The sequence below is a fragment of the Danio rerio genome, chromosome 3 (genome assembly GCF_049306965.1).
Source record: "Danio rerio strain Tuebingen ecotype United States chromosome 3, GRCz12tu, whole genome shotgun sequence".
Classification (NCBI taxonomy): Eukaryota; Metazoa; Chordata; class Actinopteri; order Cypriniformes; family Danionidae; genus Danio; species Danio rerio.
The window spans coordinates 42,757,786-42,827,500 of NC_133178.1; the positions used below are offsets into that span (position 1 = coordinate 42,757,786).

Here is a 69,715-nt window from a genome sequence, read left to right on the forward strand (position 1 = left end):
ACAAGTGAATTAAATTCAATAAAACTGAGTTAATGATACAAATGATTTCTATTGCAGAAAATCCATCAATTTGAAATAGCACAATATTCATAATAGTATGTTTGTATTGAATTACATTTTAAAATACGCAGACATAAAAGAAGTCATTTTTATTGCAATGATATTGCTAGTTTACAGTTTTACTCTAAAATTGCACTAATTCATCTTGAATTTAAATATCCTCTGCACAAATACAAGTGTAATTATGTTCATATCTATCTGCATACCACTGATTGTTTATAGCAGCCTGTACATATATTCATCTAATTGTAAATCTCTGTTCACAGTTAATACAACCTCTATATAATGTTTATAGTACACGTATCTGTAAATATCACCCTTAGTGTTTTTATAATTGCACTATAACTTATACCTACAGTGTTCAGCATAATTGTACTTATTTTGAAAATCAATATTTCGATCCATTTCTCTGTGAATATGGGCAATGTATTTTGGTGCATTTAAACAAAACAGATTTATTAAACAGATATATTTATGAAAATAATATCTTAGTCACCAAGCATATTTAGAAATTGAAAGATAACACACTTAAAGTCAAGCAAAATATTGCAAAAATAATATACAACCTACAAAATTTCAACTAATTTTTCAATTTGATTTTTCCTTTTTTTAACATTTGTATTTAATATTTTTCTTTAACATATAAATTTGGCTGTACTAGTTTTTGGACTGTAATCGTAAGTTATTTTGTTAGATAAGCTCCAGATTTGGCTTTAGTACTGACTAATCTAATGTATGCACAAATATAATATTGTAAAGCTTCCTATTAAAATATAAAATGCAGAGCACTATATATCCTGCACTTGCTGCTATTGCACTCCTGGTTAGACCTAAACTGCACTTTGTTGCCTTGTACTTGTACATGTGTAATGACATTAAAAGTTTAATCTAATCTAATCTAATATACAATACTGTTTAAAAGTTTGGAATGAGATTTTTAAAATAAAATGAATGAATTCAGTGGAGATATTTAATTTAATAGTGACAGCAAAGGCATTTCTAAAGCTAAAAAATATTTCTATTCAAATGAACAATCTAATAAGCTTCCTATTAATTGAAGAATGATAAAGTTAAGTAGCATGACACTGATAATAAAACAAATATTACTTAAAAAATGTAATTAGATTACAATGGCATTTTTAAATTGTTAACATATAAAGCAGTCATTTTAAATAATTTTTAAAATGATATCTCACAATATTGCTGGTTTATTGTACCCTTTAATATTTACAGAATGCAGATATTGTATTATTGTATTGTATTTTATTATTGTACATTTTGATAGTTCAACCTCATAGTATACTAAAACATTTGGTAACACTTTATAATAAGGTTGTATTAGTTCATTTTAGCTAATGCATTTACTAACATAAATAAACAATGGACAATGCATTTACTACAGTGTTTGTTTATGTTGGCTAACATCAGAAGTGAAAACACAGTTGATCACTGACAGCTGCATTCACTAATGCTATAACAAGCATGAATGTGGATGTTAATAATGCATGAGTAAATGTTGAACTATGAATAATGAATGCTGTACAAGTATTATTCATTATCAGTTCATGTTAGTAATTACATTAACTAACAGATCCTTATTGTAAAGTGTGACCAATCATTTAGACAAAATCATTATAATGACATAATATATTATTAGGGATAACTGGAAAAAGGGTCTACTTCCACAGCTACAGATTAGTTTCCATGCATCTTTTCTACAATTCTATGTCCTTTTAGAAAATAAAGTGTGTGTGTGTGTGTGTGTGTGTGTGTGTGTGCAGGTCAATGCATTTCATTAATATGAATACATTTTCCATATACTTCTTTCTAAATGTTTTAGCTTTATTCTGAGTAAAGCACTGCATTATCAAGCTGAAGGAAATATTTACAGGGTTCCCACTCTTTCATGGACACTAAATTCAAGGACTTTTTAAATCCCTAATATTTTTAAAGGGCACCCATGGTGAAAACTCTACTTTTCAAGCTGTTTGGACAGAAATATGTGTAGGTATAGTGTATAGGCGGTCATATTGGGATGTTATAAACACACAGAGTCCTTTTTGTTTTTCAATTTAACAACATAAAAACCAATTGGACCAATTGGAGCGGTTTTCAGACTGACTGCAACTTGACGTACGAGTGCGGTCCCCCCGCCCACCGAATTGATTGATAGCAGCGTAACATGTTCCGGTAGTCTCGTGTATAATCAGATCAACAAGAGAAGATGAGTGCAATGCAACCGGGAATAACCGGGTCTGTTCAGTTCACTAGGATCATCAATCATCATCAAATGTGATCAAGAGTGAGTTTCACAAGTTTAAAATGTTTTAAAACAGAGCACGTGTGTAATGAATTACAGCGATTTACTTCAGCTTTACTTCATCAGCACAGCCGCGTGTCAACAATTATAAATTAACAATTATAAAAGAAGACGCTTAAATCCTGCTTTGTGGACGTTAAATCAGGTTTATTTTAACAAACTAGATACCCCTACAGCAGTGGAGATTAGCCTGTGTCCTGTCACTTATGCGTGCAAAAAGAGTGCAAAGCTAAACGTGCTGTCTGTATGTATATGCGTATTGTGTCCGTGCTGGGTATGTGTGTCTGTGTGTGTGCGTGTGAACTTTGTAACGACATTGGCGTTGTAACTTAACACAAATGCAGCAAATAATCATCATGGGTAAAGTTCTTACTGTAGTATTTCTCACAAACGCTACGTGAGATCTGCTTCCTTTATGTCTGTTTGTTGTCAGACTCAGCAGAGGGAGGAGATTAAGGCACGTAGAAACGGTGGGCGAGGAGGACTCGCCTCAAAGGCGCAGAAAAGCAAAACCGTCACCCAGTGCAAAAAATGTAGAAAACAGAATCTTATAAAAGGTAAAAAAAAACATCTACTGGATGTTTTAAGGCTGAAACTTTACAGACACATTCTGGAGAGACAAATGATTCATAATAAATCTGAAAAAAGGGGTAACCTAGGTGCCCTTTAAATCGAGAACCTTTGTAATTCACACCCCCAGCATGTAGCACCTTAAAAGTCCTTCCTGTACTTAACATTTCATTCATTCATTTTCTTATCGGCTTAGTTGCTTTATTAAACATGGGTTGCCACATGCAGCGGAATGAACCCCCAACTTATCCAGCATTTGTTTTACAAAGCCGATGTTCTTCCAGCTGTAATCCAACACTGGGAATTACCCATACATTCTTGCATTTACATACGTACACTATAGCCAATTTTTCCATTCAATTCACCCATACTGCATGTCTTTGGACTGTGGAGGAAATCAGAGCACCCGGAGGAAACCCACGCGAACACGAGGAGAACATGCAAACTTTACACAGAAATGCGAACTAACCCAGCCGGGGCTCGAACCAGCGACATTCTTGCTGTGAGGCAATCATGCTACCCACTGCGGCACCATGCTGCCCCTATAACATTTTACTTATAATAACATTTAACTTTTACTTTTAATATTTACATTAAAATGTCATAATGATGATGTTTGTAATGTAATTTTAAAAAATGTTTACTGTTTTAAACTACAGTTTTAAAGTCATGTTCAAGAAAATTTAATACAATTAATTCTATTCTGGCAATGTTCAAATGTGGTTTCTGAAGTATTGAAAAAATGCATAAGTCATAGTTCATAAGACTGAAATTTCGTTCGGGCTTCAGGAAAGCAGAACAGTACAATTGGGGAAATATCACTATAAACCTTATATTCAAGCACTTTCAAGGACCTATGTTTGTTTTTATCCAGTGTCCAAGCCTTGAATTCATGGGCCCAATTCTACACCCGGCGCATAAAGGGGCAAGATGTGTTTGGCGCGATTTGTTGCTATTTTTAGACCAACGCAACCTTAATTTTCACGTTTTGCGCCATATTGTTTAAATATTAAAGTCTTTAAGTTTACAGACTCATGAGCATTCCGGTCTAGAAAGGTGGTGTGTTAAGGCACATTGTTGGCGCGCTGCTTTTTTGAGGAACTGAAATAGACAGCACCACTGACCAACTAAAAGCTGCTCTAATGTAAACACTTACACATTGCTTAATACACACAGGATGTACAGCAATACACAAATATCTTTACATATAAAAAAGAATGTTACAAAAATTTATATGTTCTACATAAACATAAAAACTACTGCCTCCATGCCTTCTTCATCTCGGGGGAGCTTTTTTTTTAGTTTAATCATGACAATTTGCATTTGAATAAAAACAAGTCTAGATTTGTCCACCTCTCGGGTTTTGGAGACTATTGCATCACTGAGGCATATGAATAGGACGTGTGTTTGGATGTTTTTGACCACACTTCGTAATTGTTCATTTTTTATCTGCTGGAAATCAGAACTAAATTTAGAAATAGTTTTGAAACAAATCTTTGCGCTTAACAAACAGAATTAAATGTATAGGCTAATGGATGTCTTAAGTGAAGTGCATACAACCATTTTCCACGAAAGTAAAGGAGTAACGAGTAAAAGCAAAGTAAAGAGAAAGTAAAGAGGCCTAGTGGAGGAGCCTCATTTTTTTTTATCCTCGCTGTACTCTTTAACTGTTTCCCGCTGGTAAAGCGTTCAGTTTTTCCACTTACAAAGTCGCCATGTAAATAGCAAATGCACCATGGCGTGACGCAACTGACACTTAAAGGCATTGTGAGATGAGACTCTGATTGGTTAAGGGCATGTTAAGCTCAAAACACAACCATAACTCATTAAGAGATTAAGCACAATCCTGTTAGACCATGCGCCAGGGCGCAAACTGCATTTTTCTATTCTTAAAATAGCAAAAGTGGATTTGGACACAGCCTTAATGCTTTGCACCATGCACTTTAGACTTTGCGCCTAGATTGTTAAAATAGAACCCCATGTCTTTCAAGTAGAAGTGAGGAAACCATGTATTTACTAAAATGTACAGTTGGTGTATTCTGAACAAATGCATGCAGGCATGGTGAGTATAAGTGATTTTAAATCTTCATTCATTCATTTATTCATTCATTTTCTTGTCTGCTTAGTCCCTTTATTAATTCGGGGTCGCCACAGCACAATAAACCACCAACTTATCCAGCACGTTTTTACGCAGCGGATGCCCTTCAAGCCACATCCCATCTCTGGGAAACATCCACACACTCATTCGTACACACACTCATACACTACGGACAGTTTAGCCTACCCAATTCACCTGTACCGCATGTCTTTGGACTGCGGGGGAAACTGGAGCACCCGGAGGAGAACATACAAACTCCAAACAGAAATTCCAACTGACCCAGCCGAGGCTCAAACAAGCGACATTCTTGCTGTGAGGCTATTGTGTTACGCACTGCAGTGCTGCCAAATATATTAATACAACTTATTTTTTATTGAATTTGATAAGTATCAAAACCAAGAGGATATTACAGGATTACGTCATCAAACATGTCTAGTATAGTTATAATATAATAACAATATCTATTTTTGGCTAATCTGCAAAAGATGGAAAACTTGCTGGAATTTATTTGTTTTTTACAATAATACCCCATAAAATAAGTAACCCAGATAAATTCAGGGTTGTTTTTAAATTGAATTGTCGGGTAAATAAGCCAAACCACCTGCAAATGAATGTCCCTAACCCTAAAGTAAAAAGAGGAAATATTCTCATCAAAGCTCAATAAGTTGATGCGCTGGGACATTCCACAGACAGACAGTTCCTCCTTTCCCTTTAGCACAAGACAAAGGGCACATAATAAACAAGAACAACACATCATTAAATCACTGCACACCATCTACACAGCATAAAAAACAAGCACCAGAGGAGATTCACAATACTTCTGTTTGGCTCGTACACAGACAATACCTTGCCATATTGTTGCTAAGGTCAGATGTATAGGTCATTACAGAGCAGACTGATGTATTATTCAGAGGAGAAACGTCTTCTGAATAATACAAGAGATGCAACCATCTTCCTGCTGGCACAAGATGATTGTCATACGAGTAATTAAAGCGATGGTTCACCCCTCAGAAAAATGTAAATGCTCTCACTATTTACTTGCCCTCAATTTTTTCCAAACAAGTTTATTTTTCCTCTGCTAGACCTAAAAAAAAAGATATTTTGAAGAAAGCAATGAAAAAAATGAGTTCTGCAAAACTGCTGTAAACCATGTATATGGGCTGAATTTAACCAATTAACTAAATGTAGTCATGTACAACTTAATTTGTTTGTTTAAAATCAGCCCAAATAAATTGTTTACAACCACTTAACTTAAAAATATTAAGTAGATCCAAGGAATCATATTTGAATAATTTTAGGTAATTTAGTGGGTAAAACAAATGTTTTGTGACAATAAACTGTATGTAAAAATCATGAAAGAATTTTCCGTTTTCACTTCAGCAAAATCATTGCACTGTAAAAACATGTAGGGTTCCACACAATTTATTCATGTTGTCTCAACACAAATCTATTAGGGGAGCGCGGGCACAAAGTAACGCAGGGTAAAATATAACACAGAGTTGAAGGTATTTTCTCAAGGTTAACCATGGCATGTTCCTGCCATTTTATTTTAAAAGTTTGGCGAAATTTGGATGAGAAACAAAGGAGAAACCATTGTTTCCAACCCAGGCTCATTTCTGAAAACATACCGCTATATACATTTTTAAAGAGTGTCAAATATGTCCCATAAACTATGTTTTTTTTTGCAGTTTTTGTTTTCTATCTGACTGACCGTTCGACTGACCCACCCTCCCCCATCCAACCAATACTGTTTTAAAAAGCACCCACTTCCCAAAACCCAACCGTAGCATTCACTCAAAAAATTAAATGCAGCCATACATACTTCTGGCTACATAATTCACGATCTCCACAAATGTATATAGGGCTACATTTACAGAATAATATGTTAATTTTTTTCAGCATAAAAGTATTTTTTTACGCTATATATATATATATATATATATATATATATATATATATATATATATATATATATATATATATATAGCTGAACTAATTTCTAATAACTGATTTATTTTATCTTTGCCATGATGACAGTAAATATTGTTTTACTATATATTTTTCAAGACAGTTCTATACAGCTTAAAGTGACATTTAATGGCTAAACTAGGTTAATTAGGTTAACTAGGCAGATTAAGGTAATTAGGTAAGTTATAATATTATTATATTGGGAAAAAAAATTGCTTAAAGGGGCTAATAATTGTCCTTAAAAAGGTGTTTAAAAAAATGTAAAAGTGCTTTTATTCTAGCCGGGGAAAAAAAGCAAATAAGACTTCAAAGGGGGGCTAATAATTCTGACTTCAACTGTATATGGTTTGTCTATCCCTATTACTTTGTTCATTATTTAGCCAAAACCTAAAAACTTCTTGCTCTTTCCTTCATCAGCTGAGGAAGTTCAACCTTTCAAAGGAGCTGCTGAAACAGTTCAACACTTTCATCCCTAAATCAGTCTTCTGCACGTTATAACTGTCTGGTTTAGCTCAGCTACCAAATCCGACCTCCATAGACTACGTCGAATAGTTCGAACTGTTGAGCGAATCACTGGTACAACCCTCCCTACTCTCCAAGAACTGTACTTATCCAGAGCGAGCAGAAGGGCTGCCAAAATCACTCTGGACCCCTCACACCCAGCACACTGCCTATTTGAACTTTTACCTTCTGGTTGACATTACAGAGCACCGTGCACCACAACAGCCCGACACAGAAACAGTTTCTTTACTCAGGCAATCCATCTCATGAACACTTTATGATAGTAACTGTGAAACTAACATCACTACTTGCTATACACTTTTTATACATATATACACTTATTCAACAACATACTTTAAATGCCAATTTGCTCATAACAGCTGCACATACATAGTGATATAAACTTGTCAATTTGTATATTTTCAGTATTTGCAGTATTTGCAATAAATTTATTATCTGTTTTTTGACCTGTCTCTGTAATTCTGTTGCCCTGTAGAAGCTCTGTCACGAAAACAAATTCCTCGTAGGCTATGTGTGAACACACCTGGCAAGAAAGCTATTTTTGATTCTGATCTAAGTTCAAGTAACTAATTTAATTTTAATTTTTATGTAGACTGAACATAAAACAATTTAGTTTCCACCCAAAAAACTCCAGAATTGTTGCTTCAGCTCTTTTTAAATAAGTAGTCTGAACAAGCAGCAAAAAGAAATTGTTTGTGCAAATTAAGACCATAATATAATAGTTGACAGTGCACATTTTAGCTCAAGATGACAGATAAGGACATACACACACACAATAAGTGTCAAATAATACTAAGGTATCAGTTTCAAGGAGTGAAACGGACTGGAAATGTCAGCAGGAGGTGCTTAAAAAGTGTCAGTGAAAACAGTCAAATATCCCGAGGCTTTGAAGGTGTGTCAAAAGAGGATCCTGTTTCCTGCTGCACGGTCAAACAAGGGTTCATTTTTTTCCGCTTTAAAACAGAGCTGGCACATTAGCATACCCACTGGCATGGCATTTTAAAGCCTAAACTGCTCACGCATTTAAAGCACACAACAATTTTCAATAAAAAAACGACAACATGCGAAGATAAATCATCAGATCTCTGTTATCCCCCTGAAGGAGCGCGCGTCACATGCTCAAATCTATTTTCCTTTGTAAGGCAGACAGTCTGTCATTTTATCCTCAGGATCATCTATCAGAATTGTCTCGCAAGAGCTACAGAGAGAAGCTTTTCTCACCTCAAACGGTGAACCGCTTCACCTAACATAATTCACAGCTGGAAGACATTCTCAGAATTCCCTGTTCTCACAAAGACCGAGCTTTTTTTAAGTCCACCGTTGCATGAATAAAAACGCCTCATTAAGGGATATCGAGACTCGGGGACGGTGATGCGATTGCAGCGCTGCATTGATTTGAAGATCAATGGAGAGCAAAGGTGTTGAGAAGACTGAATCAATTCTGCTTAACAATACAGTCCTGCACCTCAAAGATTTTACACCCCCCCCCCCCCCCCCCCATCCCATCCCACCAATGACACAGAGCTCACTTCTGGCATGAAGACGTGTGGTGTGACGGCTTTGATACTTGATGAGTACAGTCAGATTCCATCCATGAATGACAAAGAAAGAGTGTCTTGCTAATATGTGTGTTGTCATTTTTGAGCAAATATATTCATTTGTTCATTTTCTTGACGCTTAGTCCCTTTATTAATCCAGGGTTCCACAGCAGAGTGAACCATCAACTTATCCAGCTAGTTTTTTACACAGCAGATGCCCTTCCAGCCGCAACCCATCTCTGGGAAACATCCACACACACATTCACAACGGACAATTTAGCCTACCCAATTCACCTGTACCGCATGTCTTTGGACTGTGTGGGAAACCGGAGTACCCGGAGCACACCCATGCGAACACAGGGAGAACATGCAAACTCCACACAGAAACGCCAACTGGGCCGAGGATCGAACCAGCGACCTTCTTGCTGTGAGGCAAAAGTGTTACCCACTGTGCCACTGCGTCACCCTTTGACAAATCAATAATGAATTTATTACCAAGTCATATTTTAAAAGTAAGAAACAACATATTTGCAACGAAGATTTTTGCTTTGTATTTCCTGCATATCATTTTGCTGTGTTGTATATATTATTTTTTATTATGATAGATCTTACTTATTGAAATGTTAACTGTTACAACCGGCTCAAAGTTGCAACATTAGAGAGACAATACGGACCAGGTAAATTGAAAAGAGAAATGATTTATTAACAAAATGTATAATTAACAAAAGTATTTAAAGCAATCAAAGTCAGTATAGGTGAAAGTCAGTATTGAAAAGCATGTGTATGGAAGTGTACTGAGCTCATGATCCAAACACAAACTAAAACAAAAGCGCCAAGCAGAGACGTTCGGCTAATCGAGCTCCTCTAGACAGAATGCCGGACTTCTTATAAACACCCCACGATGAGTCTCAGGTGGGATGACCCACCCACCAATCTGCAATCACGCAGAATCTGCAAATAACAAACACACATACAAACAGGTCCCACATGGGACCTAACATTAACCTTCTGTCTAAACAATTATTTTGCAATGCATAGAAACTGTAGTCATTATCATGTAGTCAATCAATCATCATATGCAATACTATAGGTATTATAGGAATATAGGTATGCACTCACTGGCCACTTTATTAGGTACACCGGTTAACTGCTTTTTTAATGCAAATTTCTAATCAGACAATCACATGGCAGCAACTCAATGCATTTAGGTGCAACCCCACCGGTCCTGCACCACCCAACCCGCTCCGAGCTGGTTTCGAACCAGCGACCTTCCGCATGGGAGTTGGGTGCTCTACCAAGGAGGCTAAAGACCATGGCCTCTAGCATCTGTCGCTAGAGCACCTTTAGAGGTCAGAGGAGTGAGGTTTACCTGCACAGCACACACTAGCTGGCCTCCGTTACATAGGCGTGTAGACATGGTCAAGACGATCTGCTGCAGCTCAAACCGAGAATCAGAATGGGGAAGAAATGTGATTTAAGTGACTTTGAACGTGGCATGGTTGTAGGTGCCAGACGGGCTGGTTTGAGTATTTCGGAAACTGCTGATCTACTGGGATTTTCACGCACAGCCATCTCTGTAAAGAATACAGAGAATAGTCAGAAAAAGAGAAAATGTCCAGTAAGTGTGGGTGCAAACGCCTTGTTGATGCCAGAGGTCAAGGAAGAATGGCCAGACTGGTTTCAGCTGAAAGAAAGGCAACTGTAACTCACATAATTACTCGTTACAACCGAGGTATGCAGAAGAGCATCTCTGAAAGCACAACACATCCAACCTTGAGGCAAATGAGCTACAGCAGCAGAAGACGACACCGAGTGCCACTCCTGTAAGCTTAGAACAGGAAACTGAGGCAACAATTCACAATTGAACAATAGAAGATTGGAAATATGTTGCCTGCCTGGTCTGCGACATTCAGATGGTAGGGTCAGAATGAATGAATGAATGAATGAATGAATGAATGAATGAATCTATCTATCTACATTACCCGTCTCAGATCTTTGCCTTTCTTGACATTTGTGTAAAAGTCTGTAAAATCTCACGCAAATGAAATTTATGACCACTGTGAAACCTAAGGACCACGAATATCATTACAGCCCCCCTTTTTCATCTTGGTCTACACTAATATACATCAAAAGCAGCACAAACACCGTCCATATGGGCAGATATCACACATCGCTTTGAAAATATATCACTTACAGAGCGTTATTCAAAATGCACCCCTCGCCTGTACAGTTTCTTTCCTGTATTCGCTCTGAAATCTCAGTCAAGAGCTCGGCGTGATCAGGTTTCAGCAACAAAAATGAGCTCTTCTTGCCTTCCCACCCCCATCTTTGTGCTGCTCTCCCCCTCCCGGCGACTCTGAGACTCCCAGAGACTCTTGTTTATTCCTCCCCTCAGGCTGTAAGATTGGAGCCCGGGCCTGCCATGAAAGAGCGCACACAAAACAAGAGAAGATTAAAGGACACAGAGATATAAGGAGTGCATCTGACCAAACCATCTGTGCTACTCAAAACCTTTTTTTTTTTACCTTACGCTTGCATGAAGAGGTGTGAGATCCGCAGTGCAGGCAACCACATATAGGAAGCTGCAACATAAATACGAGCCATGAGGGTTTATTTATGGATTCAGACACAGAGGAAGCAAAAGTATACAATGAGTTCAGCGACAAGGGTTTACCCGCACTGACAAAATACCGCAAAAACCAATATAAGATCCAGTGTTGCTCTTCTGTTGGGTTATAAATGCTGATACGATCTAGTCATTGGAATGGATGAATAATAAACAGATGTGGTTGTACTTAGGGATGGCAAAGTTCTATTTCTAATACAAATTTATGAGCCTCATTGAGATGGGCTACAAATGCAAATGACAGAAATGGTGGAAGGTGCATAATCTAGGCAATGCAGTGCTCAAAAATATGGATTTCTACGGATAAGAATATGGAATTGACTGCTGAGATATAGGCATATATCATATTCAAATGTAAAATGACTGCTGTGAAATGGTTTAGGTGTGTGCAAAATAATGATCTTCAATGGTTTGCATGTTAGAAGGGCTGCATGCTTTTGTAAAAGGGATTTCAACAGGGATCTGGAAATCCATTTTAAAAAATAGTCATGAGATTTTCTATAGAAATATGCAATTTACAGTTTTCTCTCAAACACATTTTCAAAACAGCGTCACCTTTTTTCCAAATTCTACACACAATTCCCAAAACTGCACACACAAAATGCTTCACATTTGCCACACCTTTAAACTGTAAAACTACATTCAAAATGCCACAAACACACATCAGAATGAAGCATCAAATGGCAAACACTTCTTACATGATATTGAATGTTTGGACATATCATGTAAACACTGTTGTTCTAAATCTAAAGATCTTTGTTCTTTCAATTGGCTTTTATCTACATTTCAATACAATGTTCTACAGTAAAATTAATATGAGGGGGAAAAAAGTACACTGTAAACACCAATGGCATGTAGAAACAGAAAATATTATAGTATTATAATATTAGTCCAAACATTAATGGTGTGTACAGTAGCATACAACAAAAACATAAACATACTCTACACTGTAAACAAAAATCTGTAATTTTATGGGGGTTTTTTTCCGTCAGCTGGGGATTTCACACAATACTTTAAATTCAGTTTACTTTAAGTGATATGTTTCCTCACTACTTAACTCGTTATTTTTTATTTCATTATTTGTTAAATTATTATTTTTTTTTAATTCTGCATAGCACAGCATGTTTATTTATTTATCTATAGACCCTTTTCACAATTTTGGATTGCAAAATAGCGGAAGTCGTCAAAGTTGGGAAAACTTAGAGAGCAGTAAATGGGAAATGCAACAAATAAATTACAGAAATTTACCAGAGAATAATGTATATTAAATTACATAAATTTACCATGCAAATTTTGATATTAAATTACAGAAATTTATCGTAGAATAGGAATCACCAAACTTGTTCCTGGAGGTCCGGTGTCCTGCAGATTTTAGCTCTAACCCTAATCAAACACACCTGACCAAGCTAATCAAGGTCTTACTACATATACTTGAAACACCCAGACAGGTGTATTGAGGCAAGTTAGACCTAAACCCTGCAGGCTACCAGACCTCCAGGAATGAGATTGGTGACCCCTGCCGTAGAATAACAGACGTTAAATTACAGAAATTTACCGAAGAATAACAGATGTTAAATTACAAAAATTTACCGTAAAATACAGATGTTAAATTACAAAAATTTACCGGAGAATAATAGACGTTAAATTATAGAAATTTACAGTAGAATAACTGATGTTAAATTACAGAAATTTACCGTAGAATAACAGATGTTAAATTACAGAAATGTCCTTAAATGTAAAATACTGGTAAATTTCTGTAATTTAACAGCCATCATTTTATGTTTTTTTTCCGGCACCTCAGCAGCCAGAAATTTTTTTTTAAATTGCGCAGTTTTTTAGTGTATGTAAAAATGTAAAAAAAAAACATATGTAAAGCGAAAGTATGTTCTCCAGAATAAGAATACAGGGGGGACGTGTTTTGAGAAAAATGTTTTATACAATTAAAAACTTCAAGGCTAAGAAACAGCTTTTATTTTGGAGATTTGCTGTGTAGTTTGGCATTTTGAGTGAGCTGTTTCAGAAATTGTGTGACATGAAAAGATTTAGTGTATAAGCAGTTTGAAAAAACTGTAAATTATATTAAAGTACAGGGTGTTCATAATATTTAAATTATATTAATGGGTGTTTTTGTGATGTGCTTTAACTTTGTTTTATCCACAACCAGTCAAAAGTCTGGAATATTCTTTTGTTAAAATACAGTAAGAAAAAGGGGGAAAATTCCATGTATACATACATATATATGTGTGTATGTACATATGTGTGTGAAACATTTTATAATTACAAGTTTGAATATTTAAATATACTTTAAAATGTATATTTAAAATGTTTTTAGGATAATTACTCTTATGTCACATGATCTATGCCATAGGCACTGAAGACAACCACATATAGGAAGCTGCAACATAAATACAAGCTGTGAGGGTTTATTTATGGATTCAGACATGTATACGATGAGTAAGAATAAACTACAGTTTACCCTCCCACACTTCTGAATCTGACAAAACCACACAAAGATCTAGTGTTGTTCTTCTCTTAGTTGATGAATGCTGATATAATTTAGTGGAGTGGATTAATAATAATAAATGAATGCAGTTGTATTCAAGGAGAACATGCAAACTCCTATATATATATAATTTATTGCTGAGAAATACTCATAGATCTTATAGAAATTAAATGGTCTTAAGTGTGCATTGATTGTGTGTGCAGTGGTTGCAGTGATGTGAAGTGCGTGCAAGGGTTGTGCATGCAATAGTTTTATTTTTTAAATATTTTTTAAAGGAAACATTGTAGTTGTTCAACTTTGCAAATACGTGGTTTAACTATAAGGAGAGTGCCTATTTGAATTCAGAGACAGGACTTCCAGCTCGTCAGCAGTCATCCAGCCTCTTATTCCCCATCAAGAGCAACCTTCTGACATACACTTATTTTGGAGTCTGCATGTGTCTTTCTTTTGTAGTTAAATGTGAGATCTAATTTCTTTTGGGTATATCAAGGATTTTTTAGAGAGAATATTTAGCCAGAATCATCTGTTATTTGTTTTAGAACAGATAGATTACAATCTTCAGTTTTACGTATTAAAATCCAACATAGGCTCATTCTGAAAACGTACCCCTATATACAATTTTAGAGATCGTGAATTATGTAGCCAGAAGTACATATGGTTGCATTTTATTATTGTTCAGAAATGCTAGGTAAAACAGTTTGGATGTGGATCGTTTTCGTACTAAAATGCCATTTTAATACTAAGACATATTAGTATAAATGGGGTCTGAGTGTGTATTTTTCGTGAGCCATTTGCGACGGGGGCGGGGCGGAGGATCGGAGATGCTGGCTTAGCATTGTCTTGTCTATTGGCCATCGGCGATGGACGATGACATCGTCTATCAGCTTAACCCTAATGACCACAATTTCAGGGTTCAAGAGCAATTCTAAAAAGAATAAGGTAAGACAAAAACAGAATTAAAAAAAATAAAATAAACAAGTAAATAACAGGGTGAGAACGTGGTAAAATCTTAAAAGATGGTAAAAAATCCGGCAAGGGCTTTTTCTGAATTGCTTTTTAAATTTGTAGATTGAGTTTTAGAAAGTGGGTGGGCGGGTCAATCTGTGTTATTTAAAACACTATTGGTGGGGTTTAGGAAAGGGGTCATTCAGTCAGTCAGGCGACTGCGTGGTAGATATACAAGAGAATAGCAGGCACGAATGGCACTCGCGAGTGAAATTTGAGATCTCACTCAGCGTACACAACTGCCTCTGGTGTATTCGCGAAAACAAAAACAGCAAAAAAAACGTAGCTCCTGGGATGTCTTTGGCGGTCTCCAGAAATGTATATATAGAGGTCTGTTTTCAGAATGAGCCTGAGTTGTTATATTCTCTGTGAAAACTTAGCCATTGATCTTATGACAGATTTTCTAGGAAGCTTCATATTTATTAAATGTTATTGTTCATTAAAGGACATTTAATGTAAATTACAGTAGTGTTTAATAAAAACGTAGCCTACTGTTGCTTATATTAATTGACGGGTCAATCTACTTTGTTCCAACATTAGACCGTGGCAGAGACCTTATAATAATCAACCATAAAGGCTATTCGCTTGAAGTATCGGTGATGTATGGAATACTGTTTCCGGGTCCAAATCGCTACTTACTTGAATTGAGAAAATATCCGTTTATGACCCCTTTTTAGTCCAATCACACATTGAAGTGAATTTTATTTAAAATCATGGTGTACACAACAGTCTCTGGACTTGCTGCATCACAAATACCAAAATTTTAACAATTTATAAAAATGTAATCACTTTCTGCCCATCGGATATTAGGCATGGATTTATATATTGCGATCGTGATTTTCCAAAGTATTACAGCCTTTACATTTACATTTAGTCATTTAGCAGACGCTTTTATCCAAAGCGACTTACAAATGAGGACAAGGAAGCAATTTACACAACTAAGAGCAACAATGAATAAGTGCTATAGGCAAGTTTCAGGTCTGTAAAGTCTAAGAAGGGAAGTATTAGTAGTATTAGTATTTTTTTTTTTTTGTAAAAAAAAAGCACTTACAGCACTTTGTAAACATTTATTATTACCATTCATTGAGTCTCCACATTCAGTTTGATATAGCCCTTGGACGCGGACGCAGCTTTGCATGACGTCACACTAAACAAGTGGATAAAGCCAAAATCACACTAGACAAATTTGTTCGGACAGTGCTGTGAAAAGGGCTAGGATGAAAAAGGAAGTTGTGACCCTGCTCAAACAAGGGATTCCTCCATATTATACATTTCTGTACAGCGGGGTCCGTTTGATCTTCTATTGGTCTTATGCCTTCATGTAACAAATTCACAGGTCAGAATTTACCAAGCTTGAACTCTGGAACACTGATATTCAAAACTTTTTTTTTTTTTGGCCAAGCTTGGGTTTGCAGTTTGGGGCAGTGTAGTGTTACTGCTTCTTAAGGTGCACTCACACTGTGCTATCCGAACTGGTTATTTCCAGGTTTGTTTGACAAGTGTGAGTGCCTCGAATCGGGCTGATGAAATTTGAGATCTTAATCAGCGTACACAGCCGCCTCTGGTGTATCCGCAAAAATAAAAACAGCAAAAAAACATAGGGATATCCTGGGATGTATTTGGCGGTCTCCAGAAATGTATATATAGAGGTTATTTCCAGGTTTGTTTGACAAGTGTGAGTGCCTCAAATCGGACCCAGGCATGGTTGGAAGAGGTGTTCCAGAGCGTGGTTCGGTTGGGCTTTAATGCAATACGATTATAGTGTAAGTGCAAAGCGTACCTTAGCCCGAAACTGAAGAAGCAACGTCACTTTTAAGGGATGGTTTCATATGGATTTGTTAATCATTCCAACTTTTCAATGAACGCAAACTGTCGTAGATTATTAAAAATGCAAAACCCTCGCTGCACCTTCAGCAAGCCTCATAATACCTGCAGCATAAGGACTTTCATGATCGTCAAAAGTTGTGGATCTGTTCGGCAAAATATTTGACTGTGTGTCACTACATTCCAAACCACTAAAACGATATAACTAAAGCAATGTCCTCTATCCTGAGTGAGAGAGCTTCTCTTCCTGTTAAACTGAACAGTTGCATCGTCGAGCATCAAGTGTGCTCAGGTTCATGTGGCAAAATGCAGTGTGAGTGCATTTTTTGCACAAGCTTGGGCCATCTGGGGAGAGGCGAGGGGGGACAATGCGCGCTTCGGCATGGTTTAAGGTGACTGTACCCGAGTACGCCCCAAGACTGAACAAGGCAAATAAGAATTCCCTTAATTTGTTAAAAGGAGACACCAGTTTTCTTAGAAGACATTAAACAACTGCTAAACCAATACTGAACTAAAGGTAAATCACAGTCGATCTCTTTCTTGTGTATATTTTATTATTGCAGGTACACTAGTAATTCAGTGGTAGTTTTGTTCGGCTTTTATGGGGTAAATTTTTCTGTGAGTTCCCACATGTGGCAGAGCAAACAGATATCATTTAAATACCAGTTATAAAGTAAAAATGTCACTTTATAACTGGTATTTAAATGATATCTGTTTGCTCTGCCACATGTGGGAACTCACAGAAAAATTTACCCCATAAAAGCCGAACAAAACTACCACTGAATGAGCAATTATTAGCAATATGTAAAGCTAGTGTTTTTCAGCCAATGATGAACTTCTGGTGAAAGGTTTATGTGACTATTTTCAGATTCATAATAATTCAAATAGAATCAGTTAAACAGACAGAACCCACAGAGCAAAATATCTTTAGCCCACACAATCAGCTTTTGCTTGGCCCACATGCCGCAGTGAATGGTACATGACTAGATCAAGTCTCACATCCAGACAAGGGCTAAACATGGACCATATCTGGGCCAAGTCTCAGCCAAGTTAATAGCTGAGCCTGAACTAGGCCAGATATGTTGGTGTGTCACGACTGCAATAAAAAATTGATAAACCCATTAATCACTGCACTTTAGGTGTGCTGTGGGTGTGCTTTTTCTCAAAGTGACCTGATTGGTAGATTTTTTTTTCTTTATTCGAAAATAATAAAAAGTATTTTAAAAGTGGGTCAGGATAGGCCAAACTTACAGGGCCCACATATCAATTAATAACATTTGGGCCAAATATTACAATTTTCATCTGGCCCAAATATTGTGTGCCGCCTTAAAGACGGTGCCACCTCTGCCAATGGGCCATGTTTAGCCCACATGCTGTATACCAGTGCTGGATAAATACCTGCTGTGTCAGATTTATGCCAAATCTGGGCCAGAATTCTTTGCTACCTGGGAAGCATCCATTTGGTTTTTAAAGCATAAAAAAAACCCAAAAGACTTTAAACGCGGCACCGTCATTAGCAGCAGGCTAGTGCAGAAACTCCATTGAGAATACAGGGGTAAAATTAATTTTTCATATTTTAAAGACTTCCCAGACATGGATTGTGGCTGGAAGGGCATCCGCTGCGTAAAAACGTGCTGAATAAGTTGGCGGTTCATTCCGCTGTGGCGACCCCGGATTAATAAAGGGACTAAGCCAAAAAGAAAATGTGTGAATATTTTAAAGAAAAATATAACTTAATGCAGTGCTTCTTGTTTGGTCTGATATCCACTTTATATCATAACTCAGCCAGGCAGGGAAGATTAATGTTTTTTTTAAAGAAATCAGATCTTAAATGCAGAGATTTTGTATGGGATGACAATTCACCGGAAACTCTGGGGCTGGAGGACTGAAAGTAAGAGTCTGTGTGCATATACCCCATTACAGTCATATAGAGTCATTGTTAGATGTGAATCCATGAGAAAGCAAAAGAAGCTCTTCAAACAAAAGTGTTTAAGACACTTCATGGATGCTTTTTTTGTTGTTGATACACTTAAGCTATCAAACTATAAACGCAGTCTAGTAGAATTACAATAAGGCTTTTTTTTATACCAGCACATCAGTATGCTAATGTGCTAACATTGTTTGGTGATACATCTCATATATATTACTTAAGTTTTTTTAAATATACATTTAGATGTAAAGATTTACATACAGGTTGTGTACTGCATTATAAAGAGACAGCTTGTAATGTTTTTGTCTAAGGTGATCTCACAAAACTATTTTGAACACATTGTAACTTTTCGTGTTTACCCTGTTTATTACGACACAATGTAACAATTTACTGTATAAGACCTGTTTTGAACAGCACAGACTAAATCCAGGATTTTTCTGTGTAGATTTTTGTCCCAGATTTCCATCATTGCCATCAGGTCTAGACAGAAGCTCCACAGTCTCAGTTGTATATGACATAAACTCTCTGCCACGGTTGATTAAAGTAAAGGCACGATTCAACAGCCTCCCCTGGCGGATGCTGCTATTCATACGCAACGAGAATAAGCAATCGAGGTGAGCTTTCAGCCTTTGGGAGTCCGAATCGTTTTAGTGAATCGATTCACTCGGATAACTCACTGCAATGAACTAATTCTGAACAAACTGACACGTTATGCAAATCCAATTGAAAAAAATAAACACAAACTAATCTTTAGTGGTCTGTGTAATCGCGTGAATGTCTCAAATATGTGTAGCTCATAATCACATTACATCACACATGAGATATTTGGTGTACATCAGATCCCGAATGGAGTCATCATTATCGACTCTAATGAATCAACCCTTTGCGAATTGGTTTGAACGACTCATTGAAAGGAACCCGGAATCTTCTGGGCTAAAGAGGACACAAATTACAAGTTGTATGTTTTTAAGACACATTTAATACGACGAGTATCAAAATAGTCCAAAACGTAATAAGCCAGAAACGTAACTTAAACGGGAAACATCAAGTGGACATGATTCTAGCTGAGGATAACAATGTTTTGTATCCCGCATCAGTCTTATATACTAAAACCAACGACCCATTGTGCTAATAAAAACCTAAACAATCATGGATAGCTGAGTGTTTTAATTAATAATTACCCGAAACCCCTATAAGCGGTTTGTGATGCGGGAATCATTCGATGATTTATGAGTTTCCATCCGCTTTACTTGACTCTTGTTGATGTCAGGAATTTAATTAGGGAAACAATGTCCTCACAGCGCAGGCGCGGTGGCCAAGTGGTAAGGCGTCGGTCTCGTAAACCGAAGATCGCGGGTTCGAACCCCGTCCGTGCCTTTTAATCCACAACATTTCTATAAAACATAAAATGTGTGGAGGTAGTGAGCAATATATGAAAATCAACGTCATGATGATCCATCTGCTGGTTTACCTCACGATCTTGTGAACAACAATCAAAAAATGGTATGTACAAACAGGGGTTATGTTGAAGTTACTAAATAAATTACAATAAATCTCATGGATCAACAGCCTACATGTGATTATCATTGCTCGACAATAATGCAGTAATGCGATTACCTCTACAAATTATGACAATGCAAAGTTTGAATCTCCTCAGCTATATGCTAATGCTACAAAAAACAAACAAAATTGACACAAAAATTACACTCAATGTATGTGTAAATAAATCATGGCCACAAATTACAATTTTTGCTCTCTCGTTTAAGTAAATTATACGGTCATTAATGTAGCCTACCATTTGTTTACTCATTTTAGTTCATCTGTGGGCATGAATGAAGAATTTTTAACTACAAGTTAGTTTGTTCCTTCACTATTCAATCATGACAGCGACATGTTGGACGCTGTGATCTGAGCAGTGTTTTTGTTGTGAGTTTGGTCATAATGGAGGAATGCAGAACGGTGGACAAAGAGACTAAATGACCAACAACAACTCGTATGACATATCATCGACGCTGAGCAAAAACACAATGACAGTTGGTGGCAGAGCCTCAATGATGCTAGCATCTGTTTTTCTGAATATGTCCTGTAAAACTGTCAAGTACGGGGCAGGTGTTTTGCATGTCACATATTCACCCAATCCTATTGCTTTTGATACCTGAAGGGGTTTCTGTTATGCAGAGTCAGGCCTTGGTAAATGAGATAATTCAGTTCCCCCAAGAACTAGAAGATTCCTAGTTCCGATGGCGCAAACACACACACAAAAAAAAATGTAAGCTACTTTTGCCTATAGTTAGGACTAAACAGTCAATGTTAAATAAAAAAAAAAACACTTGTAGTTCTGTTACGTTAAATTATATATAAAAAATAAACGACTATATAATTTAAACGTGTTTAAAAATCTTAACATTAATAATAACTAATAGTTGTTAACAATCAAGATTAGGCTGTATATTAATCTACATAGAGGTTACATGGTGGCTTAGTGGTTAGCACTGACTGTCATTTTACTGCAAGAACGTCACTGGATCAAGCTATAGTTGGCATTTATGTGTGGAGTTTGCATGTTCTCCCTGTGTTTGTGTGGGATTCCTCGTGGTGCTCAGGTTTCCCCCAGTCCAAAGACATGCGCTATAAGTGAATTGAATAAACTAAATTGGCCGTAGTGTATGTGTATGGATGTTTCCCAGTACCAGGTTGCAGCTGGAAGGGTATCTGCTTAGTAAATCATATGCAGAATAAGTTGGCGGTTCATTCCGCTGTGGCAACCCCTGATGAATAAAGGGACTAAGCCAAAAATAAAATGATTTAATGAAATTGGCTGTAGTGTATGTGTGTGGATGTTTTCCAGTACTGGGTTACAGCTGAAAGGACATCCGCTGTGTAAAACATATGCTGGATAAGTTGGCGGTTCATTCCGCTGTGGCAACCCCTGATGAATAAAGGGACTAAGCCGAAAATGAATGAATGAATGATACTGGCCGTAGTGTATGTGTGTGAATGTATTTCCAGTACTGGGTCGCAGTTGAAAGGGCATCCGCTGCGTAAAACATATGCTGGATGAGTTGGCGGTTCATTCTGCTGGTGACCCCTAATAAATAAAGGCAATAAGCCAAAAAGAGAATGAATGAATGAATAAAATTATCAGTAGTGTATGAGTTAGCAGTGCATTCTGCTGTGGAAACCCTTGATGAATAAAGGGAAGTTGAAACTGAAGGAGAATGAATGAATTAATTAATCTACAAACTAGATACTACATAATCAACCTCGCACTTTGTCTGAGAAACCCGGAAGAGTGGTTGTCGTCACTGTCAGTGTGACGTCACTGACTTTTAATACATCCCAAAGAAGGCACTACTACAATTTCAGCAACAGAGGGCGACATAGAGCAACAAATCTGTGCCGTAATCCTACAGGTTTGATTGCAGATTAATAAATCACATATTTTCATACATTTAAAAACGCTCGTATGTCTGGCTCCTGACATTTTCGTGTAAGCATCACTCATACACAACTATGTATAATATATGCTTAAATACATAATAGAAATAAGTGTTGTCTTCACATTTAGCTAACATGACATTACGCAAGTAAATGAATGAAAACTATGACTAAAATCTATAAGAGGAAAATAAAAAGGCTGCAAAGTAAACTCGGTCATATAACCACTCTGGGGTTTCTAAGAACGTCCCTTCCTAGTTTCTAAATTTGGAAATGACTTCTAGGAAAAGAGAAACTGCCAGCTCCATATGTTTTATCTTCCACGTGTTTAGACGTCGCTCCCTTTTAAAGCAAAAGGAAAAAAGGCAGCGAGTCAGAGTAGATATTTACATACTGACACCCATTGAAGATCATTAATAGACTAAATGGTGAGTGTCGGCGGCTCGGGGTTTTGCGCACAATTGGCGTGCGCTGCTGAAAATGGCATCTCCCCCATGCGCGGCCCCTGCTTTACCTAGTAGCGTGACCATGAAGCAATGCACGAGCAGAGAGATCTTAACATGCACAGAGTCAGTCTGGCTCCTCGAGACGCCTGCTCATCTCGCCAGCAGGAGCACGTACGGCGTGCACTTAAAGAAGACAACATCTGATTCAAGCCGGCCAGATGTTTCATTCCGTCGCGCTGCGCTTTATTCGTGGCGAGGTAAGTTTCCAGATATGTTACATGGATGTGCGCGCGTTTTCAGCGGCAGGTGTGATCGGAATCGGGGCAGCGGGTAGAATACTTATAAATTCCATTGATGATGTCATAATAGGCATTCTGCTTAGCCGTTACAATGGGGGAATTGGCGTTCGAATGGAAAAGGAGAATAGCGGATAGAGATCGCCAACGTGATGTGCGTTCTTTTAAAGCAACAGCCTGATGTTTTAGTCGCATATTGCTGCTTTTGGCGGGTATTGCTCGCAGACAGAGGCAGACAGATTGTGTCTGAGAGAGTACCTGAACTCTCTGGGGAGTCGAACACACTGTCTGGGACTCAATTGACGCCCGGCTGTCTCTCTTAACACAAAGATCTTGATGGAGCTTTAGAAAGCCTTCATGCTTGAAAACAGGTGAAGTTCGATTGATTTTGTAGCCGGTTTAATTATGTGTGTGATTTTTTTTTTCCTTCACTTGGTGCCATTACCGGAGAAGGTCACTATTGCTTTGATTAGTGGTCAAATATTTTAGAGAAAGACATTGGACATGCGTGGTGTTTGTCATGTTCAAGTTTATTTGTGTCACGCGTTCCGCAATATAGGCTACGGCGTTTGATAGAGGCAGACCAGATATATTCTGTTCCTCTTTTAATTCATTGATTGTAAATTGACCTACATTTAGTTTTCCCCACTGAATTAGGGTAAAATTTAGTCTGGACAAAGAGCCGGATTGAGTCAGAAATATCCTTGAAAGTGGCCATACTTAAGAGATTACAAAAGAAAGTTTATTGAGAACTAGAACCAAAAATGGATTTTGATATGTCTTTAATACTTACTGACTTATTGGCATGTCAACTCGGGAAAATATTTTTTTTAAATAACACCCAGGTATGCAGTTTTTAAAAAAGAAGGAAATGGGATACAGTACAATTCTGATTTCAACTATATATATATATATATATATATATATATATATATATATATATATATATATATATATATATATATATATATATATATATATACAGTTTAAATCAGAATTATTAAACACTCTTTGAATTCTTTTAAAAATACTTCCCAAATGATGTTTAACAAAGCAAGAAAGTTTTCACAGTATGTCTAATAAAATTTTTTTCTTCTGGGGAAAGTGTTATTTGTTTTATTTAAGCTAGAATAAAATCAGTTTTACATTTTTAAAAAACAATTTTAAGGTCAAAATTATTAGTCCCATTAAGCTGTAGATAGTCTACAGAAAAAAAAACATCTTTTTACAACGACTTGCCTAATTACCGTAACCTGCCTAGTTATCCTAATCACTGTTCAGTTATCCTAACCCAGTTAAGCCTTTAAAAGTCACTGTTAAGCTGTATAGAAGTGTTTTGAAAAATATCTAGTCAAATATTAATTACTGTCATCATGGCAAAGAAAAAATAAATCAGTTATTAAAACTGTTATGTTTAGAAATGTGTTAAAATTTTTTTTCCCCTCCGTTAAACAGAAATTGGGAGAAAAATGAACAGGTGGTTAATAATTCTGACTTCAACTGTACATATGTATAAATATATAAAGAGTTCAGATGTAAAAACCTCTAAATGCCATTTGAAATGTTCTTCTAACATGAGCATTTTTATAAGGCTCCTATGTGTAGGTTCAGTAATTTCACTTTTATGGCAAAAGATAAGTTCTTTTTATGATTTTTAAAGTGAAATAAATCCACATAAACTAAGGAGACTGAGAAAAATGTTCGTTTGCCACTGAAATTTCCGACGGCACTTAGAGGTTTTTGCATCTGAACTCTTCAAACATATATACTTTTGTTTTTGTTTAACAATTTGAAATCCATTACGATTCCTGGTAATGATGATCCATAAAGACCCTAAAAAACTGCCAAAAGAAAGTTTGTGAAGAAAAACAAATCAAAAACGATATTAGGAAATATATATATATATATATATATATATATATATATATATATATATATATATATATATATATATATATATATATATATATATATATATTAGGGCTGCACGATATTGGAAAAAAATTGGACAATGCAATATTTCATTTTTCTGCTATATATATTGTGATATACTGTATCTAAATGACTTCATCAAATGATTGAACAGCACTATTTGAAGGAATTATAGTCGTACTTTATTTCAGGTTCAGTTCTCGGTATTAGCAAACCATTACCTATAACTTTTGCTTCAGTAAAATCATAATTGGCTCCTTATAAGATATTAAGGTAGTTTAGGTATTGGGTTAGCTTTGTAGAATAAGATCATACAGAACATGTACTTAATAAGTATCATTAAGCAGCCAATATCTCAATAACATGCTTGTTAGTAAGCAATAATGAGATTAGGTGCCTAAAATGTTATCAAATTAGTTAATTTAGATTAATTGGGATGGTTCTTTAAGGCATAAAGATGTCTTGCGGATGTGTACTTTGCAATATCGAAGCTGAAATGCTATATTGTGCATCCCTAATATATATATATATATATATATATATATATATATATATATATATATATATATATATATATATAGGGACCCATCTGTAAGAAAATAAGTGATGTGGTTAGTCTTTGTCATCAGCTATAGGTCCACTGAAGCTGATACTATGGTATGGAGTATAGTATATATTAGGCATGGGCCGGTGTAAGATAACCTTGCATAAAAATATCACGGTTTTACAGTGTTACAGTTTTAAGGTATTGTGATTACTGCTCTAAAATATATTCTTTTTAAATGTCTGGGTTAAAAACAACAACCTTTTTTTCCCTCTTTGAACAAAAAAAATTATGTTTTATATGAAACATTTATATTATATTTTGGAGCAGTAAACATGTCAGGCTGAATAATTCAAATAAATGATTGACTTCTGCTCTCTTCATTATTTTTAAAAACACTGATTTCATTACAATTTAAAATGGCATTTTTGTATATCTTTTCTGCTGGAGATGCTGCTGTGCTGAAACCAAAAAAAAAGTAAATAAAAAAATCTTACACATACCATTGGAACAGTATAGCCGAAAATTTCGCTGGTTTTAAAAAATTTACTTTTCCAAACCGCAGTATACCTTAAAAACCGTTATCGCCCCATGCCTATATATAGAAGAAATGAAGACTTTAGGCATAACTGATGTTTAACATTAGTTGTCAACGTTTGAATGGCCATATAAGAAAGCATTGTGATTTCAGTGACGGGACTTTGGGGGCGAGATGAGTATTGATCTCTATCCAACTGGCCCGCAAAGTCCCGCTTCTGGGACTCACCCTCACAGCGTGACAAGAGTAACTACTCAAGTTAAACGTAATAAAGTATATTCAAACTCTGTTTAGCTTTTATTTGCAGTCCACATCCATCTGAATCTGAAGATTTTTTTTTATTATTAAAAATCCTAAAGTCTTTCAACTAAACCAAATTTTGCAGCTGCACAGCAAATTGAGGGGTGTTGAATTTCTGGTGTAAGCCACTGTAGTGTTATAGTGTTAAAAATCTAAGACATATACTTTTTTTTAACGCTGATGTGGGTTAAATTAAACACTTAAACACTCATTTTAGTAAGGCAACAGACAGGAGTTAAGTGACATTTAATATTATTATTATTATTATTATTATTATTATTACTATTATTATTATTATTATCATCATCATCATTCCAGGGTGTCAAAACATTCACTTTCCTTCGTGAATTTCATGTGGGGAAAATGTTAACTTTTACTTATGTCAGTTTAAAGAAAAATTAAATTTATGCTAAATATGACCTGGCAGTGGTGATAGAGTATTTAATCTAGTATACAGTTTTTGCACTCTTAGTGTAAAATTATTTACTTTGCTTTAGTGTTTATATTTAATCTTAAATTAAACACGGCATCGCCATCCTCCACCCCGCCTTAATGGCTGTGAGTGTTTTGCGCGTTGTTTATGCACTCTGTGCGCCTCGCGTTTTTGCCGTTGCGTGCTGTGTGCTCGCAGTTGAAATAAAAGTTAACCCTGAGTAAAAATAAATGGTTACGTCAGTCGGAAAAAAAACAGCCTATGCTGGTTCCTAAATAGGATTCAGTCAATGTTTTCGTTTTGTAATCTAAATTTGTAATTTAAGTAAAAAATATCCAGGGCAGGCCCGTTTATTTTATTCTTTTTATTTAGTTTATTCTTTATCTCTGTGCTGTTGAAAACACTGCAGGCATGTGAAGATGTTCTGTTGTTAATATGTTTGCATGTTAAAATAAATCTGTATTTTAATGTGCAATATTTAATGAGTCAGACACAAAACAGACACATCAATTATTTTTGATAATAAATAATAATTAATTTGACCAGTAAACTATTGATATTAAGTAAACAAGCAGTGGTTGTCGGTTGGCGAAATTACCCCGAAAGGAGCATTCCTACTTTAAAAGTATAACTCATTTAGAATTGATGAATTCCACACATTTATTTATAGCAAAAATTAAAAACACATACAAATTACTCTTAAAAGTTATCAAACCAAAATAAATATAAATAATAATTTTTTTTTATATGCATAAATATGCACTTTCAGATAATTAAATCATCAACATTTTATCATACACTCTCAGAAATAAAGGTACGCAAGCTGTCACTGGGGTGGTACTTTTTTAAAGGGTACAAATTTGTACCGTGCAGGTCCATATTAATACCTCAAGTATTAGTGCCTAAAAAGTACAAAAGTGTTCCTCTTAAATTTTTTTGGTACTAATAAATACTTTTGAGGTACCAATATGGACCCTATGAGTGCAAATGTGTACCTTTTGAAAGGGTACCACCCCAGTGACAGCTCGTGTACCTTTATTTCTGAGAGTGAAGAATGATTTGCCAGCATATGGTCAAGTTAATTTCAAAATTCAGCTTCAGAGGTGTGTTTGAAATGTTTGACTTTATAGATATTTGTACAATAAATATTTTTGGCTAAAAGTGCTCAATACATACCCGTGTCCAAATTGACCTGCTTAAAATCTCTTCAAAAGTAATTGTATTATAAATAAAATGTTTTATTACTAAACTCTATGCTCCTGTAGACATTTGTGTGTATCTCTTTAGAGTCAAACCAGACTTGAATGTGCTGAATGTTGAGTGTTAAATAGGTTTTTCCCGATCAACTATATCAATCACGTGTATTGAAGTATTAAGTTAGATTACATCACATTGACATGTTTGTGCCTGATGATTGTGAGGCAAATGGTTTTACTGCATGAAAGTTCTGTATAAACATGTTCAATCACAGTTAAGAAATAAACACTGTGTTGCGAATGTGCGTAAACCTGAAATTGCACTCAAGTCTAAATGTAAATCCGCAGGGAGAATGAGGGGCTTTTGGGGGCACTTGTGTTTCAGTTTCACCATCATAATGCCCCTAAAAATCCTTATTGCTCTTGCACTGATCCCCACACATGTTTTAGATGTCTGCACGCAGGTTTTGTGAATCCATAGTCTGCCTTTATTGCAGATTAATGTTGGGTTTAACCTAAAAAATAAGTTATTACGAGAAGAATATGTCAATTTGAATTTTGAAACAGAAGTTGTAGTCTTTTCCTCCATTTTGTATCTGAAGCAGCTAAGCAAATAAGAAAGAATGTTGGATATAAGACTTGGGTTCGTCAATCAGCAATTGTTTGAATTGTTGAATGGTTGTGGCTTGCTATTGGTGGATCTCATTTGAGTGACAGTTTGTCCCACTCCCTCACACCTGTAAAAGCCAAATATATCATTAGCACCTATACATAAACTGTCATCCATGTTGGAACAGTCAGTGCTGCTACAACGCTATCTGAATTTATCTTCATTAGAATTAGCCACTAAATTGGTGGCGAAGGTTGCTGGTTCGAGCCTCGGCTAGGTCAGTTGGTATTTCTGTGTGGAGTTTGCATGTTCTCCCCATGTTGGTGTGGGTTTTTTCTTAGGAGCTGAGGTTTCCACCACAGACCAAAGACATGTGGTATGGGTGAATTGGGTTAGCTAAATTGTCCGTAGTATATGTGTGTGAATTAGAGTGTATGGGTGTTTCCAAGTGATGGGTTGCAGCTTGAAGGGCATCCGCTGTGCAAAACATGTTGGTGGTTCATTCCGCTGTGGCGACCCATGATTAATAACTCTTATATAGCAGTCCCACAACATACTTTCACGTATGGCACTGGAATACCCTGTCAGAAAGATCTAGTTGCTGGGATTTAGCTTTTACCGTGTCTGGTATATTTTAATGTTGTTTTCATATAGATGACTTCTAGATTATATCCTTATGATAACATGATATAATTGCCTTCAGTGATTTCCAGAAGATAAACAAAAATATAGAATTGGGATTGAGACTTAGTCGCTGCCATTAATTTCAGCAGGTACAGTGTGAAAATTCTAATGGCAGATGGCTGCTTCCAACTCAGGGCTGTTTATACAAATAAGCGAGAGCTCATCACTAATGGGTGTGGCTTTTCCTCTGTGATGACACGAGAATCTCAATCAAAGTGTTTCTGCAAACTGTTTTGTTGAAGTGTGATTATAAAAATAATATTAATAATATTTTACTAATAGAGACTGGCTATACTTACATACTGCTGCCAGACAACTGCGTTTAAAGCCACTCGTTTTGTGGTCCAGGGTCACATAATCACAACTGAACACATTCTCAGATTTCAACGTTTTCTTTAAATCTCGGTGGTTTTAAAACCAAAGGTAACTGTTCCAAGATGGCGGACACATCAGCATTCACAGGGCTCAACAATACGGACTGCCCGATGGCCCGGGGCCAGCGTGTGAGATACAGCATACAGCATCGTTACTGGCCCGATCGGGCCACTGATGCCCTGTCACTAAAGTTTAATTTGCCTGTGACTATTTGACTATTTGTCAATTGCGTGCAAATACAGACAGAAACCGTTTTTTGTGTTTTAAGTGTTTACAAACCTTTAAATGCTGACTTCTCGGTTCCTCTTATCTGATTGGATGTTGTAAGCATGCTATTTTTTTCTGTAACAACCAGTACTGCAAAGAGACAGCAACAAGGTGGCAACATCAAGTGATGATGCTAAAAGAAAACGTTTGATTCCAACGTCTTGGAAGCAGACATTTACGAGGGTACACCACGACTAAAAAAAAGAAGAGATGTTTTGTAAAGTTTGCCATCAGTTTGGCAGGTCAGCCATTTTTTGTTTTGCAATAAAATACCTGCACAGTTTGCTACTTTTGTTTGCAAAACACTTAAAATGTTGCTCATTATACATTTATTATCATCTTTTAAATATTTAAATTCTAGATTCACAAACATTTTGACACATTTTTTTAAAATTTGTGGCTAAGAAATAGCTATTAACTTTTTTTTTGGTGGGGCCAGTGAAAATATTGGCAGGGCAAATAACCACTGGTCCAATCGGGCCAGTAGAAAAAATCCTTAGCATTGAACCCTGATTCATTCATTCATTTTCTTAGGATTAGTCCCTTTATTAATCTGGGGTCACCACAGCAGAATGAACTGCCAACTTCAGCATATGTTTCATGCAGCGGATCCCCTTTCAGCCGCAACCCATCTCTGGGAAACATCCATACACACTCATTCTCACGTATACTCTACGGACAATTAAGCCTACCCAATTCACCTGTACAATATGTTTTTGGACTGTGGGGGAAACTGGAGCACCCGAAGGAAACCCACGCGAATGTGAAGAGAACATGCAAACTCCACACAGAAACGCCAACTGACCCAGCCAAGGCTCGAACCAGCGACTTTCCTACTGTGAGGCGACAGCTTTACCTACTTCGCCACTGCATCGCCCACACATCAGCATATCTTGTGCAATCAAATATTACAACAAAAGAGATGTTAGAGAGTTATTTAAATGAACAGAGTATGTAAGTAGCGAAGTGGACAAATGATTTCATAATAGACCCGGTAAATAAATACATTATTTATTTGTGGATGCCTCGCATTATATCTGGTGCTCAATTATGTTGTGCTGCACCGAAGGCGCTTCACTAAACGCCTGAAGCATCTGCTGCATCTACTCAAGCGTTCTGTCAGCCAGCCGACGATGGCAACAATCCGGTTTCATTCGCAGTCTCCATTTTATGTCATGCACAGTTTGATCTTCTCGCTGCAACATATAGCAGGGCCCCGTCCCCTGAGGGCCGCTCAAACAGACGAGCACCAGTGGAATTTCTACAGTCCGAGCTCATGCAAATCATTTGTCTGTCGGTGGTGAACGGATAGGAGTTTGCCACCCCAAAGGGTTCATTCACGTCAGACGCCAGTCATGATTTAATTACAAAACTCTGCCCAAAGCTACTGCTGACAAGAATAAGCGGAGAGATGAGAGCAGTAGACGCTGATATGCACTTAACGTAAACAGTATGGGCGCTTTGCGTTTTTAAGTCAAATTACAGAAGACCAAATGTCAAAAACATATCAGAAAATAAGCAATAGCAACTCTCATTAGTGTGTCTTCTTGGTGATCTTTCAGTGCGCTCTAAAACATATCATGCCATGTTATTATAGGAACAAGGGGTCTATTGCTAGTTGAGGGAACAGGATGTGATTCCAAGAATGTGAAGAGCCTAATGCCACATGTGAGTTGGGGATAGTTTTGTTACGACTTGCCAAACTGCTATACTTGGGAATATGTATGCTTTCACATCCTCTGTTCATTTTAGTCATCTTTAATGGAATAAATTAATCAGAAATGCTATATAATGCAGGGTTCAACACAATTCATTCATGTTGTCCCAACACAAATCAAGTAAGTTAACAGCAAATTCAAGTGGACTGAATTTAAAACAATTAAGTTTCCCAAACAAATGTCTAGAATAGTTTTTTCAGCTCATTTTAAATAAACAAGCAGCAAAAAACAAACATTTTTATAGTGTACGCTGCAAAAAAATGACCATCTAAATACAGAAAAATAAATGAACGATTTAAGGAGATACAGGCTGGAAACAAGTCAAAGTATTTGCCAGTGCAGTAAGGTCATTATTCTTGGTAAGATTTCTTGAAATAAGTAAACTTTCCTAGGCTTTGGTTAAGAAAAATGTCTTAAGTATTATAATGCCGCGGTGACACTAGAGTTTGAGCGTGCGAAATACTGTCGTATGGTGTTGCAAAAAGGGGCGGGATTAAACAAATTGATTAGATATTAATAGAAGAGAGCGATTGGTCCATATTTCACTGAGGTCATGTTTTGATCTTCGATTGATCTCACGCTGTCACATGATGTCATTTCGCTGGACAGAATTCACCAAGCTTGAACTTTGGAACGCAGCAACACGCAAAACTTGTTGCATGAGCTTGCGTTTCTGGTCTGCTGCATTCATATGCATATTAATAGAAGTCTATGGGGTGAAAAGTGTAGTGTGACCACCTCTTAACACTTATTCCAAGCTGTGTATTCAATCTAATTGTCTCAAAACTGGCAGGTTAATTACCTTTTAAACAGTTTGCTTTTCTCATTTTGTGTGAAATGGTCTGAAATGGGAAAAAAAGGACCATCTAAATACGAGAAGTAAATGAACGATTTAGGGAGATACAGGCTGGAAACAAGTATTTGCCTGTGCCGTAAGGTCATTATTCTTGGTAAGATTTCTTGAAATAAAATTGATCTAGGCTTTAATAAAGAAAAAATGTCTTAAAATAATTATTATAATGCTGCGGTCACACTAGAGTTTGAGCTTGCAAAATTCTGTCGACATCAAAAAAGAGAGCGATTGATTGGTCCATAATAACTTCTGTACACTAAGGTCATGTTTTGATCTTCGATTGGTCTCACGCAGTCACATGATGCCATTTCGCAGACCAGAATTCACCAAGCTTTAACATTCCAATGCAACACCATATGTAACTTGTCACATGAGCTTCCAGTCTGCCGCATTCACATGCAAATGAATGGGAGTCTATGGGGCGAAAAGTGCAGTGTTACCATTGCTTAATGCTTATTCCAAGCAGTGTATTTAGTCTAATTATCTCAAAATTACTTTTTAAACAGTTTGCTTTTCTTTTTTTGTGTGAAATGGTCTTAAACCAGTGCTCCGGTTTCCCCCATAAGTCCAAAGACATTTGCTATAGGTGAATTGGGTTAGCTAAATTGTCTGTAGTGCATGTGTGTAAATGGAAGTGTATGGGTGTTTCCCAGTCATGGGTTACAGCTGGAAGGGCATCTGCTGCATAAAGCATATGCTGGATAAGTTGGCGGTTCATTCCGCTGTGGCGACCCCAGATTAATAAAGAGACTAAGCTGAAAAGAAAATGAATGAATGAATCAATGTACAAATTAAATCAGGATCACACATACTGTACATGCATATTGTCCGCAATATGTTTATTCAAATTAAGTCTTGATGGTCAAAAATATTGTATTTTGCTACTAAAGAACATGTGTAAGTGTCATTGATCATTTTTCTGCTGGGCAAACTTAAAACTGTATGTCTTTTATTGTAATAAGGCTCAATTTGAAGGTAAAATACCTAACATTAAGTTTTACTAACTAAGAAAAACAATAAATAACCTTAAAACTATCAAAACAATCTTACACAGTCTGATCTTGTATACAGCATTGGCTTCCTAAAACAAGATTAATGAGATGTTTTGTGCTAGACATAAGATTGTAACTCTTGACTAGATCATTTTTGCATAGTAGTATTAAATGTGCAGGAATTAGTGCATGTTTAAAATCTGCGGACACTGGGCACAAGTACTGCTGAAATTAGCTGTGTTGCTTTCTCTGTTCTGTGGCTCTGCTACTGCTGGTAATTGGAGAAAGGGAGAGTTTCAGATGGGAAAGTAATTATTGACACCCCACACAGCCGACAGTTCATCCTTCCTCGCTCAACTCACTTCACGTGACAGAGTTGTGCTGCCTGTAACTGTAATGGACTAGAGCAGGCAGCACGCAGTTGTGTAACTTAAAGTTTATTGATGCGAATTTGAAAGCAAACTCTGGGAGCAACAAATGTTTTCCAGCCACTTGGAGGAAATTTTTTTTTTATTATTATGTATAATTAGGAATAGAGTCTTGAGAAAGATTACTTACACAGGGGAAGCTATTAATTTAATAACTGAGCAGACGCTTTTATCCCAAACGACCTATGAATGAGTAATATAACAAGCAATTCATCATGAAAAGGCTAGTTATAACTTTCAGGCTGCAAGCTAGAACAGGGCATTCAAGGTAAGGCAGAGTGAAAGCATTTCACTTTTAGTTTTAATTGAGAGATTTATTGAGAGTTTTCATTCAGTACATGATGAAATAATACAGACACGTATTACAAGCCCATGTACTGTGCATCCGGAAAATATTCATAGCTCTTGATTTTCCACAATTTTTTATGTTACAGCCTTATTTTTAAAATGGAAAAAAAAATTTTTTTTCCTCAACATTCTACACACAATACCACATACTACAATACTATGCCACAATAGATGAGAAGAAATGATTGAATCTTGTGTCACGACTTTTATTCGTTTACGACTCTGTATGAAATTTTGATAAAATCGTGATTTGACAGGGGCTTTATAACTAGCCAGTTGAGTGAGCGCACTTTTATTCTGCCCAATCATAATCCAAAGAAAACAAACAGGAAAGCGCCGACAAGTGGTATGATGACATCTGCTGCTTCAGAAACATTAATAGATCAATTCATATCAAAGATAAAACATATGGGAATATTTTGGTTTCAAAGTCACAGACACTGAACCAAAACAGTTCATTTTTTAAGAGCTGGCAGAGAATTGTTGCCAGAGCCCACATATTATTGAGCTGAAGCTTGAATTAAATTAAAATCACCTTGAAGCTTGAGTAAATAGTAAATCAAATCGCATTATCTGTCGAAAAATAAATCACAATTCGATATTTTCCCCAAATCACACAGCCCTAGAGGGCACGTTTTTTGTTTTTTTGCATCTAAACTCTTTATATATAGTGGCAAAAATAAACAAAAATACTAAATTAGGAGGAAATGGAAACATTAAATAAATAAATAATAAAAATTCTAAATTATTGTGTTACATAAAAATACTTTAAAGTCTTCCCTAACAGCCATACACACATAAAGCCCTGCTTTGCTTTAATGCCATTTTGTAAAGAAAACGTTCATAGGAAGCTGTCTTGGTCATCAAATTGATCAATTGCTTTAGCTCTGAGATTTTAAGAGTTTTTTTTTCTCCCAAATAATTGGGTTTTCAGTTTTCTGCATTCTTGATTGGGGAAGATCATTTCACCACCACAAAACAGTGAACGAGAAGGTTCTGTAAAGTGATTTATCCTAGTGCCTGACTGCGATGATCAAATGAGTCGACCCTAATGGGCTTTTTACACGAAACATTTATGCATTTCGCTCGTTGTGTTTACAGGTTAAGTGGAAGTATTTGTCTGTGTAAACACCAAAAAATGATGATGTCATGCATGTTAAGTGTTTAGGGAGAAAGTGTATTAAAGTTAATCACGAACAAACACGCAGCAATGGCAGAGTATGTGGTAGTGTCAAACAGGGTTCATTCGGATTACTTACTTCTTATAAATTTCTGGAGAGAGCAAAATACGTCGCAGGAGCTATGGTTTTCACAGTTTTTGTTTTCGTGAATCCACCTGAGGCTAATGTGTATGCTTTTTCAGATCTCAAATTTCTCTCGTGAGTCCCATCCATGCCTGGTGTTCTCACATAAATTCACCAGAGGATGCTGTTGACTAACCGACTGACCAGCCGACTGATACCTCACATTCCATCTTCCCTAAACCCAACCAATAGTGTTATAAAAAGCATAGATTGACCCGCCTACTCCCTTCCCTAAACCCAACCACAGTGTTTTAAAAAGCTATCCATAAAAGAAAAGCCCTCACCTGATTTTTACCACATTTTTAGATTTTACCACATTCTCACCCTGTTATTTCCTTCTTTTTTTATTTTTTGGCTTTTATTTTTTGTCTTATCTTCTGGAACTGTTTTTCACTGGACTCAAACCCCATTGTCGTAGTCAACTCCGCACAACTCTGCACATGTCGAGGTACCGGATAAACTGGTAAAAGCGGAAAATCAGTCCATACGAAGATAAATGGTCAGCTGGTAAGCGTGAAAAGGAACGGCGTTATACCGTCCTGCAGCGTTTGTTTTAAAGACGAAATGCATCCATACGTAGCTCTGGATACATAGTAGTAGTGTTGTTGCGCAAATTCTACATAGATATCAACGATGAGTCACAGACCGCACCTCATCACGTCCTTACAGGTTCTGCTTATAAACAAGGTGCCAATGGCAAATATTGGCTTGGCATAAGTAATGCAGTGTTGCTGGCCATTTTCGTGGATTTGTAAATGTGTAGATCATTTTCAAAACGTTGTTGTGTAAACATTAAACCTTTTTAAAATGCTAAGCAAAAACTGGCTACATTCTTGAGCTGTAAGAGTAGCCTTACTGGCCTCAGGCTTCTAGATTCATAAGAGGTGGCCGAGCACATTGATTAAAAATGACTTGATTTAGGGCGCTATTAGTCCCTTTCTCACAGTCATACTGGTAAATATCCGGAACGACTTTACTGGTAAACTCAAAAAAGCACTGTTTACACAGACGAGGATGTTACGTAAGTTATCCGGAAAAGACTGTTCACACATCCATTCCAAAATACCGTTAAACTCTGACATCATAACCAGAAATGAGCTCTAAATGGCTGCGCTTGTATTTGTAAACATTTAATTACATTACAAACTCTGTGGATGGATGAGTATTCGGAACAACTTCGATGAAAACATATGGAAGAACACTTTCGAATGTCGAGATGTGTATAGATGTGTGTGTGTGTGTGTGTGTGCTGGAGTTCAAGCAACTGAAGGAGGCAGAGCTCAAGGGTAAACAAACAATGGCTAATCATAAGCATCTTATCGATAATTGTTTACACAGTTGGAATTAAGAAGGAACAAAGAAACGTTATCTGACGAACATCTAGCAGCTAAATGTGCAACCCGGGCTCATTGTGGAAACGTAGCCCCGCGGACGTTTCTGCGGACCGCGATTTACATTCCGGGAGGTACATATTTGAGCGTTTTTTTGTTTTTGCGGATCCGCGAGAGGCCGCTGTGCGCGTTTTTTCGCGTCTCGGGCGGGCGCCTCTCGGGAGCGCGCGGCGTTTGCGCCCGCGCCGTTCTCGCGCGAAAAGCCGCCGGATCGGAAAAAAAAAGCAAAAGCCCTCGTCTTCGTTTTCGACCGCGTTTTCGGATCCCGCCACGTTCTCGCCCTCGTTTTCCGGATTCCATTTTTCGTCTTACCTGATTTCCGGAACCTGCTGTTCCCCGGACTCGATCCCGGTCGTCGTCCACCGCGGCCGGCTCCGGCTCCTCTTCCTCCTCCGGGGCCTCCGCTCCGCCGACGCAACGATGTGAGCTAGGCGGACAAACTGATTGCGTCGGGAAAGCACTCGGAGGCGAGCCGTCGGCCGGCGAGCGCGAAGAGGAGGGGCTGAGCGGCGCCACACCGCCCCGCCTTTACGTACCTCCGGCCACGTAAATCACAGTCTCCAGAAACGTCCGCGGGGCTACGTTTCCAGAATGAGCTTGGGTTGTAAATGTGTCTGGAAAAATATTCAAAGGCTTTTATTTTCATAAACCGCGTGGACGTGAATACGTATGAGTGTTTTGATTGGTGAAAGTAGATGTCACACGTGAGTGCGTTCTAGATGTGAACGCGCTCTTTCCGGCAATCTTCCTTCTGCGTTCACATAGCGCAGCATTTCGGCAAATTTCCGGTAACGTTACAACTTCTCTTTACGGAAAATAGCCAGAACGAATTTACTGGTATTTTCAAAAAGGGCCTGTTTACACACAATCCCTTTCCGGAAAATTGCCTGTAATTTTCCGGAAAGGTCTGTATGTGTGAAAGGGACTATTATTACAGTAGGCCTGACTGTCTTCCTCTGTACTCCCTCGCCGACCTGCACTCAGATTGCACTTTAACATTTGGGCGAGAGCACATTTTGTTTAGTAGAAAACAGGCAGAAAAAAGCTTTCACTTATTGACTTATAACATACAAACAATGTTAATATGATAAATAATAACACAATAATACATTTATAATTTGTCACACAGTGTTTGTCAATTAATTATACTTATTTGTGCATATCTTAATCATTTAAAGAGCCCCTATTATGCACTAAATAGGTCATATTTTGGTGTTGGGGGTCTCCAAAAACAGGCTGATATGCATTCAGGGTCAAAAAACACTTTTATGTTTCTGGAGATACGTATCTGGTGATGTACCGTATCGACATGGACACATTCAAGCAAAAGATCTGAACCCAACTCCATTCATTCATTCGACTTTTGAGTCGACTATTTCGCTGAAAGAATCAATCGTTTTAAACACAGTGCACTTTCAGATTTCAGCTGGATGTTTTCATTCACTTAGTGCTGTTACAATACACACTGCATGGAAGCTCATTTTCAAAAACTTTTTTACTTGGGTTATTTAGGACTACAGTGTCTCTAGCAGAAAATATATCCACAGGTGCTATTTTAAATGAAAAAGAAATCTGGGTTTTACAAACTAAAGCAGAGGGCAGAAGTCAATGATTCATTTGTTATTCAGCCTGACATGTTTATTGCTCCAAAATAAAAAACTAGTAATCACAATACAGTGAAATGGTGAAACTGTGATACTTTTATCCAAGGTTTTCATACCGTCAGAATCTTATACTGGCCCATGCCTACATAAGAATGGCACAAAATTCTGTAAAGGGTTTGTTCAAAATTATGTTAAATGATTAATAAGGTTAAGAAGTGGGTGGGGTGGGGGTAAGTCATCAAAAATGACAGCGAAAACTTTTTTCATCCATAGAGAAATTGTATGATTGAGTGGTTAGATAGATATAGATGGATAGATAGATAGATAGATAGATAGATAGATAGATAGATAGATAGATAGATAGATAGATAGATAGATAGATAGATAGATAGATATTTTAAAAAATCTGTCAGAGAAACTACACCTTAAAACTACTTAACAAGTGCTCGCATATAATATTTTGACTTTCTAAAAAACTTGCTTGAGTCACTTGCTCATTGTTCCTCCTGACGTCATCATGGCCTCTGAATCAGTTTTAAGGAATGCACCAGAGAGCCATTTGTGCTGAGTTGGCAGTTCACATTAGCAGTCTTACATGTAATGGTTTGGTTTGTCAGAAAAGCCCCTGTAGAATCTTGCCCTGAAAAAAAGCCTTCACACTCCTTAAAATAGAGAATCTGTGGAAATGTATGCAATCTTGCTTTCTCCCTCATCCACCAGGTTTGCACTCGTTTCATTTACTGAACACAAATAGATTGAACTTATTAGCGGTAAAGTGTTTCGCTCTGTCAACACTGTCGGCTTCAATTATTTGATAATATAAGAAAAGCCCATTATATCTCATTATGGACGAAGCCATTAGTGTAGTTTTGATGACCATAAACTCATTAAGATCATATCATCATCCGCTTTAAAAGTGTTGAGTTGAACCATAATGTAAGTGAGAATACTCAGCTTTTGCCTCCAGAGTGTAATAAAAATGTACAAATATATTATTATTAAATTGCTCATTTCAACACTCACACATACAGATCAAACCACAAAAGTTTAGCTTGGAAAATAGCAGAAAAATCATTTCTATCTTCCATAATATGCATCTTCACTCTTTTCCTCAGGGAAACCCGCAGGCTTATACCAAAAAAGATTAGTTTTTGTAAGCATCACCTGTCTAGCTTCAATGCTTTGAGGTTGTTTTATTTAGGGACAGTTCAGCCAAAAATGACAAATTTACCATTATTTGCTCACACTTTACATCAGCCGTTCCCAACAGGGGGGTCCCAGCCCACAAAGGGGCCTCAGTGAGCTCTGTAGGGGGTCGCGCCATATTTTTACAACTTTTTAGCAGTGGACGATTAGGAGAACAATCATGTTGCCTTAGTTCATTTAATCCCCTGGTTGACCAAAAAAAAAAGACAGATTTGTCATTCGTCCTCTACAAAAAAAAGAGAGTCTCACTGATTCGCCTTCAGCAGCTAATACTAATGACCCAAGCATAATGGATCCATGCAGGTGAGGAAGCTCCAAACATTTCGGGTGGCAGCACTAGAAATACTGGAAACACGAAATTCAAGAAAAACCAAGATAGTTACCTGAACTAAGGTTTTATTTCATTTTCTCGAAGCAAAGAATCCCTGACTCAGCCTTAGTGTATTGTCTGCACCAAAGTTCTTGCTAACGAATGCATGAGGCCATCCAAATTAATAAGACATTTGCAGACGACTCATCCTCAATATCGTGACAAGTCCACAGCATCTTTTACATGTGGAAAGCAAAAGAATTGACACACACCCAAAATGAGATTAAGGCAACTAATATAGAGCCAATTCAAAGGCCAAAGGCTTATGTTTTTCAGGTACAAATGGGCTACTGATGTTTTGCTTTTATATTTAAGCTATTATTCGTACATAAACATATCTAGATATATTAATAAACATACCGTTTATTTGAAAACAACATATTTTTTGTCATCTTTACTGCAAACTTGTATGAGCAATAATAAACGATAACTTATATGAGCGATTATATCGGCCTTACAATATTTTCTGGGGGAAAAGGGGGTCTCAGCCAAAAAAGGTTGGGAACCACTGCTTTACGCGTTCAAAGCCTATTTAGTTAATTTCTTTTTTAAACATGAAAGAAGATATTTTGAGGAGTGCTGGTAGCTGGGTCCCTTTGACTTCCGTAGTACTTTATTAGATTCAATTCATGTTTATTTCTGTAGCGCTTTTACATTGTAGATTGTGTCAAAGCTGCTTAACACAGAATTGAACCTTTGTCAGTCCAGTTTTCAACGTTGAAGTTTAGTTTAGTTTATTTCAGTGTACTATAATTTTTACTGCTGAAAGTTCAAACACTGAAGAGCAAATCCATTAATGCAAAGCTCCACAAGCCCCAAACCAAGCAAGACAGTGACGAGGAACAAAAACTTCATCAATTGATGACAGTAAAGGAAAAAAAAACATCGAGAGAAACCAGGCTCAGTTGGGCACGATTGTTTCTCCTCTGGCCAAACTTCTTGTGCAGAACTGCAGTCTAGGCGCCGAAGGCTGGAGAACGCTTATACTAAGTATACCGTGGAAGTCAAGGTGTCCCAGCAACAAGCATTCTTCAGAATATCTTCTTTTGTGTTTAACAGAAGAAAGAAACTCAAAAAGATTTAAACCAACATAAGGGAGAGCAAATGATGAGGTAATCTTAATTTTTGCTTTAACTGTCCCTTTAAAGATCGACTATATATAATGAATGTAATTTTATGGAACATCACTGTTATTATTTTATAGTTTTATAGTCAATGTAAATCAACACAGTAATGTTTGTTTCCGAACAGAATTTCAGGCATTAACTGAAAATGAATATGAACTGAATCTTTTGGGAAATAAGCATAGGAAACAATGAGCTGAGAATGCAATTATTACCTTAAAAAATAATGTAAGACCATGCCTTGAGCATGGCTCAGAGCAGGCCTGTAAACATATTTTATACACTCCTTACAGTGCATTATATAAACTGTTTGTACAAGTTATGCATCAACAATTGTTAATAGCTGTTACCCTTTTATGCTTTCAAAATGCATAATAGGACCTTGATCTTTATTTCAACAACATTTGACATTGAAAATGTAGCAAAGTAAGTGACTTTTATTAACTTTTTTATGGTTCAACATTTTATACAGCTGTCAAAACTTAAGAGATCATTCAGTTTCTCTGTATTTATGATTTATAAGTGTTTGAGTAATATGTCATTTCTGTTTTCTGTAAACTGTAGCTGATGACATTCCCATTCTTTGCATAAAATAACAAAAATGTGTCATGTTTTCAGCTTTTTATATTAATCTTTTTGACAACACAAGTTTCAGAAGTGTAAAGAAATCTATAGTTGTTGGAATAACTCTGATTTTCAGTCACACTGAATGAAAACACTGATTATGCTGACCAATTTTCTGCAAAAAGGCTTTAAATTATACTGTTTTCAGACATTTATAGAATAAAACAAATATTTGCTCATACCGTGTAATTCCAAGATTTTTCAAGTACTTTTTTTATCGATAGCTAGCTATATATATACAGTTGAAGTCAGAATTATTTAACTCTCCCCCTGAATTAATCACTGTAGTTTTAATAACTCATTTCTAATAACTGATTTATTTTATCTTTGCCATGATGACAGTAAATAATATTTGACTAGATATTTTTCAAGATAGCTTAAAGTGACATTTAAAGGCTTAACTAGGTAATTAGGTTAACTAGGCAGGTTAGGGTAATTAGGCAAGTTATTGTATAACAATCGAAAAATATATATACCTAAAAGGGGCTAATAATTTAAAATTTTTATTAAAAAATTAAAAACTGCTTTTATTCTAGCCTAAATAAAACAAATGAGACTCCAGAAGAAAAAAATTTTCAGACATACTTTTAAAAAAATTCCCTTGCTCTGTTAAACATCATTTGGAAAATATTTAAAAAAGAAAAAAAGTTCAAAGGGGGTTAATAATTACACCCTTATCTCACTAGGAAACTTTACTATTTTACGTTTTGTCAGTTTAGTGGCTAATTCATATGAGTTCATTTGTATGAAAATGTAAGATTTAAAAAAGGAGGTGTGGCATCCAACCCCGCCCCTAAACTCAACCGTCAGTGGGGATGAGCAAATCATACAAATTGTACGAATGATGTTGTACAAATTCATATGAATTAGGAACTAAAAAAAAAACATGAATTGTTTTAAAATTCTGTTGACATATCAGCTTACACGACAATGTTTATACACGACTACTTGCGGTGTGTGTTTTTGTGTGTGTTCAGGTTTGTATAATGATATTGGTATAACACTGTTAAGATGATTTATAGATATGCCTTGTGTCCTTGTAGTTCAGAATGCTTAAACATCATACTTCACAGGATAAAAGTAAATTTTTGCCACAGGTTTCCTGTGAGGGTTAGAGTTAGGGCTATGGTAAGGCAATATAATATACCATTTTTATAGTATGTAATATATTATGCACATGAGTCTATGTAAACCACATATACAAGTGTGCATGTGTGTAGTGGGGAAAATAAGTATTGCACACATCAACAATTTACTCAAAAAACATATTGGTAACAACCAAAGAAATTCATATATGCAAAGAAAACATACATCATATGTCAAATGACAAAGGGAAAAGTATTGATCACATGTAGAAAGGGAGGTGTAGAAAAGCAGTGAAAGCCCAGACAGCAGCTGAAATCTTTCAGTAGTCATTCAGCAACCCTCTGCCCTTCCTCTTTGTAAATTAATAGTAGCAGCTTTAATCCAACGTCTATATTATCAGGATGATAAAGATGTAACCAGGGTGGACATTTCAGCGAGACAATGATTCAAAACATAGCCAAGGAAACTCTCAAATGCTTTCAGAGAAAGAAAATCAAGCTGTAGAATGGCCCAGCCAATCACCTGAGGTGAACCCAATAGAGAATACAAATTACAGATCAGATTGGATAGACGAGACCCACAGAACCATCAAGATTTTTACACTCTGTGTCCGTGAAAAACTTACACCTGAGCAATTTATGTGACTTAATTCTCTATATGAGAGTTGTCTTTAAGCTGCCATCACCAAAAACCTTTTATATAAAGAATTAAATATGATTTAGTTCAGTACTTTCTTCTTGTGTCATTCTATTTTTATTACACATAACTAATTTATCAGATTTGTTTTGTTTCATTTTTATATTTGTATTGTTTGTGTTTGTACCAAAATCTGGTTCAATTCCATGTCAACAGCTCCTTTAAAAATATTCCCGGGAAAAAACATGACATAAACATTGTTCAGTACTTATTTTCCCTGCTGTAAATATGGGCAGGTATATCCTAAAATGTCGAGATATAACCATGCAGTAATTCTTCTGCTGGTGCACCAACAGGTTTGCAGAGAAACAGCATCCCGTGCAGTGATTCTCACAGGTCTCAGCAGGGTAAAGATATATAGAAAAATAACACGTGACAAGCTTCCCTTGCGCAACGCCAGAGGAATATGTTTACCGCGTCTTGCCCGCAGTTATATTTAGAAATCAACAGAAAGTTCAAATAGAAAACAGGGTGCATGTCATTAGAGAGCGGATCTTGCCATGAAATCACACCTCGATATAGTCAACGCTATAATAGTATGTATGTATGTAATGTAATGTAATGTAATGTATTACATATGTATGTATGTAATAATGAATGTAATGTCATTCTCACTCTGTCACAGTTTATTGGCTATAGTTCAGAAAATATTAATAAAATGTGACAACTTAGAACTCATTGTGTCAGGACAAATTAATCTTGGTAATGTCAGTTAGAAAGGTAAAGAGTATGTAATGGATTACAATGTTAGTTTGACGATATGTACACAACTATCAGTACTTGAGCCTCAATGACAGCCTGTAGTCTTTGCTGTCAACCAGATTCACTCAAACCTAAAATTCAGTAAACAACAGCAGATACTCACATCAATATATAAAGAGTTTGGATGCAAAAGCTTCAAGTGCCATGTGAAATCTTCTCCTAAAATCTGTAATTTTCTCAGGCTCCTGAGTAATTTTTACTTTTATGGCAAAGAACAGGTTGCTTTTTTAGCTGTATTATTAATTTATAAATGTGATTTTTAAATGAAATGTATTGTTACTCATTATTCAGTATATGAGGAATTCAGATGCAAAAACCTTTAAGTGCCATCTAAAATTTTCACGGAAAATTAGAATTTTTTTTAGACCTTTAAACAGGGTTCATAAGATCATGGAAAACCTGAAAAAGTCATGGAATTTTGACTTGGCATTTTCCAGGCCTGGAAAAGTTTTGGAAAAACAGAAAAACTCACAAAGTTTTGGAAAAGTCATGGAAATTAGTTGAACAAATGTCTGTTTACTTGAATTAGGGCTGTGTGATATTGGAAAAATCTGACATTACGATATTTTGATTTCTGTGATATATATTGCGATGTGAATACAATTTCACAAGGTGATTTAACAAGTTTAAATTGGGGGGGATTTTGTAGAGGAGTGAATCTCGAATAATATAAAACAAATAAATTACAAGCATAGATGAAATATATTACAGATAAAAGTGGATTATAGTTTTCAGGTATTCAATATTCAGGTACAGATACTGAATAATCAACACTGTATATTATTTAAGCTTTATTAAAGTCACAAAAACTTTCTTGCAGCTGGATGTTTTAAAACTGCTGTAATAAATTTGAATGTCATTGTTTTTTTTCTTATTTACCATGTATTTGTAGGCATTACATGAAACATTACCTCATAAAAATTTTCTTGAAAGTTCTGGAAAAGTCTTGGAAAAGTCATGGAATTTTAGAAGTAAAAATGTGTATGAACCCTAAAAGACAAACAAAAAGCACTCAGGGGTAACTCAGATATTTGGTCGGTGCTCTTTGGGTAAGGGATTCATCAAGTAATTTCTGTTGATGTATATAAACCCTGTATAAGAGTGTGATCTTTGCTATTAACTTGAATTTACTGAACCAACACATAAGAGCCTGTTAAAAAAAAGCTCATTTTTGAAGGAAATTTCAAAGGGCTTTCATAGGTTTTTGCATCTGAACTCTTCTTGAAGACTCAAACAGGTTTTCATGAGAATTATCCCTTTAACGTGAATTGCTATCCACTGCCTTTGTAGATGTGTGATGGCAAATGCTCCTTTAAAGACAAATTCCAATGCTCTATATATTGTCCTCTAACCTCAAGAAACAAATGATCCTATCCGTATGAATAAAATACAATGTGGACTTTTCCCAATTTTATGGCATTATATGTGGTGCAATCCGTCTGGCCGATAATGTGCAACAGTTTCTCACAGAGGATCAATATGTGTCTGTCTGCTGCTGAAAAATGTGTTTAAAACAACATTCACTCGTGAAGACTCCAGTCACACCAGCAGCCAAATAAAAGCATTTGTTTTTTTTTGTTTTTTTGTACATAGAGCAGACTGCCTCATGATCTAGATCATAAGACCAGCTGAATACAACATGATTTATCAGGGTAAACCCCCACCACTCCATGCTCTTAATAAATGAATCACTCTATTAAATTCAAACACTATTCAATCCACTCTATCTGTAAGAAAGAAAAACTCAACCTACATTTACAGTTGAAGTCAGAATTATTAGCCCCCTTTGGATTTTTTTTTTTTTTTAAACATTTCCCAAATGATGTTTAACAGAGCAAGAAAATTTTCACAGTATGTCTGATAATATTTTTTCTTCTGGAGAAAGTCTTATTTGTTTTATTTCGGGTAGAATAAAAGCAGTTTTTAATTAAAAAAAAAAAAAAACATTTTAAGGTCAAAATGATTAGCCCTTTTTAAGCTATTTTTTTCCAATAGTCTACAGAACAAACCATCGTTATACAATAACTTGCCTAATTACCCTAACCTGCATTTAAATGTCACTTTAAGCTGTATAGAAGTGTCTTGAAAAATATCTAGTAAAATATTATTTACTGTATTCATGGCAAAGATAAAATAAATCAGTTATTAGAAATGAGTAATTAAAACTATTATGTTTAGAAATGTGTTGAAAAAAATCTTCTTTCCGTTAAACAGAAATTGGGAAAAAAATAAACAAGGGAAGCAAATAATTCAGGGGGGCTAATAATTCTGATTTCAACTGTATATCATCTATAATGTAAACATATGTAATACAAGCCAACCTTTTAAAGGGACTGTCAATAATGCTGAGTTCCACACAATTCCTTCATGTTGTCCCAACTCAAATCAATTCATTTAACTTAATTGTTTTTACAAATTCAAGTGGATTGAACATAAAGCATTTAAGTTGTCCCCAAAAAAACCTTAAGAATTGTGTTGGTTCAACCCACATTAAATAAGAAGCTTAAACAAGCAGCAAAATCATTTTTTGAGAGTAGTTCACTCAAAACTGACAATTCTGTTATCATTTAATCACCCTTCACACTGTAAAACCCAAAAAGTTAAGGTAACTCAAACCATTTAAATTTAAAAAATTATCCTAATGAGTACTATGAACTTAATCCATTTGAGTAAACAAAGCAACTTGAGCACAGTAGAACCCATATAAAAAGTGATTATTTTTTAAAGCGAGTAAACCAATTGCCTTAAAAGCAACAAGTTCACAAAGATAAAGTAAAATAATCACTTTTTTCCAATACACCTTTATTATTTGTTTTTTTTCCAGCTTTTCTGTATCTAGCAAAATAAAATATACCTGCTCTTCCAGACTCCAGTGTGTCTTCTAAATTCAATACAGGCTATAATTGTAGATTTGATCAACTTAATGAAGTACCAGATATGTAATGTTGTATACAGTAATTATTTGAAAACAGATGTGCTAAAATAGTCTGACACTAAAAATGGATTAGTTGACTTAAAAAAAAAGAAAGTTCAGTTATCATAATTATGAAAATGAAGTCAACTTAACAGCTCCAAGTTACAACAGCTTACATTATCTTTGTAAAGTCAACTTGTTGCTTTTTATGGTGCAATAAATAAAGAGAACTCAAACCGAGTACTGTAAAATTCAAGTTAAGGCAACTCAAACCGTTTAAGGAAAGTGATTGCTACAAACCATTTGAGTTAAAAAAAACTAATCTAGATGAGTACTGTGAACTTACTCCATTTAAGTTGAAGTAACGAGGTATTTAATTAACCCATTACCTTCAACACTGAGTTCAAAGCTCTTTTCAAATGAGTAGAATTAACTTTCAGTCAATTTTGAGTGAACTACACTCATTTAATTTGATAAAGTTGACTGTTGGGTTTTACAGTGCACTTGTTCCTGAAAGAGTTTTTTTTTTTTAAGCTGGAAACGTGTAACCATTGACTATGTAGTATTTTTCCTATTAAATCAATGGTTACAGGTTTTAAGCTTACTTCAAAATATCTTCCTTTGTATTCAACAAAAAAATAGAAACTCATAAAGGTTTGAAATCACTCAAAGGTGTGTGAATAGTTAGTAAATTTGTTATTTTTGGGTGAACTATTCCTTTAAGGTTATCTAAGAAGCGATGAAATATAAATGACAAATATGCCAGCTGAAAGTCATAAAGTCTTTACATATATATTTTTTAAACTACATAGCAAAATAAAGCAAACCTTGACACATTATAACCTGTACAGTGGACAAAAAACAAAACAAAACAAAAAACTAACAGGAAGTGGACAACCTGTTTCAAATATTAAACTTCAGGTTTGTTGCTAGAAGGGATAGTCAAGTCAAAGAGAATTATTATTATTATTCATTAAATTACCCATTAATGTTTATTAATTATAATTTCAATTATGTCTACTCCTACCCTAACCCTAAACTCAACCATCATAGTAATAATATTCATTTATTTTCCTTCAGCTTAGTCCCTTTTATTCATAAGGGGTCATTACAGCTGAATAAACTGCCAACTTATCCAGCATATGTTTTTACGAAGCGGATGCCCTTCCAGCTGCAACCCATACACACTTATTGAAACACATACACTACAGCCAATTTAGTTCATCCAGTGTATCCATACAATTTGTCTTTGAACTGTGGGGGAAACCGGAGCACCTGGAAGAATCACTGGGGAACACGGGGTGTTCACTTTTTGCTGTGATGTGAACGTACTAACCACTAAGCCACCATGTCACCCTATTTTTAAAAGAATAAAAACCTAAAAAAATTTTATTTAATCTAATGCATAGTTAACTATCTCTGGAATTGGTCAAAAGGGGACAAGCTCTAAATGTTTTAAACCCCATTTTCCTCTATACTTAAGGTCATTCAAGTGTGATCTGATTGACAAAAGTACCGTACCTCCGTTAATGAAACTGTGTTTATATATAATTTTGCTTGTTAGCCAATGACAAGCTCAAAAGCATATTCACTTCACTATACCCCAACAGAGATAAATTAGCCATTAACAGTACAAAGCATTAAAGACTTACTAAATAATTATCTTCACCAAACATGCGATAAAGTTGCCTCGCCATCTGGTGCACATTTAAAAAGCATTAGAGAGCTGACAATGCTGGTTTTGTTGTTTGGATTTGCCAGTGGGCTCAGTAATGGATCATGCTCTTTGGCTGGCTACGCTACGCTGTCTTTGTGGTTATCACGAGTCCATCACACACTGTTTCATGCTCACTATTGCTGTAAACATCTTATTCCTCTACCCTAAAAAAGAGACTGGATCATGCTAATTTTCAGTAAGAAGGTTAGGACTGTAAACCAGTGAATATAAATTTGCTGTTAATTTAATCACCCTCATGTCATCCCAGATGTAGGTTATTCTATTTTTGGAGAGACATTAAAGATGAATTGTATCCTCATGCTTGGTGATTCATAAAAAGCAAGTATGGCTACCAGCACTTAAAAACACTACCAGAGAAAAAAGAACATATAAAGGCAATACAAAATTGCTAACTCAAATAATCTGCAGCACATAGAGCCACCTACAAATGAGAACATGACTGTGTCTGTTCCCCGAAGATAAAAAAAAGATAAAACTCAGATTATTGAACATTAGATCACTCTCCTCTTGTTAATAATCTGATAACTGATCTAAAGCTAGATGCACTTTGTCTAACAGAAACCTGCCTAAAACCAGATGATTACATGACCCTAAATGAGTCTTCACCTAAAGAATATCATTATAAAAATGAGCCGCGTCCTAAAGGCAAAGGTGGAGGTGCTGGCATAATATACAGTAATATTTTTTGTGTTACTCAGCGATCTGACTTCAAATATAATTCATTTGAAGTAATAGTGTTGTATATTTTAGTATGCAATTTATACAACACATTTTAATCTAAGTTTACATTAGCAATTGTATATAGGCCTCCAGGGCACCATACCGACTTTACAAAATAATTAGCTGATTTCTTATATGAAATAGTTCTGGCCATAGATACAATTTTAATTTAAATAGATTTTGTTTTCTTTATAGATAATGAAAAAGATGCTTTAAGTCTGTCCTTCTTAGACATACTAGCCTCTGTTAGAGTGAAACAGCATTTCTCAGGGTCTACTCATCGACATAATCATATACTTTAGATCTAATATTATCACATGGCATCGATATTGATAATGTTGAAGTAGTGCAGCAGAGTGATGACATTTCAAATCACTATTTATTCTTTTGTTTATTGTGCATTGATAGATCTACAAAATCATCTTCTATTTATAAATATGGTAGAACGATCACCGCTAACACTAAAGATCACTTAGTCAGTAATCTACCTGATCTTTCTAATTTCTATAGCATTCCAGGCAGCCCAGAAGAGTTTGACACTGCAACTGAAACTATTGATTCTGTCCTTTCTAGCACGTTAGATATAGTTGCGCTGTTACACTTCAAAAAGATTATAGGGACAAAAATCTGGCACTATGGTACAATGAGCACACGCGTGCCTTAAAGAAAGCAGCCCGGAAAATGGAACGTAAAAATGAGCACCATCAATCTGCCTCCTACAGCATCGTCCCAATTAGAGCACTGTAGGCCGTTAATGGATAAACTTCAAAATGTTTTAACAGTAAGTGAGGAAGAACTGCCTAAACCGATGAATTCGTCTACATTCGTCCTGTACCGACCAAATTATTAAAACAATTGTTTTCATAAGTTTCCGAACCTGTTCTTAACGTTTTGAATTCATATTAGGATACGTTCCTAAAACTTTTAAACTAGCTGTCATTAAGCCTCCTATTAAAAAAAACACAGCTTGATCCCAAAGAACTAGTAAATTATAGACCCATTTTAAACCTGCATTTTCTATCAAAGATATTAGAAATAGTCATACCTGCTCAACTATGTTCCTTCCTACAAATAAACAATATTTATGAAAAATTGCGATCTGGATTTAGAGCGTTTCAAAACACAGAAACAGCACTCCTAAGAGCTCCAAATGACCTCTTCCTGTTGTGGGATCGTGGTTGCATTAGTGTTATTGGACCTCAGTGCTGCATTTGATTCAATCGATGTATGGCGTGTTCATTTGTGCGTTTGATACGCTTAATGCGCAATTTGCTTATGATGGAAAATCTAAACTTTCGCAGACATTCGTGCCATGTTTATGGGCCTGATTATGACGTATCACCTGTTGTTGGTGTCCTGAGGGGAAATCCTCCTTCCGACATGGGAGAACAGTTTATCAAGCTGTGCTTTTATCCAGTTTATGAACTCACAGGGCTGGGTACACTTCTAAAACGATGTAGTAGACTCAAGACAGAGGCGCCGAACGAACCTACGCAGTTTTTCAGCCTTCCTAAAGCACATAAAGCAGTGGTCCCCAACCTTTTTACCACCACAGACTGGTCAACGCTTGACGGTTGCCTGGGTTGTAGTGGGTTGTAGGTTACTAGGTGACCATCAACTATTTTACAAGTTTTATTTATGGAGAAAATTACAAAGCACTGCAGTGTTTGAGTGTTCTGTGTTTGTCTGAGATAATTAGTCTACGGAAATGTGTATATTCCATACTAGCTGAAGCTGATCGGTCAGACTCACGATGCGCTTGCGGAATTCATTCAACTGTGTGCGTATGGATGGCGCGAGTACAATTTTTAAAAAGAGGCTGCCATCATTTAGGAATTCCAGCGGTTGATCTTCTTGCACAGGCATGCTGGATTTACCAAATTTGTTGACAAATGGGTTGCGGATCCATGACTTGGCAGTTCGCGGGTGCTTCACTGGGCCTTTTCTCCTTCGCAAAGATGTCTGTTTCTTAATTATTTTTCTGTTTGTGGGTCAAAATTGGGCACTCAAGTGACCAAAATGTACCTAAGAGAATACGGTTACGTTTCCAAAATAAAAGATTTTGTTTTAAATAAAAGATCGTTCAGACTCAGATAATCAATAAATGCATACATGTAATGTGCATGTATTAGCACAGATGAAGTGTAGCGTTAACTGTCCAAAGAGCGAATTGATCTCTATTAAGTTAACTGGAGTCGTCGGTGCCTCGTTAATTTACACAGCGGATAATAAACGTTCCTCAGCAAACAAACTTCATAATAAATAAAACGTATTTCAAATATTATGTTAAAATGTATTATTATTCGTCAGGCACATGCACACATAGGGCTCAACCTGTGCAGTGCACATGCCCTTTTAAGTCTTGGATAGAAAGTGCCCTTCCAAAATGACCAAAAGTGCCCCCGCGACACCCCCTCCCCCCTACCGCCCTTCAGTAGGTGCATAACAACACCGCTCTTGAGTACGCGCGCGACAACAACATTCACATGAAGACAACAACAACAACATGAAGGTCCAGTGTCCACCCCGGACACCCCTCTGGCTCCGCCACTGGCCGCGTCTGGTGTGAACGCAGTATTAGATCAACTAAAAAATAAGGGGAAAATATTGTTGTAACCTCACTAGGAGATGTTGGGGACAATGACATGCAGGCTGGCTTTGTTCTGATTGGTCTCTTATTCACCAGGGTTTTTCACCAGGGTTTTACACAGGATTTATGAGGAAACAATTGTTTTTGATGCTATGCTATGCAGCAACTCTTATTGTACAGCCATGCCTTTGTTTATCCAGATTTTGATTGTATGGCACCTTTTAGAAAATGAGAGAGGAGTTCAAATAATATAATTATACCAAACAATTTCAACTACAAGTTCTAAAAATGCCTTCCAGAGTGTGTTCGTAAACATAAAGACACACACACACACGTTAACTGGAGTACAAGTGATCAACCAAGAGGAGCTTTTGTTCTCTTAATCTATTACAGAGATCACAGGGGGTGAAGAAAATGCTGACTGGCTCTATTGTCAACGAATGCCTTGCAAGACTTAAATTTTATGATCCATGCATCCTCTTCCTGCATGGGGTATTACCGCGTGGCAAACCATTAGTCTGCATTCTTCCTATCTGCAATGCTCCTGTTGTGTGGGAGAGAAGCGTAGCCATGCTGTCATGAGTCATGGGGTCAGAGAAGACACACACACAAACACACATTAGACGGTCCCTCGCAGTTCAGCTCTTAACTGAAACCACATGCCACCCCCTCACAGCCAAACCAAATGAATGAATGTCTATTTTGAATGAAAAGCTGAGTCCGGCTTCATGCATTAAGGTGGCTGGCAGTCATCTGATACTCATTTGCTCGCATGTTTGTCTCATCGCTGCCATTTTTCTTGTCTGCGTTCGCTGCGCGGAGACGTTGGAAGTCTTTGTTTCTTCGGGAAAAAAATCACTGCGGTGATTCCCGAGAGGTAGTCGGCGAAGATTTACTTCCGCTGTGCTCTCGCGGCTGCTGTGTCTTGGGCCCTTTTCAAGGGGAAATGAGAAGGGAAGCCAGTGCACATGGCTTTTATTTCTGAGTCACATCCTCAGTGTTTCAGCCCACCGAATGGATTTATGGGTTCAAAGTGAAGGACAAGATGCGCATAAATTACATGACAGCGTGCGCAACATCTGTAAAGACAGAGGGCAGTTATGGATCAGTTGTAGCGCTTCCCTATCTTTCATTTACATGTTTATATGACAAGGCCAGGGAAGGGTTTTGAGACTGAAACAGATGAGACAGGTTAAGACTTGAGTCACTGCTCCCAGAGAAACAGACAGTTGTTTCAGGAAGAAAAAAAGAGGATTCGCTGTATGCTACAAGTCCAGACATTACGCTCATCTGTTAATCAATTGACAGATCCACAGCATACTCACATATCTATCTATCTATCTATCTATCTATCTATCTATCTATCTATCTATCTATCTATCTATCTATCTATCTATCTATCTATCTATCTGTCTGTCTGTCTGTCTGTCTGTCTGTCTGTCTGTCTGTCTGTCTATCTATCTATATCTGTCTGTCTGTCTGTCTGTCTGTCTGTCTGTCTGTCTGTCTATCTATCCATCTATCTGTCTGTCTGTAAGCTATCGTTTTAAATCAGATAGTTTTTATAATTACTTTGGCTCTGTTTAGCCCCCATTAATTTAGCCCCTATCAAAAGCAACCCAGACTCATACTGCAAATGTACAGCTATATACTGTACATTTCTGCAGAGCGTAAAATACGACCCAGTAGGTACGTTTTTTGTGGTTTTTGTTTTCGTTGATCTGCCCGAGGCCGATGTGTACGCTACGAGATCTCAAATTTCTGCCATTCGCACCTGCTCTTTCCACGTAAATCCACCCTCCTCCTTCCTTTAACCCAACCAGTAGGGTTTTCAAAAGCACCAATTGACCTGCCCACCCATTTCCCTAAACCCAACCAACATGCAATCCAGAAAAAGAAAGGCCCTTGTCTAATTTTTTACCATGTTTTCAGATTTATCACATTCTCACCCTGCACTGTAAAAAATAAAAAGTTGAATTACCTTAAAAATTAAAGCAACCGGCTGTAAAGAAATTTTGAGTTTATTACTGTAAGCTTCAGTGGTTGAAGTTGTGCCAAATTTTTTTTTTAAGTTGACTGAAAAGGCTGTTTTAAGTCAAGTGTACTTTATGAAATTATTTCACTTCAACTTCAACCACTGAAGCTTATTAAACTTAAGATTTCTTTGCAGTCGGTTGCTTTAAATTTTTAAGTAACCTTAACTTTTTATTTTTCACAGTGGTAAATGCTCAAATGAAGAAATCAAAATTCAAAGTCTCCTCAACTGATTTTTTTACTTTTATTAAACCAACAGCTCCAAACATGCAGTTAAATCGTTTTTATAAGTAAATTTAACTCTTAAATCTTAAAAATAACTCTTAAAGCTTAAAAATATGTCCACCTAACTTACAAATTTAAACTGAGTCAACAATTTGATAGTTAGATTTTTTACAGTGTGTTATTCACTTGTTTATTTTATTTTTTGGCTTCTGTTTTTGTCCACTTTTTCTGGAACTGTTCTTTGCCGAACTTGAACCTCGTCATCACGATCAACTCCTCTCTGTGTCCAAAGCTTTCAACGTACATAGCGAGCCAACTGGACAAACTGGGAGAAAGTCGTCCATACAGAGGTAAACAGTCAGCTGGTAAGCGTGAAAGGGAACAGTGTCATAAAGCCCCATAGCGTTCAACGAAATGCAGCTATATGTACTTCTGGCTACATAATTCGAGACCTCTAGAAATGTATAGGGCTACATTTCAAAATGGGCCTATGTTGATTAAAAGACTATTAAATAGAATCAATTTAGATCTCTACTGTGACTCAGTCCCCATGAGTCTTTGTGCATTCAGGCTTATGTTCCCACCGGAATATAAAAAAAGTTCCCGTACATATTGGTTTTGATGGTTTATGCAGACTCTCTATATGCGTAATCTATTTTATACTGTAACAAACTGCCTTGTATTGCCTTACACTAGCCCTACAAAAACCTCATAGGAAAATTGTGAGAATTTGAGAGGGGTCTGGATGCAGACTTGGTGCAGTTGCAATCTGAGCTGCATGCAATGTTTTTTAATGCCTACATCTAAGTCCACCCCTACCCCTCACAGTGATGTCACTAGCTCCATTGAGTGCATTGTGTCATTGATGATACATGCAGTCTGAGGTTGCAAAATCAAGTCTGCGTCTAGGTACTATTGGGGAAATGTCAAAAGATCCTATTAAGTATTATTTTTAAAGCGTTTTGCATTACGAGGACATACTGTAGGGCCATGTCAACATACAGTAGTAATACCTAGGTCATAGCCATTACTATACAAGTTTGTGTTCATGTAAACCACCCAAATCAGTTCACACACAACACACTATTGAGTACCAAACAGAATACAACAAACACCGTGGAATCAGAATTTTTTAATGTAAAATAATCCAATCACAGCATACCTTGTAAAAAAATGCAGGGTTCCACACAATTCATTCATGTTGTCCCAACACAAGTTAACAAATTTAAGTGGATTAAACATAAGACAATTAAGTTGGCCCAAAAAACTCAATAACTTTATTGTTTCAGTTCATTTTAAATACAACACAGGCTCATTGTGAAAACGTACCCCCACATACATTTCTGAAGAGCAGGAATTATGTAGCTAGAGGTACGTATGGCTGCATTTTGTCTTTGAAACAAACGCTACGGAACAGTTCTTTTCGTGCTACCAGCTGACCACTTACAGTTGAAGTCAGAATTATTAGCCCCTTTGAATTATTAGCACCCCTGTTTATCTCCCCTGTAACTGTTTTATTTTATCTTTGCCATGATGAAAGTAAATAATATTTTACTGGATATTTTTAAGACACTTCTATACAGCTTAAAGTGACATTTAAAGGCTTAGCTAGGTTAATTAGGGAAACTATGCAGGTTAGTGTAATTTGGCAAGTTATTGTATAACGATGGTTTGTTTTGTAGACAATCGGGAAAAAATATAGCTTAAAGGGGCTAATAATTTTGTCTGTAAAATGGCTTTTAAAAAATTTAAAACTGCTTTTATACTAGCTGAAATAAAAAAAAAAAACAAGACTTTCTCCAGAAGGGCTAATAATTTTGACTTCAACTGTACCTCCCAGTGAAAACCTTGTCCACTGTTACCAGTTTGCCCAGTAGCTCACCACGTATGTCGGCAGATCTAAGATGCAGAGAGCTATTGACCACGATAAGTCTGGCAAAGAACGGTTTCAGAAAGCAGGTAAAACAAAAACAAAAGGCAAAAAATAAAACAAACTAGTAAATAACAGGATGACAATGTGGTGAGATCTGAAAACATGCAAAAAATTAGGCAGCCGCGAGGGCTTTTGTTTTTCTGGAGTGCTTTTGAAAACACTGTCGGTTGGGTTTAGGGAAGGGGTGGGTGGATCTATCGGTCGGTCGGTCAGTCAGTCAGTCAGTCAATCAGTCAGTTCACAGCCTCCTCTGGTGGATTTATGAGAGAACAGCAGGCGTGAATGGCACTCGGAAGTGAAATTTGTGATCTGAAAAAGTGTACTCAGCGGCCTCTGGTGGATTCGCATAAACAAAAAGTGCAAAAAAAATGTACCCCTGGGATGCATTTCATGCTTTCCAGAAATGTATACAGGGTTACATATCAATAATGAGCCTTTTCGATGTTTAAATAAACTAAATATTAAAAAATATTAAATATTTTTTAATGTGTAGGTTTTATTGAACTAAAAAAAAGGCAAATAAATGAACAAACAAATAAATAAATAATTGATAATGATAAACATCTAAAACATTGCCTGTAAAACAAGCTCATGCATGGGACCATAGAAACAGAGTCTAAAATAAGAAGGATGATGAAATCGTACATCCATACATGATGTAGTACATTTTGGCCATGTTCCACAGTAATTGGTGTCAATGGATCTCATTATCCTAAAACTTTCATTATCTAAACATAGAATACTGTGCACCATTAGAATAAGCATTAAGAGCAATGTAACAGATACTTACACATTTGATTTAATGCATTTTGAAAGTGTGATATTTGTGGCAATACTTGTGGTCCATAAAGTCATTTATGCCAAAGTGGCAATAGTTAATTGACTAAAAGCACATTTAGTAAGGGGACTCTTATGTTGGATCAACACTGCATCAAAACAAACACTCATTCATCCTCAACAGTCTTCCTCTTTGACCAGTATGGATGGAAAACCCATGAAAAGAAAACCCAGTCATACTAGAAATGTTAACTAATCAGAGAAAAACGGAAAATTTTAGCCAACGTCATGAGACTGCAGGTTAGCTGGAGCAATGTATGTTCATAGGACTAAATGCAAAGTGTCCGGAGACCAAAAAAAGCTAGAGATTCTTTATTTGTGCCAGTTGCCAGGTGGGAAACAGTTAGAGGAGCTCCATATGCTGGCTGTGTTCTCCAGAGACCTCAATTAGATCCATCTCTTAGGGTGTGAAAGACACCAATATGCTATCGCCTTACACCAGTTAAGCCCTGGTCAGCCTTATCATGTGATCATAATGCTTTCTATACAGCCAAAAGCGGAGTTTAAAACCTATTTCTGAAAAGATAAGAGGAAAGCTGTTTTTTCCCCTTTTTTTTGGCAGAATGCTAATGCCAAGCTTCCAATAAACCCACTGATACAACTTGTGGAGCTCTTCAAGCGCAGGTCATTAAACCTAGAGTGTAATTATATGGCTTGCCATTATGAAGGTGATCATCTTGGCTGGATTACACATGGGAACAAAATTATACAGTACTTTTGGAGAAGAAGCAATTACGCCCCTGGCAAAACCTAATGTTACACGATTTTATTAACTGTTGGTTGCAGCCCAGGCTTATTGGGAAATACATACCTCAGCCTGAATTATAAAGTATGGTGCTTCTGATAAATTTTGCTGCACGTTTCAGAAGGCAAATCCACTAGAGGGAGCAGTCTACATTTTAGTAAATCCAAAATATGTTACACTCTCAGAAATAGGTACAGGAGCTGTCACTGGGGCAGTACCTTTTCAAAATATACACATTGGTACCCAAAGAGTTCACAGTGGTACCTCAAAGGCGCATATTTTTGCCCAAATGTACCTAAAAACTACCTTTAAGAAACCATTATACACCCTTCAGGTGAAAAATTTACCTTTTGAAAAGGTCCTGCCTCAGTGACAGCTCCTGTACCTTTATTTCTAAGAGTGTACTTTAGGGCAGTGTTTCTCAGCCCTGTTCCTGAAGGCACACCAACACTACATATTTTGGATGTTAACCTTATCTGAGTAATTAACTTCAGGTTTTGGAGTCTCTTTTAATGTTCTGATGAGTTGATTCAGGTGTGTTTGAATAGGAAGAGGTTATAAATGTGTGCTGTTAGCGTCCCTTCAGGAGCAGGGTTGGGGAAACACTGACTTTTTGTTGTACGTTTCAGATACACTTCATACTTGTACACATCCACAAGAATGTGGAGCTTGATGGACAGATCACCTTGCAAATCACTGATATAAATTCTTCTCTAAACCCAACCAATTGTGCTTTCAAAAGTGTTTGAACTACAACCACATTGTTTTCCCTTGATTTTTCCTCTTTTGTGGAACCGTGCTTCACCGACTCAAACCTAAGCAATTTGTATCACAAGTACAACTGTGCAAAGTAAGTTATCAAGAAAACTAACCATGGCTGTTGTCCATTCAGATAGGAGAAGCAAACGTATTTGATTACGAAATATAGACGCTGTTAAATTATTTTGTGGTACTTATGTAGTATTTTGCAAAGAACTGCATGAAAATAACCCTTTATTCATCAACAATATGTCCCTTTGAATATCCTTAATGTGAAAAGGAACAAAAATTGTTGACACCTAGAAACTGCAGTCAAATGTTGAAATATATATATTTTTATTTTATTATTATTTTTTCACACAAAAATGTAGGCTGAGAAATATATTTGTCATGAGCCTTGGTTGCTCGGTTGTCATCCATGTTCATGTTTTTAAGTGGGCACCGTTTATTGTGTGCTGGAAGACTTCATTTCTAACAAAACCTTTGTTTATTGTGATCACTCGATCCCTTTAAATGTTTAGGAGAAGCCACTGGAGACACGGTTTTATTAACTGTTGGTTGAAGCCCAGGCTCATCGGGAAATACATGCCTCAGCCAATATTTATGTTAACCATAAAACACGTTACTCCTGGTACATTTTGCTGCACGTTTCAGAAGGCAAATCCACAAGAGGGCGCAGTGTATAATTTAGTGAATCTGAAATATGTTACTCAGGGCAGTGTTTCCCAGCCCTGTTCCTGGAGGCACACCAACACTACATATGTTGGAAGTCTCCCTTATCTGACCCATTGGCTTCTAGTCTTATTTAATGTTCAGATGCGTTGATTTAGGTGTGTTTGAAAAGGGAAAGATTAAAAATGTGTACTGTTGGTGTGCCTTAAGGAACAAGGTTGGGAAACACTAACTAAGGGTATGTTTTGCTGTACATTTCAGATACACGTCATTCTTGTACACATCCACGAGAAAACAGAGCTTGTCGGACAGATCACCCAGCAAATCACTGGCATAAATTATTCTCTAAACCCAACCAATAGTGTTTTCAAGAGTGTTTGTACTACAACCACGTTGTTTTACCTTGATTTTTCCTCTTTTGTGGAAGTGTTCTTCACCGACTTGAGCACTCTGCATTACAAGTACAAACATACAAAGTGAGCTATCAAGAAAACTAACCACAGCTGTTGTCCATTCGGATAAGTGAGGCAAACGTATTCAATTACAAAATATAGACGCTCTCAAATTATTTTGTGGTATTTGTTTAGTATTTTGCAAAGAACTCCAGCAAAATAATCCTTTATTTATATCAATATGTCCCTGTAAATATCCTTAATGTGAAAAGGAACAAAAGCTGGCATCATACTGCCCCGTAGCATTCATTTTCACCCAGAAACTGCAATCAAATTATGGCTGCATGATAATGCAAAAATGCAATCTCGATAAATCTTTTACATATTGAACGATAACGATATATAACTCAATGTAAGTTGTTAACACTTCCAGATTTAAAAGAGTATCCCAACAATAGCCCCTTTCACACAGTGATACCGGTAAATATCTGGAAAATTTCCGGAAACACTTTACCGGTATATTCAAAAAAGCGCTGTTCACACAGGCGAGTATGTTACGGAAATTTTCCGGAAAAGAGCATTCACACATCCATTCCAAAATACCGGTAAATTATGACATCCTTCACCACAAATGAGCTTTAAACGGCTGCGCTTGTATTTGTAAACATTTGACTAAATTACAGACTCTGTGGATGATCAATTTTGTGAACAACTTTCGCAGGATCACTTTCGCATGTCGAGATGTTTATAATATGTGCGTGTGCAGGTGCTCACAGGCTGTTTCACAGGCACACGCAAAGCTTGAAGGTAAACAAACAACGGCTTATCATAAGCATCTCATCGATGATTATTTACACAGTTGGCATTAAGAAGAACATATAAACGTGATCTGACTAACTTCTAGCAGCTAAATGTGTCTGGAAAAATATTCAAAGGCTTTTATTCTCATAAACCGCGCGGACGTAAATGCATCTGACTGTTGTGATTGGCTAAAGCAGACGTCTCACAACAGCACGTTCTAGACGTGCACGCGCTTATTACGGGAATCTTCCATCTGCATTCACACAGCGCAGCATTCCGGCAAATTGCCGGTAATGTTACAACTTTTCTTTCCGGAAAATAGCCAGAACGAATTTACCGATATTTTCAAAAAGGACCTGTTCACACATACAACCTTTCCGGAAAAAATTGCCGGCAATTTTCCGGAAAGGTCTGTATGTGTGAAAGGGGCTAATGACTAAACCCATAAAAATGACAGGGTTCTTTAAATAGAATAACCTAACCTAGGTTATTCTATTTAAAGAACCCTGTCATTTTTTTATCATAAAAATGACAGGGTTCATTAAATAGAATAACCTATTGTCTGCTGATAAATTTTCGGTGGCCAAAAATTCGTTACATCTCTAACATCAACACACTTTTAGATTCCCATTGTTGCAAATTTCGGCTGTGTGATTGGCTCTTAGATCAATATAGAGTACAAGTAAAAAAGTCCAGAGTTTATCATTGTTATTCGATATATTGTTGTTTATCGGCCCAGCCCAAAGTCAAATGTAAGTCAACTGTACTGTATGTTGAAACATTTTTTTTTCACACACAAAAAAAATGTAGGCTGAGAAACATTTCCCATGAGCCTGTGTTGCTCAGTTGCTGGTCATGTTCGTGTTTTTAAGTGGGCCCCATTTATCGTGTGCTGGAAGGCTTCATTTCTAACAAAACCTTTGTTTATTGTGATCACTAGATTCCTTTAAATGTTTAGAAGAAGCCACTGGAGACCTTCCTGTTCACTTTTCCCAACAGCTACTTGTTTAAGGGGCCGATTGTGATATTTGTTCCTAGTTTTACAGTCAACCGACAATTGAGTCCAGGTGTTTGGGACAATTGCGCAATTGTACTCGGACGTTGTTATCAAGTTTATATGTTCCCTTTCTTTTTGTGTTGTTCTGGTAGCATATACAGAAGTGTTCAATGTGTGTTTGGACAGTGCATTCCATATCAGTGTTCAAGTAAAAGATTCAAAATCATTTTGGCACCAATAAACTCAGCAAAGTTGTTTTTCAGAGGTAAAAAGATGTTTGTTATATCTGAGTGGCAGGATATCATTGCTAAGTGTGATGTTAAGATTAATGTGCTGATGTGAATTTTCCTCTGATTTACAAATTAAACCTAAAATTAGCTGCACAATAAAGCAAACATTTGTTTTAGTGTGTCAATTTTTCCACATAGCCCTGCAATCAAATGAGCCGTCCAGATAAATTTCAGCTGTAGATCATGTGTCTGGAACTGCCTCAAATGAAAAAATACTATATTAATTTATAGTAAATACTATAGTGTTTTTGAACCATACTATAGTAAAGTGTATCATATATTATAATATTTACAACTCTTAACGAATGCTACAACATACTGCAGTATTAACTACAGTGAAAGAATGAACTGTAATAAATACTTTAGTTTTTACTTCAATAAACTGTGGTGTATTGCAGTGTAATATACCCAATGTTGTAGAGAACTTTTTTTTTGCTTTTATTTTGTTTTATTTTGAGGGATGTACAATAACAATGGTCTTAACATATTACCTGTTTTACATGTTTTCATTTCCATAGCTTCCAAGAATACTAAAAGGTCCATATATTGATAAATAAAGTTATGAGAGGTGTTTTACCATTAGGTCATGATTGAATTGCCTCTTACAGTATATGCTCATGGGCCAATGACATCACATATTAAACTGGTCTATTATTACAGTAACTATGGAAATAACTAGAGTCACGACTGATTAATTCAAGTACTTATAGTACTAAGTATAATATTATACTATACTATTGTAAGGTTCAAAAGCACCATAGTATCTACTACTTCAAGGGGCTGCAGTTGCACAGAAATGTAAATCAGTGTGGATACAGAAGTGTTCAGGAATAGAACAGATGTTCGATGTTTGCTGTCTTTTGTGTCTGAGAACAAAGAACATACTTAAAAAGTCACAGTGACTACAGTGTATAGACATATTGTAGGGTAAAGATTTGCATAGAAAATAGATCTTGTAAGTTTAATTCATCATGATGTCACTAGGAAACTTAAGTACTTTACGTTTTGTCAGTTCAGTGGCTACTTCTTTTGAATTCCAAAGTATTTAAAGAAGACCACAACTCCCATGATTCCAAACCAGGGTAGGATCAAGAACATATTGCAAACCCAAGGGCCTCATTTATTTGATCTTTATTATATTATATAATCTAATTTCCACTTGATTTATGTTTGATTATTGTAAATGTTTTCTATTTTACTAAAGCAGGCATACAAAATTAATTTGAACATTTAAAGACGCTGGCAAAATCCGAGAAAAAAAATAACAACACACATTTGCAATATTTTCTAAATGTGCTTTACAGTAAATTCTTTAAATAGGGTCAACTTTAAAAAGTTTACTTTAAACTTTACTTTAGCCAGCGAAAATCCCTAAAATATCTTTAAAATCCATGTTTCTAATTTCCCATGATGAAAGCCAGCCCCAATATTTGATTGCTCCGAATTATTACTGTCTCTTTCATTTATTAAAAAGTTTGTGTTATAACAGGTTGAGTTAGACTTTAACCGATTTTTTTTTTGAGGTAAATACTCCACAGCGATGGAAATTTTGACAACTGTCTATTTGATTCGGTCGCACCCTTTTTCGGTTATGATAGGGCAGCCGAGACAGCGTTTTAGATATAAGTCTATTCTGCATCAATTTGCCTATCCTAAACTCTCTTACTGCATGTTAATATTGAATATTGTATGCCTTCAATTTTTTGTTCTATAATGGGCTTGTAATAAAATCCCTTATTTTACATTTTTTTCTGGCTCAAAAAAAAAAACTTAAAATAACAACCATTATATTATAGACATTTGCAGATTACAGATTAGTAATTTACAGATATTTAATTTTATTCTGTAATGTAACGTCCATTTTTAAATCGTAAATGTCTTTAATTTAACAACCGTTATTTTTCGTTTTTTTTCCAGCCCCCTAGCTGCTGGAAAAAAACCCGTAAAATAATAAATTTTTTTACAGTGTGGCCCATTCTCGCGGTACAGCTGAAATAAGAAACCGTCCTGGGAAAAAGAGATAATAACAGAACATCTGTTCACCCTTACTGGGAACTAATAAGGACAATTTAAATCTCTGATTTATGTAAAGCCACTCCAAGCCATAGTTTAGCTGCGTTACTATGAACAGCAGCGAGCTGAAAGGATTGCTTCACATGATCAACATGCAAAAGCATAACACAAACAGACATTTCCTGCGTCATTGCGCAAATGAATTCATCAGCCAATCAAGGGCCCCCTCCTCTCCAGTCTACAGCCCTGCCTAACCCATAAATTAATCCAACTCTGATCATGACACCATCAAACTACAGCATTGTTTGTTGCAAATACGCACCCCCTAGTGGTAAAAATTATGTGCATTCAAGGAAGCACATGGACAGCAAAGAAGGTGGAGCCTCTGAGCCACACCCACCAATTACAAAATCACCACTGAAGAATGATAGCTTTAAGGTGTTCCCAGCTGTTGTATCTAATTCAGTTGACATCAAAAAGTGTATCAGGACCATAGCCAGCCGGGTAAATAGGAGGTGGTCCTTTTATCTCAAAAACAGGACCTTTTTGCAGTTATTCACCTCATTGTCTATTTAACTATGAGCTTTAAATACTGCATTTTAGTGACAGCACTATTTTTTCTGGATTAGCTTGTCGGGTGGTCATCATAACCACACTTTTTTATGTACCAAAAACATTTTCTGAAGATTTAGAAGAAAGAAATATGAACAAAAATATTTTTAAATACAAATTTATCACAGATATATCATTAGGAAAAGAAGAATCTGTTGAAGTTTTAAATTAAAAGTAGCCTATTGTCAATTATTAGGAAAATAACAAACTAGCCAGCGCATTCAACTTAACAGTTTCAACTTCACATTCAACTTTACTTAGTCAGAATTTATCCACTTAAATAATAAACATTTTAAATGTAATAACAAAAATACAAAAAAAAAATAGTGTAGAGTTTCCTGATTTTCTAGTCTCTCTTTTAAAAAATACATTCTGATCGCAACAATAGCCTAATTAGTATTAACACTTTTATATGCTTTAACATTTACTTTTGGTTCTTAACACCTTTTTATTAATTTTTTTTAATAAAGTCTAAGATTTATAATAAAAGTTACTTGTAAAATGTTTTTGCTATTTAACAACAATATGGTAGCTCAATAGTGAAAGATGACGTCACTTACATCTGATTCTTCTGTCTTAAAGCCTTCTTCGATGAGTTCTTTTCACAATTTTAATGTCATAGCAGTTAAAATAGGACAATTGAGCTCATGTATGGGATAAATTCTGGACCTTTGTCAGTGAGGGGTGGGTCTTCCGAACCACCCTGGATACGGGCCTGTCTATGTATAATAAAGCACATTTTTGATACTTAAAATAAGCCCCAAATAATCTATTTTGTATTGAGTCAGAGTGCAAATGTGAAACAAATATTAGTTTTATATGTAGTGTTGTTTTTGCTCATATTAGTATATATATGTAAAGAACTTACTTAGCCTTTTCTATTTGTAAATGTACGTGATTGAAGTTACAGCTGTTTTGTTTTTCAGATACACTTCATGCTGATAGATAAAGAAAAACCCCAAGCACGTTGAAAAACTCGAACAAGAAGAATCATTGTCTACAATTTCGAGATGCTCTCAGAGGAAGTAAACAAGCAGACATGCAGACGTGAAATTAAGAAGCCACTTCTTTCCCCCTCTTCATGTGACTGCAGAGGCATATGACTTCCATAACTTCATCGCTCATTAAGCGCTGATGGCAGGACACAATTGAGTGAGTGTTTGTGGAACTTGCCCCAGATATTCAGGTCTCAGTGCCCGGCTCTGGCTGTTGGGTAGATCTTCTCTTGTTTCAGATAGCTTCACCCTGCCTGACAACAGAGCGTGAGGAACTTCACATGAGAGTCCCATGTAAGGAGTCAGCAATGGGATACAAAGGCCAGTTATGTCCGTTTAAATCCCTTAACAAGCACCGCAACAGACAAAAGATAGAGATACCATGCCGGTATTATTAAATTACTACATCTACACATGAGCCGGCAATTGAGTTACTTTTATAGATGTGTGCAGTCAGTGGGATAGCCATGAAAAAAGCACTCTTCTTTGTTTATTAATGATTGGGTAAATAGCAGATTTGGCCAGTTTTGTTGAAAAGAGCTTTTCAAAAAATATATTGATAGATGTATAGTTCACCTAAATAATTCTTAATGTGTATTTTTTATTTTGTATTTTATTCTAAAGTGTCATTCGCTTGACTTTTTATGAATCACAAAGGACCGCTGCTGGAAACACAGAACATTCCATTAATGTTACCATTTGGCTATTTTTGGGAATGTCCTCTGTGGTGTAACCTTAAAGATTTTTTTCAAGAACCTAAAACGAAAATTTGTTCTCCTAACCTAAGTGAAACGATGTATTTAAATAAAGTCATTCTGGCTGACCAACAGAGAACACATTTTGGGAATCAGAAACTTCGGGAAACCAAATGTTTGTTAGCAAGAGTCAGATTTAAAAAATTAAGTTTTTAATTAAAGAAATCCCTGCTGAAAAAAGCAGCTTAAATTAGCCTAGACTGGTTGACTAGTTTTAATTGGTTGACTAGCCTGGTTTTAGTGGGGGTTTTGGCCATTTCCAAGCTGGTTTTAGCTGGCCAGGCTGGGAAATGACCAGCTAAAACCAGCTTGACCAGACAGGTTTAAGCTGGACATAGCTGGTATTAGCTCCCAGCCTGACCAGAAAAATTAAGATTTACTAATTTCCTCACCCTTGAGTGGTTTTATCCTTCATGAGTTTCTTCTGTTGGACACAGGAGAATATATTTTGAAGAAAGCTGAAACTCAAACAGGTTTGAGAGAGTAATTGATGAGATAATTTGAATTTTTGGGTAGCCTAATATTGCCCTCGTAAGATCTCGTTTGACAAACATATATGTAAATATAAAACCAACAATTAATGATTTTATGCTGTACATTTCTTGATGACGCTGAACGAGCAAACAATAAAGAGAAACCAACCAAATCCTATTGTTGTCTGTGTTTCGTTTGTAAATGAAAACTGGTTGTACGATGACATCTAGTGGTGGGATCTTCCAATTTAGGATACTTACAGGAGTCACATGTAGTCCCGTCCCAGCGTTCCTCCCTCCCTCCATTGCTCCAGTTTCATTCACCTCATACTTTCACATAAAAGACAACAAGCTCTATTAATGAACCTGATGTCATTTCTGTGCAACGCTGGGAATGAGAGTGAGGATACAGGGAAAGGACGAACACCATTTACCAGGAGACTTTTAAGGACACGAGGTGGGAGTTAGATTTCCTCTTTGGCCTAGAAAAGACAACACGAGCTTTGCCAGCTCCAGAATTCCCATCATTCCCTGGAAATTAACACATTCATTTTAGGTAAAGGAGAATGCACACCAGACCAGCTATGGTCATTTTCAAAGCTCCAGAATGAGCCATTCGTCTCGCTCTGAATGTGTGTGTTGGATCAGTGCAGTGTTTTCTGTACAGGGAAGCCGTTCTAGACATAAACTATGTTACTGGGACTTGCATTGAAATGATAGTTTCTACATATTTGGGTCAGTATATGAAGGAATATTTTTGTTTACTATAATATTTATAGGCCTTTAAGTGTTTCTTTTTTTAACAGAACTTACAATTTCTACCGTTAAAAATTGTGAAATTGGTAGGCTATATTATACATGATTATATTAAATAAAAAAATGAGGGGCGTCACGATGGCACAGTGGGTTTTCATGTTCATCCCATGTTTGCGTGGGTTTCCTCTGGGTGCTCCGGTTTTCCCCACAGTCCAAAGGCATGCGTTACAGATGAATTTGGTAAGCTGAATTGTCCGTATGTGTTTGAATGAGTGTGTATAAGTGTTTTCCAGCATTGGATTGCAACTGGAAGGGCATCTGCTGTGTAAAACATATGCTAGATAAGTTGGCGGTTCATTCCGCTTTGGTGACCCTTGATTAATAAAGGAACTAAGCTGACAAGAAAATGACCTATTATTTAAAGATTTTCTGTTGTTTTCCCTTATGTTACTGCCAGTTTAGTCTGTATTAAATCAACTTTGGAGGTTTGCTGACGCCCCCTATATGGATCCTAGGCCACTGTCTGGGAAACACTGGAATCTGTACAAAAAAAAATCAATAAGTCTGATCCTTATATACACCTTTATAAAAAAAATTATAACTTATAGGCCTTCATATATATATATATATATACATTTATTTATTTATTTATTTTTTCCTGAGGAAATATGACTAGTTTACATTGTTTCCATGACCTACAGAAAGAAAACAAAAATGTCCTTAAGTGTAACAATAAATAAATAATCTTAGTTTTGATTAAAGATGACCAAAGTATTTTGTTTTAGTAGATTAACTTGCATTAGATAATTATTCAGCATAATTCCTCATGATAGTAACAGAGCAGTTTATCCCTTTACATTACCTTCCATTTATTCAAAAACTATTTACAGAAGGGCAAGTAGACTTAATAGTTATAAACAGACATGAAACTTAAGGTTTTCTAACAAATGCATTAGGTTGAATAGAAGTTATACTCAATCAATTTGGACCAAAAGCCAACAAATATCTTTTTTATTTTATTTTTATTTATGTAATTCTTTCTACAATAAATAAACTTTACAAAATGTTAAACTTGTCATTTTAAAAGAAAGACATTAAAATTGTGTTTACAGCGACAATTTTCTTGTTGCTAAAAATAATTACATTTGCTTTTTTGTGGCAAACTGAGCCATTAGAAATAATCATTGGTGTTTAGCCCTGTATAAGTTTAAAAATTAATTCATAAAGGTCTTAAAATAGTCTTAAAATATCTGAAATTTGACTTGATGAAACCTGCAGAAACCATGTAATAGTAACAATGTGCACTAGTAAAATAAACATTGGCCAACACGATCAAACAATAACCCTTGATGTGTCCCGGCCTTTAGGGAACCAAAAATGGTTCTTCTATGGCATCCCTTTGACAAATCTTTATGTTTAAACCTGTATTTTTCAAAAGTAATTGAAAACCTATATCAACCAGACTGCTTTCACAGTGTAAACACACAAGTGGTCAGGCTTTTAGTAGAAGTACATGTTTTAATCCATTCACTTTTGAAGGTCAACTTTGCCAGTACAAAATACAGATATATGTAGAAAAATGGAAATAGTTTGAACAATACAAAGACAGAAAATCAAAGTTAGCATGAAACATACAAGACAAGCTCTGAAAGGTTTGTTTACCAACTGCTGTATAGCTTCATTAGTAAATGTTGCAGGTAGGATGAACGCATCCGCAGAGGAAATCCGGCCACAGAGCGTATTTTGGGTTGAACGGGGCCTTTCTGAGGCATCTGGCTGCTTCACGGTCACATCGGCACAGGATTTTCGCACATCTATCATTAAGCGAGTCTGCGTTGAAGACACATCAATGCAAATTGTTGGCTGTGTAAAATTAGCAGTTTGCATTTAGAGCTGAGGAAACCATATTTTAACCATGTATCATGTTAAAACCAT

The 69,715-nt window shown here is 36.3% G+C and overlaps 1 protein-coding gene, 1 long non-coding RNA gene and 3 other non-coding genes across 6 annotated transcripts in view; 3 read left to right on the top strand and 2 right to left on the bottom strand.

Moving 5' to 3' along the window:
* Nucleotides 1-9,755: 9,755 nt before the first annotated feature.
* Nucleotides 9,756-20,259, bottom strand: LOC141381268 (uncharacterized). Its single transcript, XR_012401177.1, has 3 exons — nt 20,146-20,259; nt 11,602-11,658; nt 9,756-11,493 (listed from the first exon to the last, which is right to left on the bottom strand). It is a non-coding gene; the product is annotated as an uncharacterized lncRNA (long non-coding RNA).
* Nucleotides 20,260-20,269: 10 nt separating this feature from the next.
* trnat-cgu (transfer RNA threonine (anticodon CGU)) lies at nt 20,270-20,341 on the top strand. The gene has a single exon. It is a non-coding gene; the product is annotated as a tRNA-Thr (tRNA).
* Nucleotides 20,342-26,301: 5,960 nt separating this feature from the next.
* mir193b (microRNA 193b) lies at nt 26,302-26,386 on the top strand. The gene has a single exon (NR_030106.1). It is a non-coding gene; the product is annotated as a microRNA 193b (primary transcript).
* Nucleotides 26,387-28,429: 2,043 nt separating this feature from the next.
* On the top strand, nt 28,430-28,518 carry mir365-1 (microRNA 365-1). The gene has a single exon (NR_030130.1). It is a non-coding gene; the product is annotated as a microRNA 365-1 (primary transcript).
* Nucleotides 28,519-68,783: 40,265 nt separating this feature from the next.
* The window catches only part of pla2g10 (phospholipase A2 group X), an 18,167-nt gene continuing 17,235 nt past the window's right edge, over nt 68,784-69,715 (bottom strand). For both annotated transcript variants that reach the window (XM_073938900.1, NM_001002350.1), the window contains one exon: nt 68,784-69,610. In XM_073938900.1, the coding sequence (XP_073795001.1) occupies nt 69,462-69,610 (149 nt within the window). In that variant the 3' untranslated portion in view covers nt 68,784-69,461. The remainder of the gene's footprint in view (nt 69,611-69,715) is intronic.